Source organism: Dromiciops gliroides, chromosome 4 (assembly GCF_019393635.1).
Source record: "Dromiciops gliroides isolate mDroGli1 chromosome 4, mDroGli1.pri, whole genome shotgun sequence".
Taxonomy (NCBI): domain Eukaryota; kingdom Metazoa; phylum Chordata; class Mammalia; order Microbiotheria; family Microbiotheriidae; genus Dromiciops; species Dromiciops gliroides.
In genome coordinates, this window is record NC_057864.1 from 213,889,936 (window position 1) to 213,959,506 (window position 69,571).

At 44.5% G+C, this 69,571-nt stretch overlaps 3 protein-coding genes across 7 annotated transcripts; all 3 read left to right on the forward strand.

Moving 5' to 3' along the window:
• Positions 1 to 22,417: 22,417 nt before the first annotated feature.
• Positions 22,418 to 34,319, forward strand: MAFG (MAF bZIP transcription factor G). Of its 3 annotated transcripts, none has more exons than XM_044003678.1 (3): positions 22,418 to 22,462; positions 28,363 to 28,424; positions 28,542 to 34,319. In XM_044003678.1, exons 2-3 carry the CDS (start codon positions 28,389 to 28,391, stop codon positions 28,992 to 28,994), a joined length of 489 nt encoding a protein of 162 aa, XP_043859613.1. In that variant the 5' UTR covers positions 22,418 to 22,462; positions 28,363 to 28,388; the 3' UTR covers positions 28,995 to 34,319. The 3 variants fall into 3 exon arrangements, with proteins under 3 accessions (XP_043859613.1, XP_043859615.1, XP_043859614.1); XM_044003680.1 differs by lacking the exon at positions 22,418 to 22,462 and adding an exon at positions 23,476 to 23,575; XM_044003679.1 differs by lacking the exon at positions 22,418 to 22,462 and adding an exon at positions 27,763 to 28,053.
• A 112-nt stretch (positions 34,320 to 34,431) lies between these two features.
• On the forward strand, positions 34,432 to 45,257 carry SIRT7 (sirtuin 7). 2 transcript variants are annotated; one of them, XM_043964594.1, is made up of 10 exons: positions 34,432 to 34,568; positions 34,661 to 34,798; positions 35,184 to 35,288; positions 37,152 to 37,222; positions 37,382 to 37,454; positions 38,369 to 38,467; positions 38,550 to 38,786; positions 38,912 to 38,992; positions 40,514 to 40,620; positions 44,479 to 45,257. In XM_043964594.1, exons 1-10 carry the CDS (start codon positions 34,476 to 34,478, stop codon positions 44,687 to 44,689), a joined length of 1,215 nt encoding a protein of 404 aa, XP_043820529.1. In that variant the 5' UTR covers positions 34,432 to 34,475; the 3' UTR covers positions 44,690 to 45,257. The 2 variants fall into 2 exon arrangements, with proteins under 2 accessions (XP_043820529.1, XP_043820530.1); XM_043964595.1 differs by lacking the exons at positions 37,152 to 37,222; positions 37,382 to 37,454.
• An 817-nt stretch (positions 45,258 to 46,074) lies between these two features.
• On the forward strand, positions 46,075 to 59,201 carry PCYT2 (phosphate cytidylyltransferase 2, ethanolamine). 2 transcript variants are annotated; one of them, XM_044002419.1, is made up of 14 exons: positions 46,075 to 46,297; positions 50,105 to 50,193; positions 50,705 to 50,866; positions 51,248 to 51,314; positions 53,324 to 53,408; positions 53,767 to 53,811; positions 54,292 to 54,345; positions 55,057 to 55,195; positions 55,555 to 55,637; positions 55,894 to 55,971; positions 57,120 to 57,185; positions 57,437 to 57,502; positions 57,863 to 57,951; positions 58,150 to 59,201. In XM_044002419.1, the coding sequence occupies exons 1-14, from the start codon at positions 46,209 to 46,211 to the stop codon at positions 58,274 to 58,276; spliced, it is 1,239 nt and encodes a 412-aa protein (XP_043858354.1). In that variant the 5' UTR covers positions 46,075 to 46,208; the 3' UTR covers positions 58,277 to 59,201. The 2 variants fall into 2 exon arrangements, with proteins under 2 accessions (XP_043858354.1, XP_043858355.1); XM_044002420.1 differs by lacking the exon at positions 54,292 to 54,345.
• The last annotated feature ends 10,370 nt before the right edge of the window (positions 59,202 to 69,571 follow it).

Genomic DNA, 69,571 nt, shown 5'->3' on the forward strand with positions numbered 1-69,571 from the left:
ACCAGCAAGTCAACAAGAGATGATAATTAAACTGATTAGTAACTTTGGAGAGAGTAGTTTTAGTAACCCAGGTACTGAACTTCTTGAGAAAAGGAGACTGACCTGGCAGCTAATAGACAATAACCACCATGATCTGAATTGTGTGACAGTTTTAGCTGAAGTAATTCTCAAAAGATTCTTCTTGACCCATTTGTGGTTTTCTTGGCAAAGATCCTGCTGTGTGATGGAGGCAAAAGGAGAATGTAGAAGTGGCAACAGGTACAGCAGTAGGGACATAGCAGGTGCTCCAATAATATATGTTAAATTAAATTATGCTGTTTGGAAATCTCAGAATCTCAGGGTTGAAAGGGGCTTAAGAGACCATCTGGTCCAACCCATACCTGAGAAAGGATCCTTCGGGGACAGCTAGGTGGTGAAGTGGATAAAGCACCGGCCCTGGATTTCAGAAGGACCTGAGTTCAAATCCGGCCTCAGACACTTAACACTTACTAGCTGTGTGACCTTGGGCAAGTCACTTAACCCTCATTGCCCTGAAAGAAAGAAAGAAAGAAAGAAAGAAAGAAAGAAAGAAAGAAAGAAAGAAAGAAAGAAAGAAAGAAAGAAAGAAAGAAAGAAAGAAAGAAAGAAAGAAAGGATCCTTCTATAACTATCTAACAAATAGTCATCTAGCCTTTATCCTAAGACTTCCATTGAAGAGGAATTTATCTTCTAAAGAGGCCCATTCTACTTTTGGATAGCTCCCATGGATAAGAAGTTATTCCTTATATCAAGCCAAAATCCACATCTTTGTAACTCCTATCCATTGTTCTTCTTGGTCAAAGCCAATCCAGTCTAATTTTTCCTCTATTGGATAGCCCTTGAAATACTTGAAGACAGTTGTCATGTTCACCTGTGGTAGTAGCAATAGTTCAACCCCTGATCCCATGGAGGTTAGGCTAATTTTCCCTTAAAAGGTACCAAAATATTTTCAAGACTTGGTTGACTCAGGGAACTAAGATCTTAAACTCCTACGGTCACTTTTTTTTAGTGAGGCAATTGGGGTTAAGTGACTTGCCCAGGGTCACACAGTTAGTAAGTGTTAAGTGTCTGAGGCTGGATTTGAACTCAGGGACTCCTGACTCCAGGGCCGGTGCTCTATCCACTGCGCCACCTAGCTGCCCCCATAAGGTCACTTTTTCATCACCTGAGTACAAAGCAGCCATGAGGATTTCCATGGGTACTCTGATGCTTGGATGAGTAAATCACAATAGGTAACTCAAGCAAAAAAAAATTTTTTTCCTTTCCTTTGCTCAGCTGAATCACCTCAAGGTAGCCTCAGTGGCTATCCTTTTCAAATAGCAGGAAAACTGCTATAGTTAATTAGATCCGATCTTGAGGCAATTCACATTCTAGTCACCCTCTGGATCCTACCATTCTGGGACCACCACCTCCCCATACACACACATATCAATGTCCTTCCTAAGCTCCAGACCATGATTAAATACAGCAGGACTATCTCCTCTTTGAATGTGCTACCTAAGTTGGCAACAGCTTTTGAGGCTACAGTGACACGAGACGAACAGCAACGCAGGACTAGGAGCAAAGGCAGCAGAAGACAGACTGAACAGGAGGCAATGGAAAGCACAGAAGCAGGTCAGCACAAGGTACAGGTTGGAGAAAGTGAAGATAAAGAGGAGTTAGAATAAAGGACCTGAGTGCCCTAAGGCCTCAGGTGGCTAAGGCCCTTATTGTATTCAAGAAGTTCAAAGCGCAGCAGGTGGGAAAGAGATGCAGTGGAAAGAGACCGCAGGAAAGCAGTCAGGTTGTACATTTTATTTCACTGTATTCTTAATTTTCAATAGTATCTCATAAATAAACTCTGCTTTGATTATTTAGTTAAGAGGCTTCTTAACATTTTGCTTATCATTTTGGGAGTGGAGCAGTGTGGTGGAACTTTATAAACAGCCCACATTAAATTAAACGCAGTCAGATAGCCAAATAGTCAAAAGTCCCCAGATTAGTCCTCCAGTCAGCTTCAGCCCCCAAATTAGCCCTAGTTAGCAAAAATATTTTACACATCCAATTCCAAGGAAAGTCACCTTGAATCCTGTAGGATCAGACTTGGGCCTCTAGAAGCTGCTTAGCTTTCTCTCTCAACACAAGCCATCCTTCTTTCTGAAAACAAGCCAGGGGCTCCTCTTCATCTGGTCAGTGATGTGATGTTTTAGGTGAGGAGGGAGCATGTCTGAGCACTCTACCCATGCCAAGTGGTATACTAGAGAGAGCACTGAACCTGGAGTCAGGAAGGTTGGAGTTCAAATTTAGGCTCAGACATTTACTAGCTGTGTGACCCATGTCAACTCACTTAACTTCTATCTGCTTCAGTTTTTTCATCTATAAAATAAGGAAGTAATAACACCTACCTCCCAGGGTTGTTGTGAGGAATAAAGGAGATGATATTTATAAAGTGCTTAACACAGTACATGGCACATAATAAGTGTTTAATAAATGTTTGTTTCCTTCCTTCCCATGTAGGAAACCGTACCATTAAAGGTAAATTACTGCATTCATGGGCACTGGGGTCCAAAAAATATAAAGTAAAACCTACTGTACAATCACTGTGTCCTCATGTCCTGGGGAGGAGGAATCGCTGTGATTTAACAGATATGGGGTTTGGGGACAAGAGGTAAACTCAGTAAAGCCACAGGCCAACTAGACAATTTCCACTGACTCAGGGAACTTCCATTTGTCCCTCTTTGCTCACCCCTACCCACATGCAAAATTATAAACAATGATACATATTACTCCACAGGAGGCCAGTGAATACATACCTAAATGACAGTGGCTATATTTTTTCTTTTTTCTTTTCCTTTTTAACATTCACTTTTTAAATTTTGAGTTACAAATTCTTTCTCTCCCTCAAGCTCCTCCCCTAACCTTTGAGAAGGCAAGCAATATGATACCCATTATATATGGAAAGTTATGTAAAATATTTCTATATTAGCCATGCTGCAAAAAAGCAAAAAAAAAAAAAATAGAGTAAAAAGCAATATGCTTCAATCTACCCTCAAAAGTTCATCAGTTCTGTCTCTAGAAACAGATAGAACTTTTTATAATGAGTCCCCTGGAATTTTCTTGGATCAGAGTAGCTGTCTTTTACAAAAATTAATTGATATGAGGGGGCAGCTAGGTGGTGCAGTGGATAAAGCACTGGCCCTGGATTCAGGAGGACCTGAGTTCAAATTCAGGCACTTGACACTCACTAGCTGTGTGATCCTGGGCAAGTCACTTAACCTTCATTGCCCAACAAAAACAAAAAATATATCAATTAACTGTTAGAAAAGATATAATTACTGAAAAGATATAGCAAGACCGAAAGTATAAATATACCTCTCCAAACTGGCAAAGTAGGCACATTCTCTTTTTTGCCCTTTTGGTCCCTGGGGAGGTGGACTTAAGTTTCTGTGGCCTGAGACCAATTCATATTTTTCTTGGAAGCTTTAGATATAGAGGCCCTGACATTGACATCTTCCTCTGAGGGTGCACCTTGATCTTCTTCATCACTAAAGAAACTTTCTATGGTCCTCGCTTTTCTCTGTCTGCTCATCTTGCCTTTCTTTTACTTGACTTTTAGCTCCTTAAAGTGGGGCACTGTTTCCAGGCTGCAGTATCCCAAGCTTCAGAAGTCCCAGGTGGTATGATTTAAGAAGGAACAGGTTCTTCACTTGCCTGGCCTGTTCCCTGGTCCACAGATGACCCCAGACCAACTTGCTAATCAACCAACTTTGTGTGTTGTGGTTGTCAGCTCCAACAAGTCTGTGCCCCTCCCCCACCTGGGCCACTGCTACTCAAGCCAACTCCTGGTTCCCAGCAGGGGTGAAAAACCCATCTTTTGCCTCAGCACCAGCATAAACCCCTGCAGTCTCCCCCCAGCCCAGGGCTCAGCCCTCTCACCAGACTGTGAGCTTAGTTCCAGACAACACTGGTGCTGCAGCTGATTCAGAGGCTCTGGGGGTCTCTTTCTCTTGTGAAACCTTCCTGGGACTGGATCTGTGTCAGGGTGACTGTGGGTTTGGGTTCCAGTCTTGTCTCAGCACAGCAGCTTCCTCCTTCCGACTTTCCAAGCTGTCCTTGGTTTGGAAGATGAGTTCAGCACATTCTTCTATGGGTTTTGCTGCTCCAGGCATTGTCCTATGGCATTATTTGGATGTTTTTTGGAGCGATAGTGTCATGAGTTTGAGAGCTTACTTCCTTTCCTCCACCATCTGGGCTCTGCCCTGGAAGTGGACTTAAGTTTCAAATGGATGCTTTGAAGCATTCACCCCACCAAGTTCATTTCCAAATGTGGTATAGCCAGTAGATAAAGTCCATCCCTTACTTGCATAAAACAGTGCCTATATAAGTTCTAGTCTCTGGACCATGAGTAGCTCACTCTCCCAACCTTTCATTATTCATCAGATTGTAGGTTTCTTCAATACTCTGCTACCTAAGAGCCTTGAAGAATAGACACAACAGAGACGAAAGCAACAGCACTGTTACATGTCCATGGGCCTCAACCCAGGTGAGGGAGGATAGAGGCTCCTTCCCCACCCAGAGGGTAGGTAACAATTTCTCCTCACTAGAATGTAACCAAGCAGCAAAAAGATAACACTGCCGCTATTCCCATACGGTTTTTTGTGTGTGTCTTTTATATGTACGCTCAGTTCTAGTTCAACAGCCAGACAAAAGGCACGTGGTAAGCTGACTAGAAATAGTCACAGAGTATCTTTGCATGCTTCAAAATGAAGAGAGAAGGACTTCCATTATGCAGGTCTGGAATTGGGATGGCCAAGCAACTCACATGAATTGGCAGGCAGAACCCTATACAGACTCCATGGTTGGGACTCTCATTAGCCAGTCTCCCTGTTACAGTTAGCTTTGCTAAATTGCTCTCTCTCTCTCTCTCTCTCTCTCTCTCTCTCTCTCTCTCTCTCTCTCTCTCTCTCTCTCTCTCATTTTATTTTATTTTTATTTTTTTGCTCTTATAAAGGATAGGTTCTGGGAGGGGATGGGAGGGAGAAGGACTATACTGGGAAATGTAGGTACTGTAAAAAAAGAGATAAATAAAAGTTTATTTCCAACAACTTTGTATGAAAGTTAAAAATTACACCCCTGACACTTAAAATTTATACTAATATCTTTTGGAGTTTTAAAAATCACTCTTATTTTCAAGTATATTCCATCTCCTCTCCTCCCCCCAAACTCACAGCTTCTAACAAAGAATAAAAAAGGGGGGAAAAAAGCCGCTCAGCACAAATTAATCAACACTTCAACAGAATCTGACCATATAGGCAATGTTTTGTACCTATAAGATGCAACCTCTGCATAACTGCTCTCTGGAAAGAGAGTAGGGAAGTGCATTTTCTTTTCTCTTCTTTAGGACTGAGCTTGTTGTTTTTCAAGGCTGAGGAAGGCATCCCAAGTGCAGGTATCGGCATGGTATAAATGACTTACCCAGCACAGTAATAACAGTTAACATGTTATGGTTTACAAAATGTTTTATATATGCTAACTCGTTTGGTCCTCAGAACAATTGTGATAGGTAGGTGCTGTTATTATTTCCATTTTACAGATGAGGAAACCAAGGCACAGAGAGGTTAAGTGACTTGCCCAGGGTCACACCACTACTAAGTGTCTGAGACTGGATTTGAACTCAGATCTCCCTGACTCAAAATCCTTTGCTCTATCCACTGCACCACCTAGTGTTAGTAAGAGATTATGGTCGGGGCAGCTAGATGGCACAGTGGATAGAGCACTGGCCCTGGATTCAGGAGTACCTGAGTACAAATCCAGCCTCAGACACTTAACACTTACTAGCTGTGTGACCCTGGGCAAGTCACTTAACCCCAATTGCCTTACTAAAAAAAAAAAGAGAGATTATGGTCAACAGGAAAGTGGTCATTGTGCCTCTGTTATATCTAAATCTAACTGTTGAGGGACCAATTCCAACTGTAGAATCAATTCCAGTCTATTTAAAGTATTGGCGAGGGCAGCTAGATGGCGAAGTGGATAAAGCACAGGCCCTGAATTCAGGAGGACCTGAGTTCAAATCCAGCCTCAGACACTTGACACTCACTAGCTGTGTGACCCTGGGCAAGTTACTTAACCCCCATTGCCCCGAAAAAAACAAAACCAAACAAATAAAGTATTGGCAGGATATCGTAAGTAAAAAGTTAGGACCCAATACTTGAAAACTTTGACTATCTATATAGCCAGTGTAGAGAGAGGCTTATAACCTATAGGTCATCTTCAACTCCTCATTCTCTCATCCCCCAAATTTAATATGTTGTCAAAGCCTGTTGATTTTATCTCTACAGCATCTTTCCCATATTCTCCCTTCTCACATCTAAAACTGATACCCTACATAGTGCTGGCCCTCATCTCCTCAAGATTAGAGTTTTGAATCCATCTTCCACTCAGTTGTCAAAATAATTTCCCTGAAGTCCATGTTCCCCTTCCCCCACCATCCACCACTGACTCAATAAACTCCATGATTCCCTATCATCTCTAAGATTAAATATAAAATCCTTCGTTTTTTTGTTTTGGTAAGGCAATTGGGGTTAAGTGACTTGCCCAGGGTCACAAAGCTAGTAAGTGTTAAGTGTCTGAGGCCGGACTTGAACTCAGGTACTCCTGACTCCAGGGCCGGTGCTTTATCCACTGCGCCACCTAGCTGCCCCCTTTGTTTGGTTTTAAAAGCTCTTCATAACCCTTCCGACCTTTCCTCTCTTCTTACACTTTACTCCCCATCTCTCACCCCTCCCCATTCAGTGCCACTGGTCTCCTTGCTTTGCCTTGAACAGGACACTCCGAACTCCCTTAATTTTCATTGACTATCTCCCATGCTTGGAACTCTCTGCCTCCTCATCTTCACCTTCTGGCTTTCTTGGTTTCCTTCAAGCCCCAGACAAAATCGAACCTTCTATAGGAAGCCTTTCTCAATTCCCTTTAATTCTAGTATTTTCCCTCCACTGATTTTTCCAATTTATCTTGTTTGTACATGGTTATTTTTACATGTTGTTTCCCTTACTTAGACTGTGAGTTACTTGAGAGAAGAGACTCATTTTTGCCCCTTTTTGTATCTCCAGCACTTAGCACAATGCCCAGAACTTATTAGCACTTTAAAATGTTCAGTAACTGTCTGACATTATGCACCTACTATGCATACTGCATAGTAGCAATACAGAAGAAAACTGAGGGCATACCACCATGCGTGAACTGTCAAGCTCTGACCAGATATTAATATGAACCAGAATACAGTGCCAAGAATTTGAGGTGCTCTGGATTGTCTCTTAGGCAGCCAGGGATTTTTAGTTAGATTTACACAGTAGTTACTATCAGATTCCAATGGTAGAAGAATACATTTTTCATTTTCTCAATCTGGATTTTATCAGTTTGGACACTTGAGATTACCTCAAGGATAACCACCACTTTACAATGGTTAATTGAGAAAGTAATTGAAGATAATATGAATTATATGGAAGTCTTGGAGTAGCTAGGTATCCTCATTATTTTGGATTTCTATTCTTTTTAAATTTTTTTTCAGGTCCAACCCTTCCCCCACCCACTGAGAAGACAAGAAATATGGTATACATATGAAGTCATGCAAAACACTTTTCCATATTCAACATATTGTGGGCAGGGAGGAAGAAAAATGTTTCAATCTGCACTTAGAGTCCATCAGTTTTCTATCTGGAAATGGATAACATTTTTTTGTCATGAATCCTTTGGAATTGTCATAGATAACCATATTAATCAGAGTAGCTAAGTCTTTCATAGTTTATTACCATCAGAATATTGCTGTTATTGTGTACAGCGTTCTCCTGGTTTTGCTCACTTCACTTTGCATCAGTTAATATAAATCTTTCCAGTTTTTTTTCTGATATTATCCCCTTCATCATTTCTTACAGCACAACAGTATTCAATCACAATCATGTATCACAATTTGTTCAGATATTCCTGAATTGATGGGCATCTTCTCAGTTCCAGTTCATTGCCACCACAAAAAGACCTGCTAAAAATAATTTGGTACAAATGGGTCCTTTCTCTTTTTCCTTTTATCTTTTTGGGATACAGACCTAGTAGCAATATATATATATATATATATATATATATATTTTTTTTAAGTGAGGCAATTGGGGTTAAGTGACTTGCCCAGGGTCACACAGCTAGTAAGTGTCAAGCATCTGAGGCCAGATTTGAACTCAGGTACTCCTGACTCCAGGGCCAGTGCTCTATCCACTGCGCCCCCTAGTAGCAATATTGCTGGGTGAAAGGATCTACACAGTTTTATGGCACTTTGGGAATAGTCCTGTATTGTTCTCCATAATGGTTGGATAAGTTCATAACCCCACCAACAGTGCATTAGTGTCTCAATTTTTCCACATATCTTCCAACATTTGTTATTGTAATTTTCTGTCATCTTAGCCAATTTGATGGCTATGGTGTGGTAATTCAAAGTTGTTTTAATTTGCAATTCTCTAATTATTAGTGATTTTGGATCATTTATTTCATATGACTATTGGTAGCTTTGATTTCTTCTTCTAAAAACTGCCTATTCATATCCTTTAACCATCTATAAATTGGAGAATGGCTCTTATTTTCATAGATTTAACTCAGTTCATTTTAGAAATGAGGCCTTTATCAGAGAAACTTTCTGTAAAATTTTTCCCACTTTCCTTCTAATTTTGGCTGCATTGGTTTTCTTTTCTTTTGTTTTTTGTTTATTTTTTGCAGGGCAATGAGGGTTAAGTGACTTGCCCAGAGTCACACAGCTAGTAAGTGTCAAGTGTCTGAGGCCAAATTTGAACTCAGGTCCTCCTGAATCCAGGGCTGGTGCTTTATCCACTGTGCCACCTAGCTGCCCCCTGGCTGCATTGGTTTTGCTTGTACAAACCCTTTTAAATTTAGTAATCAAAATTATCCATTTTACCTCCCATGATCCTCCCTATCTCTTGTTTGGTCATAAACTGTTCTCTTTCCCATAGATCTGACAGAATTTTTTTTCACTCTTCCCTAATTTGCTTATTATATCACCCTTTATGTCTAGATCATATAGCCATTTTGAGATTATATATTGAGAGATGTTATTCTATATAGAGGTATATACTGAAAGCTGTTGGTCTATAACTAGTTTCTGCCACACTGCTTTTCAGATTTCCTGGCATTTTTTGTGAGATAAAGAATTTTTGCCCCAACATCTGGAATCTTTGGGTTTATCAAACACTAGGTTACTATGATCATTTACTTTTGTATGTTGTGTATCTAAGGGGCAGCTAGATGGAACTAGATGGATGCTTTATCCACTACGCCACCTAGCTGCCCCCATGGTCCTCTTCAAGAATGAAGGACAAGGTGGTGCAGTGAATAAAGCACCAGCCCTGGATTCAGGAGTACCTGAGTTCAAATCCAGCCTCAGACACTTGACGCTTACTAGCTGTGTGACCCTGGGCAAGTCACTTAACCTTCATTGCCCTGCAGTTCAGTGCCCTTATAATCCTTGAGCACTGGTGCCACTGATTCCTCCATAGCTGCTCCCTGCTACTCCTGCCTATAGCAGCAACTACCTGGTGCCACTTCCTCCTCACCATGCTTTCAGACGGCCACCATTCCAGTGTGTGCAGATATCTCTTTCTATCCCCCTAAGTTGTCCTTGGCTGGAAAATCACTCATTGTGACTTTTTCTTGGCTTTCCCACCAGAATTCTGTTTAATGTTTTCTGCTGTCATTTTGTAGGAAAGTTTTCAGGAATATTTGGCAGTTATGACATTCTACTTTGCCATCTCAATTCTGCCTCTTCCTCAATGTTTTGGAAAGACACTGAAAAAAACAGGAAGAGAGATTTAATAAAAGTATTAGATCAATCATGGCAATGGTCTCCAAACTTGTTTGATCATATATCCTTATCAGTCAAACAAAAAACTTTTAGCATTTCCAATGACTAATTTACAAATTATTTAAACGTACAGCTTTACTAATGAGCATGTACATTCTAAAACCCACACAAAAATAAGTATTTGAAAAGGGTGACATAAAGATGAAATAATATTTGATCCTAGGGTCAATAGGGAGCCACCAGAGTTTATTGAGAAGAATGTGACATAGTAAGACCTGTGCTTTAGAAAAAAAAAAAATCAGGTTGGCAGCTATGTAAAGGATAAATTAGAGTGAGGAGAGACTTGTGGGAGGAAAAACAATTATGAGGCTATTGAAATAGTTCAGGCAAGAACTGATGAAAGCCTGAACTAGGATGGTGGCTATGTCAGTGAAAAGAAGAGGCCAAATATGAAATTTGTGGAGATAGAACTGAAAAGATTTAGCAATTGAACTGACTTGTGAAGGCAGCTGTGTCACAGTGAGTAGAGCACTAGATTTAGAAGAAGGAAAACTTGAGTACAAATCCTGCCTTGAGCACTTAGTAGATATGTGACCCTGGGCAAGTCACTTAGTCTCTCTCAGCCTCCATTGTGAGGATCAAAGAAGGTAATGCATGTAAAGTGTTTTGCAAACCTAAAAGCCAATATAAATGCTAGCTATTGTTATTTGAGAGAAAATGAGGACTCAGAGATGAGACTGAGATTATCAGTCAGCTATCATTTATATAGTGCTTTAAGGTTTGCAAAGCACTTTACAAATATTATTTTAGTTTATCCTGAAGTTGTGAGAACCTGGGTTGATAGACTGGATGGTAGTGACTTTGACAGTAAGAGGGAAATCTGGAAGATGGGTGGATTTGGGGGCAAGGGTAATGTAATAAGATCGGTGATCCAGATCACAATCCATCCATACTTGTTCATCCTATGTGACTCACTATCCCACTCCCAAAAAGGGAAGGATAGGGTTTTCACTCACTTGTCACTGCCTCATAAACACAGGGCCTGCCTCTGAGCCTCTGTAAGGTGTGAATGCCCTGCCTACCAGATGATCTGAGGCAAGGGTGGGTATGCAGAATTTTCCCAATAACACATGAGCAGAGGCTGTAGCTTATAACTTCCAGAAAGAGCGAACACCTGGCTCAGAGATAGGAGGTCAGAGTTTACACAATAGGAACATGTTGGAAAGTGTTGAAGGATAAAGGTAGGTATTGAAGATAAATCCCCAAATTGGCTATTTCAGTGAGAGTGTGACATGACCTGTCTTCCCACCTTCCATTTGGCAAGATATACATCAGGACGACTTCCATTTGGTTAGTCAAACTACTGTTTGGGGTAAGACCATTGTCCTCCTGGGGTTATGTCCTGCCACCTGCTTTAGAAAACACTAGACTAGGGGCAGCTAGGTGGAGCAGTGGATAAAGCACCAGCCCTGGATTCAAGAGGACCTGAGTTCAAATCTGACCTCAGACACTTGACCCTTACTAGCTGTGTGACCCTGGGCAAGTTACTTAACCCTCATTGCCCTGCCCAAAAACAAAGAAAGAAATCACTAGACTAGAGAAGGCTTGTCTCAAACTATTTTTTGAAAAATGCCGGTTTTGCCAAACCTCTATTAAATATATGGATCGTGGGGGCGGCTAGGTGGCGCAGTGGATAAAGCACTGGCCCTGGATTCGGGAGGACCTGAGTTCAAATCTAGCCTCAGACACTTGACACTTACTGGCTGTGTGACCCTGGGCAAGTCACTTAACCCCCCATTGCCCTACCAAAAACAAAAACAAAAACAAAAACAAAAACAAAAACAAAAACAAAAACAAAAACAAAAAAAATATGGATCGTGTAGTATTTCAGCAAGGAGTGCACACTGACCCAGAGAAAATGGAAGCACTCCTTAACTGGCCATGTCCAAGAAGCCTACCACATTTAAGAACCTTTCTAGGATGTGGGGGTTACTCTTACCCATTTATAAAGAATTATGCTGCTATTGATAAACTGACATCTTATTTGTGGATATATGATTAAAGAGAACCAAAAGTGGAAGGTCATAAGAGGACCATAGATTCTTAATTCTATGATTTGGAGATGCTTGGATTAAGATACAATAACATCACTAAAAAAAAAAAGTAATTGGGAAATATTTACACTTACTAGCTGTGTGACCCTGGGCAAATCACTTAACCCCAATTGCCTCACTAAAAAAAAAAAAAGATACAATAACAGTATCCATACTCTGCATGGGAAGACTATTGAGACTGAGGTTTTATTTCTCCCAAAGGTCAACAAATTACAGATAACTGTGAAGAAGTTTTGAAAGATTTGATGAATTGCCTCATATGTAACATTTTTGGCCTCTGCAGATCCAAACTAATCTTTTGTCCTATATATAGTGCTAACTTAAGGTCCTAAGCCTTGTACCAAGTTCCTTGTCTTGTACAAAGACAGTAATGGCCATCAGAACTGATTATTTTTGACAGTAGAAGACAGTGACAGAGGACTAAAAGACTCACTATCCCACATAAAAATTGGAGCTCTTAGCTTTGAAGTGAGCTGTCACCAAAAAATTCAAAGACTCTGATTATGGAGGTAAATTTCAAGTATGCACCAACAACAAACTGCTGATTCCATTTTGACCAGTGCCAAGTTAGATGTTGTTTATCAGGAATGAGTAAGCAGCATTAACTCTGAATTAATTTAATTCAAAATATTCTACCATCCAGAGAAATCTAATGTGGATGCCGATGCTCTGTCTCAAAAACCATGTGACCCCAAAACTATAGTGATACCTAAGGAAGTAAGGAAAACTATAGGTGATACCCAGAGAGCTGGTCACAATCAAATGCCACTAAGTAAGGGCTTGAGAGACTTCTACCAGGCAGCATTCCAAAAGTACATGTGACCCTTGTTTAATCACACCAACCCTTTTGGCTCAGTTGTCTGGAGGAGAGAGCTATTGTTCTTGTTGTTGTTTGTCCTTCCTTTTTAGGAGAGGACCATGACATCAGGGAGGGCATGACTTGCAGTGAATTGGATTTAAGTGAAGGGAGGGCTGTGCAATGTCACCAGCCTTACTCCTCCAGAGCCATCCGGGTCCAATGGCAAGATATACATCAGGACGACTGGAGCAGATAGATATCCTCTACAATCCCTTCCAGCTCTAAATCTATGATCTATATTTGTCAATTTTTTTTGGGGGGGGGGGGTGCAATCAGGCAAATGCCCAGGGTCACACAGCTGGTAAGTGTCTGAGGTTAGATATGAACTCAGGTCCACCTGATTCCAGCTACACCACCTAAGTGACCCTACCTATAATCTATGATCTATGATTTTACCAGATCTACACGTATCCAATAAGAAACAAGAAAACCCACAGTTGTTGGAGTGCTGTAGGAGAAGGATTTTTTTCACGTATGAATTTCCTGCTAGGATTCATTCTGGTCAACTTGTAGTCTTTGAAAATTGGCTACCTAAAGAAATATTGGCTTTGGAAAGTATTAAGTAATCAAGAATATATTATCACCTTCGAAGAGACCCACAACCTGAGCATTTCAATTAAACTTTTTTTTTTCTCAACAAACATTTACTTTATTTTCCATTTACATGTAAGGGTAGTTAGAGTTCCAAATTTTTCTCCCTCCCTCCCTCCCTTTCCTCCCCCCTCCACAAGATCGAAATCAGGTTATATATGTGCAATCCACTAGTGTTCTTTTTATCAGTTCTTTCTATAGCAGTGCATAGTATGCTTCCTCATTAGTTCCTTGGGATTGTCTCAATTAAACTTTGATGAACAAAAAAACAAAAACAAAAACAAAAACTTTGATGAACACATGCGCGCGCGCACACACACACACACACACACACAGAGAACACTAAAAGGTAAACAAAAATCTCTGTAGCATTTTTTTGGGGGGTGGGGGGGAGGCCCAGGGTCACATAGCAAGTAAGTGTCAAATGTCTGAGGCTGGATTTGAACTCAGGTACTCCTGACTCCAGAGCCAGTACTCTATCCACTGAGCCACCTAGCTGCCCTAGCATTTTCAACTTATGTGTACAACTATAACAGATATAATGCCACAGATTTTATACCATATTTACTAATGTTTGGGCAAGAATCATAAGAACTATGTTTTCCTATTGACTTATGTTTTAGAGTCTCTTCAGGGATAAAAAAAATGTAGTTAATCACAATCAGTACATTTCTTCATTGAGAGAGAAACTGAAAAAAACATTTACCAATTAACTATGATGTCAGCTCAAGAGAATTCTGATAGTTTTTTTTTAAAGTATGGTAGCGACGTTCATTCTTTTTCTTTTTCTTTTTTTTTGCGGGGCAATGGGGGTTAAGTGACTTGCCCAGGGTCACACAGCTATCTGAGGCTGGATTTAAACTCAGGTACTCCTGAATCCAGGGCCGGGGCTTTATCCACTGTGCCACCTAGCTGCCTCCAGCTAAGTTCATTATTAAAAACTACAGCAAGGTAACAGAATTTTATTAAGAAACCTTAGGGTTCAAGGAAACCACAAATTAGCAGATAAAGATCTACTCATTAGCAAGTTGTTGAGAGATTGGGCGATTGGCCAGTGTATAGAATAATCCAAAGAGTGGTCAGGGCTCTATAAAAACAATTTATAGAAATTTCCATCAATGAGAGAGTTACATTCCTTGCTGAGCAAGAGAAAAGTAATGATGAGCAATTAGTTAATTGGTCTCTGAAGACGAGACAATCTGACAATTATAACTAAACTTTATGAATCAGACATTAACTAAAATGGTGATACACCTAGTAGAGAAGATACCACGTAAGAAACCTAACATCCTGGCCTAGAACCAAGGAGAGCCCCCAGTTCAGACAAGGAAGGAGAAATGAACCTGAACCCAGAGGCAGGATCTTTCCTGTACAAAACCTCACTTATAGATAGCCCCAGAGAAAAGAGACAATCTATAAAGCTGAGCAATGATATCCGGCCTATATAATCAAGAAATTAATGTATATATATATATGTGTATTATATATACATAAACATTATTAGGTTACAAAAGAACTAAAGCCATTCAACCTAGGTCAATCTATAATATTGCAATAGAAGTAAGAATTATTACTCCTACAATTAAACCTAATTTCTAATTAATTATATATTATTCTGTTTATCATGTATATATGTATTATTATTATATTTAGCTATTATTGTTGGTTTTTTCCTTGCATATACTGACATGTATACATTTATGTGTACATTAATGTATACATATTATGTTTTATATGTATATTTTAGACACACCCTATACGATGCTGCCCATTACATGTTTATTATAGATATACATGCATATATACATATGTTAATATATTTACATGATTTTATATAACCCAAAAAATTTTTCAGGGATTAAAAAATTTTTGGCCATGAGGAGGCATGTTACCCCATTTCAATAAGCTACTTACATAGATGATGAATGCTATTACTGTATCTTTTTTTCCAAAATTTTAAATAATTTTATTTTAGAGGTAATTATAGTTAATCCACCAGATGTATTACACAATAAATTCTGAATATGCAACACATACATAGATCAAAATTGTGAGAACCAGATAAAATAAGAGATGATATTTTAATTGAATTGGAACACAATAATTACCTTGCACATATGACTTTACTTCCTGTTACGAACAAAAGTCAATAAGTTAAGGTGGGAAATCCTTGTATTCTGTTGTCAAATGCCCAATTTTATAGCTAGCCTGATGTTTCATATTATGCATAATCTGAAGATAAACCCAATCAACAATGTCCATGAGCAGGAGCACCTGAATCTTAACCTTTCAAAATTTGGTTTTGTTGTTGTTTTTTAATCAGCATTTCTTATTTTGTAAATGATATACCTGGGGCAACTAGGTGGCTCAGTGGATAGAGCACTGGCCCTGGATTCGAGGACCTGAGTTCAAATCCAGCCTCAGACACTTAACACTTACTAGCTGTGTGACCCTGGGCAAGTCACTTAACCCCAATTGCTTCACCAAAATAACCCCACAAAAACAAAAACCAATATATAGGGGGCAGCTAGGTGGTGCAGTGGATAGAGCACCGGCCCTGGAGTCAGGAGGACCTGAGTTCAAATTTGACCTCAGACACTTAACACCTACCAGCTGTGTGACCCTGGGTGAGTCACTTAACTCCAATTGCCTCACCAAAAAAAAAAAAGAAAAGAAAAAGTAAATGATATACCCTATCACACTCAATCCTATCCAGATCTCCTGGGAAACCTGTGTATAGTAGGGCTTTGGTGGAGTCCAAATATTTTTAATAAAGTTCTGATACATCATGGCTGGTTTCTGCAAAGAAGGGCTGCACAAGGGAGCCTGGGAAAGCAATGGAGAACAGAAGAAGATCAAAGGTTTGGAAAGGTTATCCCCTGTTACTGTATCTTTAAAGGGGAATAGAACAGTGAAGAGAGTGGCAATTTAACTGGAATTCTGGAAATACTATTAACTGTCATGGCTAAAGAGAGACTGAGCATAGAAATAAAGAAGAGGACTTCTTTCCTGAGAGAAATATTATGAAGTAGAAAAAGAACTAATAGAATTTCTTTCCTGAGAACTTGAGATAACTTATTTTTCTTTCTTTCTTTCTTTCTTTTGTGTGTGTGTGTGTGTGTGTGTGTGTGGCAACTGGGGTTAAGTGACTTGCCCAGGGTCACACAGCTAGTAAGTGTGTCAAATGTCAAGTGTCTGAGGCCAGATTTGAACTCAGGTCCTCTTGAATCCAAGGCCAGTGCTCTATCCACTGTTCCACCTAGCTGCCCGAGATAACTTATTTTTAAAAGAAACACTATTTTATTATTAATTTTTTTTTTAGTGAGGCAGTTAGGGTTAAGTGACTTGCCCAGGGTCACACAGCTAGTAAGTGTTAAGTGTCTGAGGCCGGATTTGAACTCAGGTACTCCTGACTCCAGGGCTGGTGCTCTATCCACTGTGCCACCTAGCTGCCCCAAGAAACACTATTTTAAATGTCTAATTTGCCCTCTCTCACAGGCCTCCCAAATTGAGTAATAGCAACAATAAAAAAAAAATTTTAAACCTTATCTAAAACATGCATAGTCCAGTAAAAAAAAATGCATCTATTGACAAGGCCAAAAATGTATGTCCCTCTGCATTTTGAGTTCATTGCCTCTCTGGCAGGAGGTTAATGGTGTGTTTCATCTTCAGTCTTCTGAATTTGTTACTTATCAATGCATGAACCAGTGTTCTAAGCGCTTTCAAAATTGGTTTTTCTCTATAATGTTATTGAATAAATTGTTCTAATTTTACTCACTTCAAACTGTATTAGTTCAAAAAGGTCTTCCAAAATTCCTCTAAAATTGTCCATTTCATCATTTCTTATGGTATGATTTTCTATATATTCACATACCATAATTTGTTTAGCCATTCCCCAATGGAAAGACACCCTCTTAGTTTCCAATTTGGCGCCTTTATGAAAAGAGCTGCTATAAATATTTTTCTACACATTTGCTTTTTCTTAAAAAAACATTATGAAGAAAATCATTAATAAGAGACTTTAATTGCCATACTGAGACAGCTAAGTGGTAAGCCAGTGTTTCTAGGACTAAATAAGAAGCTATAATTGATAGTTAGAGGTTACTATGGCTGTGATCTTTCTCATTGTTATAATATTTAATGAATGAAAAGAATAGATGGCTAAAAATAGTATTTGTTAAATGCTTACTGTGTACCCATGTTGGGGAATTCTCTCAACAGAGACAAATGGGACATCATGGAAAAGTTATACTATTTAACAGGGGTCCAATGATATGAGGTAAAACTGAAAGCAAAGAGATTTATTCTTTTATTTTTTCTTTTTTCAGGGCAATGAGGATTAAGTGACTTGCCCAGGGTCACACAGCTAGTAAGTGTCAAGTGTCTAAGGCTACATTTGAACTCAGGCCCTCCTGAATCCAGGGCTGGTGCTTTAGCCACTGCGCCACCTAGCTGCCCAAAGAAATTTATTAACATGTTAAGGAAAACTACTCTCACTGAAAAGCATGTTCAGCTCCCTAGGGCACATAGTAAGTTTTTATAATTTTTCAGTCCCACTTACAGTATACAGACACTCACTTGGGAGAGGCATATCAGTCATCAGACATTGTACTAAAGGCTAGAGGTAAATACAAAAGGAAAGACAATCCTTACTTTTAAGGAGCTGGCATTATAGTGGGAGAAACAATACACATAGAGGAGTGATGGTCAGCCAAAGACACTATTACAGAAAGTTACTGAGAAAGAAAACTGGAGTAATGGATTGACGCACCCCATTCTGGAATGATGGTAGAGTTCATTTAATCACGTTTCATGTTTCCAGAATTGGAGAGTAAGAGATGAAGATGAAATAGTACCTCTCCATACAGCCTGATTGGAAAAAGAAAGTGGAGGAAGTAACTGGAGAGGAAAGAGTGAAGTGAATCATGGCTGGGACTTTCCTGAAATAATAGTCCAGGTGAGTCAGTTACCAATCAGGTGAGCAGAGCTCAAGGGCAGAAGTTTCTCTAGGGCATGGTCTCTGGTATGGATAGCAAGAAAGTTGTCCAAGGTGGCTATGGTGGAAGTAGCCAGAGAGGAAGGAGTGAGGTGAAGTAAGCTTGGACTTTCCTGAAGGAGTGGTCTAGGAAAGGCAGTCATTAATCAGGAGAGTGAGGCCTATTGCTACTTTGTTAATAATTGCAAAGATGGTAACACTGATTTTTATTTAACATTTTTAAGCCTATGAGATTAGGGAGTTGAGAAAGAGGAGATAATGTTTCTAGGGAAAGAGACAAGTTAAATCAAGTCAAATCAAGGAAAGGTACACTTTTAGACACTTACTATGTTCCAAGTACTGAGTTCCATGCTAGGAATGCAAAGGGGAAAAACAGTCCCCAATCTGAAAACACTCACAGTCTAATGGGAGAGACAACCTGCAAATAACTATGTACAATATCTATATAATTTATAAATATATAATATATAAAAACAAGTTTAAATTACTATAAAGATCATTATATAATAGCATATCATTATTTACCATATTACTGTAATATATATATTCTACATATTCTATAATATATTAAATATATAATTATAAATATCAATTTGTTTATACAGAAGTTAGAATCTTAGAGGGAAGACACTAACATTAAAGAGTACCTGGAGGGGCAGCTAGGTGGCACAGAGGATAGAGTACTGGCCCTGGAGTCAGGAGTACCTGAGTTCAAATCCGGCCTCAGACGCTTAACACTTACTAGCTGTGTGACCCTGGGCAAGTCACTTAACCCCAATTGCCTCACTAAAAAAAGAAAAAAAAAAAAGAGAAGTGATACTGGAGGTCTGAATAGAGGTCAGGGCCAGATAAATCTGAGAATCATCTACATAGATATGACAGTCTAATCTAATTATGATGAACTGATGAGATAAACAAGTAAAATAACATGGGGGTAGGGAAGAAGAGAAGAAGGCCCAGGGCATAACTTTGAAGGATACCCAAGGTTAGTGGTAGTGAACTGGATGAAGATCCTACAAGGGAAACTAAGTCAGACAGAAGGGAGAATAACCAGGAGAGAACAGTGTCATAGAAACTTAGGCAGAAGAGAGTATCTTGGAAAAAGAGGGTCATTAATTCCATCAAAGCCTGCAGAGAAGCCAAATAGGATGGGGATTTAGAAAAGGCCATTAGATTTGGCAATTAAGAGATCACTGCTAACTTTGGAGAGAGCACTTTCAATTGACTGAAATAAGCCAGATTTCAGAGAGTTTTAAGAAGAGAGTGAAAGGAAAGGAAGTAGAGGTACCAATTACATATGGATGGCTTTCTCAAGGAGTTTAGCCACAAACGGGAAAAGAGATATAGGATGAGAAGCAATAGGAATGGACTTATCAAATGAGGGGTTTTTTGAGGATGGGAAAAACATGGCCATGTTTGTAGGCTGTAGGAAAGCAGTCAGTAGACAGGGAGAGACTGGAGATTAGTGAGTAGATAGGGATGATAAAGAGGGCTATCTACCAGAAAAGATGGGATGGATTAGGTTCACTTGTGCATGTAGAGGACCTTGGCAAGGATTCAGGGCCATCTCTTCATGTAAGATGGCTGGAAGAGGTAGTAGTAGAAGGTTATTGATGTGACATGAGGAGGAGGAAAGAAGAGGGGGTTCTCATTGAATAACCTCATTTTTTTTCAGTGAAATATGAGGCAATGTTTTCAGCTGATTGTTGGGGGGGTTAAGGAGAGCCATGGGAAGCTTGAGGAGAGATGAAAAGGTTTAGAAAAGCCATTGTGGTGAGTTGAATAGTAAATTAGTTAAAGAGGTATACAAGGATTGCCTTGCTGTAGTGAGGGCCCAGTTGAGATTACTTAACATTAGTTTATAGTGCATCCAGTCAGCACAGTTTCTTACTTTTCTTCAGCTTAATTCAGCAGTACATAAGTAGGAACAAAGGCAGCAGACAGTAGGAGTAATCCAAGGCTTGACAAAGCAAGATTTTCTTTTTTTTTTTCTTTTAGTGAGGCAATTGGGGTTAAGCGACTTGCCCAGGGTCACACAGCTAGTAAGTGTTAAGTGTCTGAGGTGGGATTTGAACTCAGGTACTCCTGACTCCAGGGCTGGTGCTCTATCCACTGGACCACCTAGCTGCCCCAGGCAAAGCAAGATTTTCAAGAGAAGAAGATAGTGTAGAAGTTAAACTGGTTGACCAAGGGATGAGGAAGGAAGGAGATGGGAGTCTGGGAAAGAACTGACAATCAAGCAACTAGAAGTCACAGTAAGGGAGAATAGGATTTGGAGTTGTAAGGCAGAGGGAAAAGTAGAATGACAAAAGATTATGATCAGATAAAGGAATTTTGGAATTCATAAACACGGAAGTGGGACACTTGTGGGTGATGGCAAGATCAAACGTGTGTGTAGCTGAGGTCAAGAGGAGGAGTAGGTCATGGGAAATTAGTAAATTGCAGAATTGGGAAATTAGGATGTTTGAGGGAGTCTCAACATGTATATTGAAGTCCCCTAGAATGAAGGCAGGAAGAGAGAGAGGAGAGGAAGAAAAAGGAGAAAGACTGTGAGCCAGGTACTGAAGTCATTGAAGAGGGAAAAAGAATAAAGGTGACAGCTACCAGAATCTTGATTAGGTAATAAATATGGATTGAATGAACCTTAACAGAAGGGAGATTACTGAGTGATGGTGGCTGAGGGAGAGCTTGGAAGCAGCAATGGGAACCAATGAATATTCTGACTGCCATTATGACCTGCATGGTTTTTCTGATTTCTATAACCTGGGGTGGGAGCAAGAGAGATAATTAATTGAGAAATAATGTCTTTTTCTATTAATTTATGAGGACATACCAGAACATACCCCCTGATTGCCTTAGAATTGGGGATGGGAATAAGATATTTGGCAAAATATAAGCCTAAATGATAGAGGTTTGGTGTTTTTCAAGTCCTGAGCTACATGTGGGAGTGAAATCCTTAAACCCTATTATTCAGTGTCCCAAAAGTCTTAGTGCAGCTTAAAGCCACTAAATACTTTAGAGGCTGACTCCCTGTATAAACACGTTGTGATAGTGAGCCAGACCGGAAGACTGGTAGAGTGTCTATGTGTCTGCAAGGGGTAGATAATATTCTTTGGACAGAAAACCCAGGCCTGATGTCACGTCATCGGCCCAGCATTTATTAAACCCAAACTACTATGTGCCAGGAAGTGTGCTAAGCTTTGGGTATACAAAGAAAAGAAAAAGAAAGAAAGGAGAGAAAGAAAAGAAAAGAGAGAGATGAGACCACCAACTAATCCAAAAGCATTTAGTAAGCTATTTTGTATCTAGCACTCTGCTAGGCCCAGGGAGCTTATGTTGCTTTGGGGAAGACCACATTTACCCAACACTTGGGGCAGGAAGGCCTTCAAGGCCTGGGGGGGAAGGGGGGCTTTGAAGGGGAAGGGAATAGAGGAAACGTCTGGTGAAGGGAAGAATTGCATCGGGTTGCAGAGTGAGGAAAACTCGGGGTGGGGAGGGGGGGACGGGCTGTCAGGGCTGCGAAGGAAGGCGGGGGGGGGGGCTTTTGGAGTGCGCAGGCGCAGTGGCCTCACTTTCTTCCCCTCCCCTCCCCCGCCCTCTTTCTTTTCCGCTCCCCCGCGCTTCCACACCCCCCCCCCCCACCTCCTCCATCCCCATCTCGCTCTCTCCTTCCCCTTTAAGCTCCCGGCTGGTCGCGTCGCCGCTTCATGAATGGAGCCCACGTGACCAAACATCATGTGACGTCTGTGGAACGGCGGCGGCTGTGGCGGCTGTGGATCCGCGAGCTTGGTCCCGTCCCGGCCTCAGCCCTTGTCCGGTCCGGTCCGCTACGGCCCGGACCCGCGCAGCGCCGTGCGGCGCCGCCCCGCCCCGCCCCGCCCGGCCTCAGCGCAGCCCCGGCCCGCTGCCGCCGCCCAGCCCGCCGTTCCGTCCCGGGTCCCGAGTCTCCGCCCGCCCGCCCGCCCGCCCGGGCCCGGCCTCCCTCCCTCCCTCCCTCCCTCCTCCCCTGCCCCCCGCCCGCCCGGTCCGGGCCTCGGCCCCGCTGTGTGGTGAGTACCGCGCGGGTTGGAGGGCGGGCCCGGACCCGGGGCTGCGGGCGGGCAGGGAAGTGGCCCGGACACCCCGGCCGGCCGGGCCGCCGGGGTGGAGCCGGGCGGGGCGACCCGGGAGCCGCCCTCGGGGCCCCGGAGGTGGGGGCAGAGCTGTGCCCATGAGCGTCACGTCCAGCCGCGCCGCGCCCGCCAACGGAGCCCAGTCCCCGTGCCTCGGTTTCCCCTTGGAGCCGAGTTCGGGGTCTCGGTGGTTCTCGAAGATGGGGGGCGGGATGAGTACGGTTTGCACAGTCCTAGGGGTACCGGGTTATGCGGACCCGTTTAAATCCTCGAGGGTGTTAATGTAGGAGAGTAAATGCCGGAGCTGCGGTTCGAAAGGGCTGACCTCTCCCGACCCTGGTGGGCCGGGGGAGGTGAGTCCCGCGAATGTTGGTGGGGAAGGCCAGAGCACCGTGTGGTTGCGGAGAGCTTTGACCGAACAAAGCTGCTGATTCATCAGGTGTCTGTGTCAGCATCTTCCCGTGTGCTGGGGCCTGTTGAGAAGACTGGAGGAAAGAGGACTGGACGGGTGGGGAGGGAGCCAGGGGAGGTAAAGACCACTCAGTCCCAACCGGTGCGTGCTCCCCTTTGCGGAGCTGTTGCTGGAGCCCGGAGCAAAGACTTGCTGACTCATCAGCATGAGGTCACTGGAGGCTCATCCTCATGCTCGAGGGGATTTGAAGGAGCTGGTGACAACCCAAACTGGGGAAATTTGGAGGGAAAAAAGTGAAAGGACAGCCTATGGGTGTTGTTATTGTGGATTGGGCTATTTAAGTTTTAGTTGGCCTCAAAGAATGCTTGAGCTGGAAAGAATTTTAAAGATTAAACCCCCAAATTTTGCTGATCGGAAAATTGAGGCAATCTCTTGGGTAGAGAGTGAAGAAGGTTGGAATGTCTCACGTTAAAAGTTCTCTCACAGAGTAATAGACCAGATTCTAGAGCCTTGACTTTATACTCTCCCACCCCAACAGATAATTACCATCCTTTTTAAAAAAGTGCCACAACTAATCCCAGGTCAAGGACACTTCCTGAAACTGCTCAGTCGTTCAGGGACACATCTGGAAGAAGATGGTAGGAGACCTTGTCCACATGGCTGGTGCAGTAGATCAGACTGGGTGGCTGAAAAGGAAGGAGTTGTGGGGAGAAGAGTATAAGTGAAGAGCATATGGGGAGCAAAGAGTTGAAAGGTGGTATTAGTGGGCCCTGAGGGAGAGCAAAGATGAGAAAGGTGGAAGAAAATTAGCTGTAAGGACACTTTTCAGATGTTCTGGGAAGTGGCAAATAAAGGAAGCAGCGAGATTTGCCAGGAAGGCTAGGTATGCTTAGGGTGGGCAAGTTTTCAGTCTATAATCTGTGACTTGAGACCTGGATTGAAGAAAGTGGGTGGTCTGGAGCGTTGAAGCTTATGCTAGAGCAAAGAGCCCATGAACCTTAAGCCTATGTGAGGGAGTACTTCCTGACTAGGGTTTATGAGGCCAATTTTTGTAAAATAGTAGTATAAGGTGAAAAAGATGCTGACTTCTTTAGAGCCAAGTGTTCAGTGATCTGGGGGACAACATTTTAGAGGATTAGCATTGTTTATAGTAGACTCATGTGGGTATTTCCTGGAAATGGATGGGTTGATAGTAGGAACACACTCTGACCTCGGTGCCTGGCCCGAGGTCACCAGGAAGACCTTTTCTCTTCTTTCCTCTCCCACCTAACCCCACTCCCCCCAAAATACTACTAAACCTTTGGCCTTGGTGTGTAAAATTCTGCCCCCAGAGATTTAGCACTTTCGCTCAAGGTATTTTCCTTCTGTTAAAATACATATATCCTTAGAAGGGATAACACTTTAAATTTAATTAATCACTTCTACTTTAGTGTAAATTATTTTATTAGATGCCTCCCTGGGCTTAGGCTTTGACCAGAGGAAGAACACCCTTGGGGATACTAGGAACCCAGTGGGGTACAAATGAGATGGCACAGAAGAGGGGTAAGAGTGGCAGGAGTGTATGTGAAGGTATACAAATACAAGGAGCTAGGGGTACTGAAGTTTTCACAAACTTTCATTGGTTGGTTGCTCTGGTCACATGGTTTAAGAAATTCAGGGGAAATTAGATCTTGACAGAGGCTTTGACCCTTTAAGTGGTAAACAAAGGGCTGCCGATCACCTGCCCTAATTTCAGCTGGGCTCCCCACTGGGTGGGAGGGACAGTTGACACTGATTAGTGACTAGATTAGCTTTTGGACCTTCTCTTTGCTCTGAAGAGTATCTTAGACAAAGTAGTGTTGGGTTTTTTACTTGAATTTGTCAAGCAAGTGCAAATCAGGAAAACCAGAGTTGGGGGTTTGGCTCTCTTTGGAATCCTTGCCCTTGTGAAATGAACACAGTTTAGCCAATAGTTAAACTTTGACCTAAATGATTGAAAGGGATGGGGCAGAACCCCAGAATGAACCCTCTTGAAAGATCTTGATGAAGATATGACATTTCCCCCTGACCTTTTAGGAAAGAAGTTTTTGATCTTACTAGAGTATAAGAGTTAAGGCTGGTCCAATGTCTAGCTCTGGTTAGGACTCCGGCAAGGAAAAAAGATGAGGAAATCGGTGCCTAATTTGCTTGAAGGACAGAGAAGAGCCTAGGAGTAGTGCAGCTTCTTCCCTGATGCTGACTCTGATTTACTGACCATCTGGGTCCCTTCCAGTACTGGAACTACCTAGTTTCTTAGGGCTTCTGCATTGCTATTCCATAAACCTTCTCCAATTATGTATGGAATCATTTGCCTTGCATATATGCCAGTGGGACCTTGGAGAGCTTCCCAGAGACCAGCCTCTTTGCCTCTTCCCCCCTGCCTTAACCTACCTAAAGATTCAGTTCTTTCCCTGAAGTTATGGGTAGTATGGTGTGTGTGTGTGTGTGTGTCCATTTGTCCTGGGTGGGCTAAAGACCAAGGCTGGCAGGTTGGATCTTTCTCTCTACCCTGCACACCCACCTCCAGTTTGACTACATTCTCCAATGCTCTAGTAGGCGCGTGCTCTCTCTTGCTCGCTCTCTCTCGCGCTCTCTCTCTCTCTCTCTCTCTCTCTCTCTCTCTCTCTCTCTCTCTCTCTCTCTCTGATTAGAAGAGGATTGGCTGTACTTGTGCTGAGTTCAGGCCTTCTGTGCTGGGGTGAAATCTGTTGAGGAGGCACTTTTCAGCTCCCAGCCGTCACACTCGGCATTTTTCAGTGTGATCTTTCTTCAAGGAGTCATCATTGTGCTGAGCAGTCAGCAGGTCACGGAGAGAGGGTTTTGCTACTAAGGGTACCTTTCTTTGGTCCCTGTTGTGGGAGGCACTAGGGAGAGCTTCCAGACTGGTCTTTTTTTTTTTTTTCCTTTTCATGGAGTCTAGTCTGTACTGTCTTTCAAACCCCAGATAAAGTTAGGAATGTGGCCTCATTGAGTGTAGGGGAAAATTGGGAGGCCTTGGTCTCCTCTAGTTACGTGGGTCTTGGATCACCTCAGTCATTGGGCCAGCATTTCCAGAAAGGCCCAGTGCTGACTATAGGACCAACGTTCCCTTGGAGCCTTTAGATGTTTCATGTCTCTGCCAAAGAAATAATTCACCGGTATAGGCCTAGGATGCTGATTGACCTTGTTCTACAACTCCTACCAGTCCTGAGGCAGGCCTCCTGATTTTGGCTGTGACTCTTGTAGCTTTGTCAGACTGACACAGTGTCCTTAACCAGGTATCTTTCTCCAAGGAGCTTTTCTCCCTGAGCTAGTTATGTGGTTCTCCTCTGACTCCAAAGTGGTTTCATTGTGTAAGGAATGCCTGATCAGCCCTGGTATGCCTTTCCCTTACCTAGGCTTCCAGTCTCTTCCTAAAGTTTCTCTTTGTTTTCCCTACACACACCCCTTTCCATAACTCAATCCCTCCCAGTTGAAACTACTCCCTCCTTAGACTAAGAGTTTCCCTTACCTGAACGCGGGGCTGTTATGCTGAATTAAGAAACCTTCATGGAAATGAGTCTCTCTCTTCTATTACCCTCTTTCCCCTGTTAAGTCTGAACCTTTCACCAGCCCTGAGTAGAGAGAGCTTGAGGTTGGGGATGGATGTGAAGGTTGAGAAGAGGAGAGTAGTAAAGACTTGAACTTTGGAGGACCTAAGAACTTGCAGATGAATCCAAGATGTTCTGAGTGAGCACTAGAGGGAGGTACCAAATGTGAAGATGCTTTAAAAAGGATGAATCTCGATGTAGGCACAAGGTGTTTGTACTATTATGGTGGGGAGGAGTCGAGGCATGCCGAGGCACAGTGGTAAGAATAGAAGTGCCGAGGTTCTCTCATAGGAGGGGAAAAAAGGGTTGCATTGAAAAAGGCTGTCAATGACGGGCTGTTGGGTGTTAGCTTCCGCTGCCTGGGATCCATTTGCTGTGTTCTTTGGCACTGGCAAAGTTTATTCCCAGCAGGAGTCAGGCATAACTGTACAGCAGATACTATTCAGAGAGCAATTAGTGGCCCAAGTGGCACCTTCTCACCCCAGCTTTGGCTAGCCCGTGTCCAGGCAGGGCCCCTGAATGGTTAGTGCTGGGGGGGGGGGGGGGCTTGTGAAATACCCTGGTTGCAGTGAAACTGTGTGTGGGAAGTGGGAGCTCTAAGATTCTGCAACCCAGAGCCACAGGAGCTGGGACTATTACCCCATGAACAAATAGGGCCTGGCAGCTGAGCAAAGAGGAATCTGCTTGAAGGTAGCTAAGATTGGCAGGCAGTGTGACCTAGTCCGGAATTGGACATCCCCAGATTTATGCTACCTCTGGGACCTTAGGCAAAAGCATGTTTTCACTTCTCTGGGCCTCAATTCCCTCCTGTCTAAGTGAAAACTAGACAACCTCTGAGGTCCCTGCCGGCTCTGAATCTGTGGTCTTGTGAGGTGCACCTTCTGCACAAAGGCTGGTGAGGACAAACTCTGTCCAAAGCTCACTTCTTCAAACGCTGTAATAGAAAACTTTTCACTTCCACTTCCCTGACAACCAAGTTGAACTTGGTCTGGGCCACTAGCGAGGTTACTCTGTTAAAACAAAGGATGTTGAGGGCAGGGCTTTCTTCCCACACCCCTTCTCACCTTCAGGAGAATAGGAGAGGTTTTTAGGGGGTGGACTCAGGTGTGCATTCCTTCATTCAACTGTTAGGCAGGATGCCTTTTGCTGATTGATGTTCCATTCCCTAACATATGGGCCCAGGCTTATGGACTCAGTCTGTCTGGGTCCCTTGGGCCTTGCTGGCTGATTGGGCTTTGGGATTGCCAAAGTGGGTGAGGGAGAGCAAAGTGATGTGCTGAGTCAGCATGACTTGCTAGTAACAGCCGCTCTCTGATGCTGCCAAGTTCTTTTTAAAGCTCCTGGCTTCCTTCTAGGCCGGCCCCTCCCCGATCTCTCTCCTCCTAATCTCTACCTCCACTTCTCTTGTTTTCCCTTTGATCTGTCTCCTCTCACTCCTTCTATACTCATCTAACCTTCCTGGCCCCAGCCCCTGATTCCCAAAGGGGAGGAGCTGACAGCCAGCACAATTTGAGAGGAGCCAAACAGAGGTCTGTTCTGGTGTGGTGACTTTATCTCACGGTCAGGTGTTTGGGAAACTGGACTAGCAGTAGTAGTAAGGAAGTAGCCCCAGCCAGTTTGAGGAATAGGAAACTGTGGTGTGGGTATAAGAATTTGTAGATGTGGAAGGGATCTTATCTTAGAAATCATAACTATATAAACCTATCTAAATGGGTCAGGGAAAAGGGGAACAACTGTGGTTTGACAGGGTCAACTGAACAGAGTTAAGTTGTTCTCTTTTTGTTAGAAGGAAGGGTCTTAGAATTATCCCTTAACTCTGCAACTATTCTTCCTTACAGAGAATAACTGTCGTGGCTCCCAGGTTATGACGACCCCCAGTAAAGGAAATAAGGCCTTGAAGGTGAGTGGGAGAAGGGTAAGGAGCAGGCTGTGAGGGAGAACAGCATGTGGCTCGTGTCTTGTGGTGGGGAATGAGTCCCTGGGGCTGAGGACTCTACCTTTTTTATTACCCAACTAGGTGAAGAGGGAGCCAGGTGAAAATGGCACCAGCCTGACAGATGAGGAGCTGGTGACAATGTCAGTACGAGAGCTGAACCAGCACCTTCGGGGCCTATCAAAGGAGGAGATCATTCAGTTGAAGCAGCGTCGGCGCACACTTAAAAACCGAGGCTATGCTGCTAGTTGCCGAGTGAAGAGGGTCACCCAGAAGGAAGAGCTGGAGAAACAAAAGGCAGAGTTGCAGCAGGAGGTGGAGAAGCTGGCCTCTGAGAATGCCAGCATGAAGCTGGAGCTGGATGCCCTCCGCTCCAAGTACGAGGCCCTGCAGAACTTTGCGAGGACGGTGGCTCGGAGCCCCGTGACCCCGGCCCGGGGCCCCATCACTGCCAGCATGGGGCCCCTTGTCCCTGGCAAAGTGGCTGCCACCAGTGTCATCACAATAGTGAAGTCGAAAACGGACGCCCGGTCGTAGTGACACGTGTGTGTGTGCTCCCCCGGTGGCGGGTATATGTGGGGTGGTTAGGCACAAGGCAATTTGAACAGCCCTGTCCCCACCTCTCTTTCTTCTTCTCTTCTCCCACCTCTTCCCTGCAAAGCACAACCTCCCACCCCGGGGGTGCCGGGCTGAGCCCCCTTTGATTTCATCATTATCGTCATGTGTCTTGTGCGTTGGGATTGGTCGGTGCGGCGGTGACATGGGGTGGCCCCCTTCCTTCCTCTGGGTACCAAGGCCATGTGAACATGGAGTCCAGGTGTGCTCCTGTTGGCATAGAGAGAGTGTGCTAGGACGTCTTTGTCTCTGGGGAGGGGCGGTTCTGGTTTGGGAGGATGGGACCTGTTCCTTCTTGAGCCCCAGGTTGCCTCCCAGACCTAAGAATGCTGTCCTCACTACCCCTAGTGTCAGGAGCTAGGATCCACCTTGGGAACTGTTCTGTCTGGAGTGGTTTGTTGTAGACAAACCCAGTTGAATAGCTCAGCATCATGGGGACAAACAGGCCTTGTTCTAATGGGGAAATTGCAGAGCGTCCTAGTGAGACTGGGAGAGTGAAGTGGTGCTTCCCTGGTTGGTGGGGGAGGTGATGGGAGGTCCTGGGGGGGGAAGGACTGGGTGTCATGTGGTGGCTGTGAGCCAATAGCCACGGCTTTTGTGCCTGACACGTTGCACTGAACAAGACCAAAATCACTAGTTGTGAGCGTATTTGAAGGGTGTGTACAGTGTGTCTTAGCAATGGGTCCTGTGTCACTGTTTACACAACCTGTGTGTGGTTAAATGGTTCTTTATTTAAAAAAGAAAAGTTCCTTTGAAGAAGCTATTAAATTATATAAGTTTAAAGACTAAAGAAGAAAAAGCTGCAGAGTATTTATAAAACTGTCTTTTTAAAAACACAGAATAGGAGGAGTACTTGACCCTAGAAATGGAAAAGATTTAAAAAGGTATCCTAGGAACGTTGTTAATTTTAAAAAGAGAGAGGAACTTGGGGGAAAATCCTTTGTTGTAAATCCTTTCTTTGGACAATTCTCTGTGGCTGTTGGAGTTTAGTTTTTATAAACACAGAGTTATCAGACATTATTTATAATACTTAGTTTAAAAAAAAAAAAAGAAAAAAAAAAGCCTAACCACAAAACCGACCAGAAGGCAAGTCCTAACGTTCTTTGATATCTCTTTTGCAATTGTACCAAAAGTGACTTACTCTTTTGCCCTTTCTGCTTCCGTCTCTTTGCCGGTGGCCGTGGTGTCGTCCGTGCCTGTGAGGTCTTGTGCGACGGTAGCGTGCTGGTGCTTCTGGTGACCTTTGACGTGTGGGTGTCACTCTTGTGTCTGTTCCCGTGTTTGGTTTTTGGATTTGTTTTTGCTTTTTTCTGGATTCCCAGCACGGGCTGTCCAGAGCTTCTGGTGCAGCACTTATATGGAGGATGCAGGATCTATGCTTACACAACCTCTCCTCTTTCTGCCTCCTTCCCTTCCCAATCCATCCTGAGTCCCCTGTTGGCAGAACACCAAAGGCCAGAATAAACACTCTAGGGCTGGCAAGGATTTGACTTTGGCTTTGGCTTTGGATGGGATGTATCATGTTGATGAGATGTAGGGCTGGACCATTCTCATCACTCATGAATAGACACCTCAACTTTTTGCCTTTATGCCTTGGTCCTATGAAGACCCATGGCAGAAGAGGTGACTTCAGGGCCTGTCTGCACAGACAGTCATCCTTGCAGCTTCCACATTTGCCTCTCTGTATGCTGGGATGGTAGACTTTCAGGGACCAAGGAGTTGCCATAGGTAATAAATTTGGGGTATCGGTTAACTGTCCTTCCTGGCTGTCTTCCTCATTATCTCTCTGACATGATGAAAGCTGCACTTTGGTATCCAATCTGGCCACTGTTTTATTCCTAGACTTCTGATGAAGGGGCTAAACATGAAGCTTTAGGCTGAAACCCTCTGGCCAGACATCTGTCAGAACTTGAATCTGGGGCAGGAAGTTATCCCATATTTATCCCAGAATGGGAACAGTGATGGTGAGATACCACCAGGGGTATTTTCTATTCCCTCCAGTTCTGTGGTATGGAGAGGTATGTGAAACAACACATTTCCTCACCTCTGCCCTCTTTTGGGTGGCCTGGTGAGAAGTCTTACCTGTGCTCTGCCTAGTTCCTTCTTCCATCCACTTCCCCTAACCCCTGCCACTACCCTCCATATCTTGGCAGCTTTTTGACCTGAATCCTTCCTCTTCCCCTTTTTTGGTCTTCATGTCTTCCACAGTTTGGCCACTCAGCTTTCAGAGAATTCTCCCTCTTGGAATTCAGCCAAAGACCCTGTCTTGGCCTCACCAACAGAAGTAGCTGGTCCCCCTGTCTTGGTTCAACAAGCTCTTGTTAGTGATATGTTCAAAGGGCTAAGTCTGGGGTGGGAATCTGAGCAATAACTGTGGATTGCTCAACTGTATAAGTGCCCACCTTGAAGGAGGGCAGTTAGTCCTAACTCTGGCAATACTGGTAGCCTCCACCTCTTTCCATTGGGTTGTTTGAGCACTACAGACTAAGTTGGACCCCCAGGTTCCCTCTGGAACATATGGGCTAAGGAAAGAACTAGTAAGAGATCCAAGCCTCCTTGCTGGCTGTTTAAACTAGATTCAGGGTGCAAGGCGGTTCTTCCTGAGGGCATTATGTCTAGTTGCTCGACTGTTCCTTGAAACGGAGGTAGGAATGGGAGAAGGAGCGGGGTTGCCACCCCTTGCAGGGAGGGAAGGCTTGAATTACCCTTTCTGGCTAGGTTTACCTTTTTGCACATTGTAAGCTGGGCCAGGGAATAATTCACCAGCTTTGATCCAAGTAACTTCTAAGTGAACCTGTGAAGGTCCACTTTCTTCCACACTATTGAACAGCTCACATTGGCTGTCAGCAGGGTCAAAGAATTATTTAAGGCACCGTGTAGACCTGATTTGGAGGGACAAGGGAGGGAAATCACACGGGCTCACAGATTGAGAGTTTGATAGGACCTTGGGAGTCATCGTATTCAACCCCATCATTTTGCAGATGAGGAAACTGAGGCCCGTAGAGTTTAAATAACTTGCCCATGGTCACACGGCTAGTAAGTGCCTGAGGCAGAATTTAAACCCAGGTCTTCCTGACTCTAGGTCTAGCATTCCTTCCACTCCATCATGCCCCAGGTCAGGGCAGGGCCTGACCACCACCCCCACCACCCCTTTTTTAAAATGCAGTTGCCAGTTTTATCCTTAGCTGTAGGCATGTACCTGAATAGTTCTCTGGACCTCTCAGCTTGGGCACTGAGGAAGGACCTTATGGGGCAGGGAGAAAGGTGCTTGCAGAACCAACGGGGTGAGTGAGGTCTATAAGACCACATGTAGATTGTTAATCCCCAGTGAGGGGAGAAGAGACTAATTCTGCATGTTCAAGCCCAACCCAGAGTCCCTGTCTCCTGTCTAGTGCTGCTGTTTCTGGAGTTGTGACATATCGAGATATTCATGCTTCCTTTCTTTTGACACATTTGGGGAAATGCTTTCCCCAGACTGAGGGGAGTTTGTCCTCTCCTACCCCAGCCAGGCTGGAGAGGTCACTGTTTTCATGGGTGCTCCTTCTCCTTCACCTTGGTTTCTCTAGAATAGATACTGTGTCCATGTGGGGGTGTTTTGTGTTTTCCTGGTCCTTATTTGTTCAAGTTTCCTGCTGTGAGGGTGTTGTGTTCCTTTTCCTTCTTTGAATTTTCTTGACAAGGAATCGAGGGCTTCAGCTGGGGCCAATTCTTCCAAACTCATCTGCAAAGTAATACCATGATCTGTATTTCTCCCGTCCTCCTAACCCTGCTCTAACCCCCTCTCAGCCCACTATAGGGGGCTCACAAGCAAGCCTCTAAATTAATCTGTGGGATGGAGAATAGGTTCACTCTTGAATGAGGGGCCCTGACTCCAGAACAGATACACTCCAAGGGCCACTGGCTGCTGCTCTTCCAGGGGATGTGTTGTCATTTGTGTAGAAATGTGACCTATCTGTGTGGTGTGTGGTGCGTCCTGGAGTCTTAGATTCTTCCCATGCCCCCCCCCCAAAATGTATTGTCTTGACAGTCTGCTTTTCAGTTTAGCTATTATTACTATTATTATTCAGGATTCAGGAATGTCTGTTTGCTTGAGTTTTCCCAGTGCTTGGCTTTCGTTGGCCACAGACTGCTATGGGCCATAAGATCGTGTTGGATTGCTTCTCTTTGGCAGCCAGGGATGGCCAAAGCTCCCTTTCCACAGACTGGGGAGCACCAGGCCTCAGCCTGCAGCACTGTTTCCGCACTGGGACTTTTTGAGTTACTTTTTTAGACTGTGGTTTGTTGGAAGGAACTGACACATTAACGATTTTTCTCCCCAGAAGCCACTGAATAATAGTTTATGGCTTTTTCTTCCTTTCCTGTCAGTTTCCAGTGGCTTGGGAGTAAGCAGATGGAGATTACTAAGGGCACAGCTGAGACCCTGCAGAGATGGGTCCAGAGGAAAGCCCTTAGTGGGGAGAGTGCACTAGAGACAGCTTTCCTCTTGTTCCTTGCTTGTATGCCTGTGTCTGGGTGTGTGCTCATTTGTGTTCGCCAGTATCTGAATCCCCATCCTATCTTTGCAGCAGCCACAGCCACCCAAAACTCTCGGAGACCAAGTTGGGTTGGTTGGGAACGGTGGGAGAGGGGAGGGAGGGGTCCATGAGTCCTCAATGAAGCCTTTTCCCACGGTGGGTGCTTCCCATCTTGGGTGCCGTGATCCCCATTTGGCACATTAGAGGGGGCTTTGCCTCACAGCATCACCCCTTCCTCCCGTCCCCTCAGTGGGCCCTGCTCTTAAGCCTTTACCAAATGGGAATGGGGGCAGAGCAGCATCCTGAGCACTTCCAGCGGCGAGACAAAGGCCGCCCCCGGTGCACCAGGCTCTGCTGCTTCCTTGCTTTTGGCCTTGAGTGGGTTGGGGTTGGGGGGAGAGGCGGCAGCCTTGAGCAAGGGCTTCTGCCTGGGGCTGAAGCCACTAGGAGCGGGTATAGGCGAGCCACCTTGGAATTTGCCTCGGGGTTTTTTACAGATTTGAAGCGAGCAAGGCTGGGGTCTGGGTACGGGTCGGGGAGTCCCAGGCAGCCAGGGTCGACCTCTGGGTGTCTCCTCCCCCAGCCCGGCTCAGTATTTATTGCTAAATTATTGTCCAGGCGGGGCGGCACGGGGCCGGGCCCCCCGGGTATTTATTGCTGTATATATTGTATGTTTGTGATATATAAGGTTTTCTTTATTTTGTATATGATCAATAAAAACCTTTTAAAGAGACCACCGCCTCCCTCCTTCGCTGGGGTACCGGGGAGGGCGGGGCAGCGCCCGGAGGAACGGGGAGGAGCAAGGGGCGGGGCCCGGGAGGCGCAGCTGCGCAGGCGCGCCGCTCACTTCTGGGGCGGAAGCGGCCGCGGCCGGTTGCCTAGGGGAGCGATGGCCGCCGGCGGCCTGAGCCGCTCCGAGCGGAAAGCGGCCGAAAGAGACAAGATCCTACGGGAGGAGCAGCAGCGGAACCGGCTCCGTCAGGTAGGCTGAGCACGGCCTGGGGCACCCCCTCGGGAGCGTGCGGCCCGGCTCCGCTCCCCCTCACGGCCGTCGGGGCTCCCTCCCCCCCGCAGGTGTCCCGGATCCTGAAGAAGGCGGCGGCGGAGCGGAGCGCCGAGGAATGCCGGCTGCTGGCCGAGAGCGAGGAGCTGGTGAAGGAACTGCAGGGCCGGAGCCGCCGCCGTGAGGGCCTGAAGAGGCGGCAGCAGGAGGCAAGTGTGCGCCCCGTTTCCGGCCGTGTTTCCCTTGCCTTTGCCCGCCTCCTAACACCGCCCCCCCCGCCCCCGCCCTCTGACCCCGGCACGGACCCCTTGAGTTCTCTCTGACCTCGAGGCTCCACAGCCCGACCCTGTCCACCCCCAAATCGAGGACGCTGCAAAACGACTTAAAGGGCCTTGCCCCTCCCCGGCTCCTTCTGGACGACCCCAGCCGAGCTCGCAAAGCCGCCTTTTCCCTAAGTTGAGAACACGCTTCTTTTTTATTTTAAATTTTTATTTTTATTTTAGGGTCTAAAAGTCACTTGCAGCTCTTTGGCCCTTGGTGTTTTGTTCTGGGAGGGGTGGGGGGGTTTTGACCACCTTTCTTGTGTCTCCTTAGGTGTGTGATGAGCCGGGAGAACTACGGAGGAAAGTCAAGGAGTTGGCTGTAGTTGTCCAAAATGCTAAATACTTGGTCATCTACACAGGAGCCGGGATTAGCACGGTAGGGAAAGGAGTGACATTGTTGTGTTCTTTAGGGTTAATTTGTCTCTCAAAAATCCTTCCTGGAAGAGTTGCACTGAGACTATTGGCCCTGGAAATCTCCCTAGGGTCACTTGGATAGGATAGTAGGTTTGCGGATGGTGCCCCCTGGGGACCATTGCTTTACCCTAGATTGAGAAACTTCTTTTCTAAGTGCATTCACATAAAATCACCTTAAGGTCATTGTCAAAAAGCAACTTGTTATTGCTTTAGAACAAGATAAATTATCGAACTCATCTCTTGTAATAAGGTTAACATTGGGGGGAAAGGAGGGAAAGGACAGTGACAATATAGAATATTGAATACTGTCATCATTTAGTTCAGTTTCCCATCCCTTTCATTTTTAGGCCCAATGATGACTTGGCCAGGGTTACACATTGGCACCGATGTGACTAGAAAACCCAGTCTTCCAAATTGCCAATCACTAGAATTGCCTCTCTTCTACATTCTAAAGTATGATACAATAGAAAGAACACCTGTTTCTGGCTTACTCTTCAGCATTCTGTCCCCAAGTATGAAGAAAGAATCTTGAATTTTCCATTATTTGCTGTTTTTAAAATTGGAAAAAGAGACGTTGAATAAGGAGCAGAATATATAGAGAGAGGACAGGTTCACTTGTGTTGGAAATCATACCTTGTTACAGATTGTCACTTACCATATACTGTCCTTTGGAATGTTTGTTAGCTTACTAATATGGTCACATTTCTATAGCTGCTCTTAGTACTAAGGATTCTGTGAATAAAACACCTTTTGTTATCACAGATAATCAGAAGAGTCACATGACTATGACGTTCCCTGTACTCAGATTAATATTTAATACAGCAATAAGAGGCCTTGAAGCATTGTTAAGTGGCACATGAGAGGGCTGAATGCAGCCAGTCTTGAGTTTCAATGCTTTAGAAATTCCACTCTGGGAAAACCAGACCTGCCCACCATAACAAATTATTATCTAGGCTACAGCTTTGTTGTTTCTCAGTTGTGTGAGACTCTTCATGACCCTATTTGGGGTTTTCTTGGCAAAGCTACTGGAAGGGTTTGCCTTTTCCTTTTCCAGCTCATTTGACAGATGAGGAAACTGAGGCAAACAGGGTGAAGTGACTTTCCCAGAGACAGGCAGCTAGTAAGTATCTAAGGCTAGATTTGAACTCAGGAACATGAGTCTTCCTGACTGCAGGCCCAGATTCTATCCACTGTGCCACCTAGCTGCCCCAGACTATAGCAACAGTATGCAAGTGAATAGCAGCTTCCTCAAAGATCAAATGAAATCAAGCTCGAGCCAGATGATTCCCTGTTCCTTGTTTATCCTCCAACATTTTATTCTCTAAAATAGATATACATGCTTTTGGTTAGATTAGAAGCTCAGAAATTTTAGTTAATTTTCATTCTGTCTTGGCAGGGTCTAAAGTGTCTGTTTAGAGAATAATAGCAGCTAACTTTTCTATAGTGCATTAAAAAAATTGTCAAGTGCTTTCCAAATATTACTTCATTTGATTCTCACAATAACCCTGGAAATAGAAACTACTTGAAGGAAAATGTATCTTTCATTTGGACAGCACAGGTCCTTCCCCACTTAGGGATTCATAAGTCATAAATTATCCTGATTTTATCAAGCACCTACTATGTCTTAGATCCTAGGAATGTAAATACAAAAGCATGAAATAATCCTTAATCTCAAAATTCTGAGTGTGTATATAGAATTATATATGACTTTATTAGCAGCAATATCATTTTTGCTGCCTGTTCTTGGAGTTCTGCCAATAACTATGGTTGACGCCCTTCCTCATGCTTGTCTTTTCTTTCATGTATTTATTTCCTGGCCGTGCAGGCAGCTTCCATCCCAGATTACCGGGGCCCAAATGGAGTGTGGACGCTGCTTCAGAAAGGGAGGAGCATTAGGTAAGCAGGCATAATGCAGAAGTTAATTCTCTGCCCCTGTTCTACCTCCTAGGCAGGCTACAGAGGCCTTCCCTGTGAAATGGAGGGATGTCAGATGTAGTATGAACCTGAACTTGGCAGCTCCTCCTCACCTTTCCCTTTTTCCCTTCCATCTGGCAGTGCTGCCGATCTGAGTGAGGCGGAGCCCACCCTCACCCACATGAGCATCGCCCGCTTACATGAGCAGAAGCTGGTAAGAGTCCAGGGTCTCTAGCACTCCTACTTTCCGAGGCCTGAAGGAGAGGACCTAACCTTTTTTTGTTTCTTCTCCATTGTTCCAAAACATCTTGATTTCCCCTTTTGAGAAGCCCTCCTAGATGGGTTTAGCTTCCAGGTTTGTTCTGGTTCAGTCATCCTGATTTAATCCTCTCTGTTGCCTGGCTAACAGTAAACTAGCAATCTTGAGGCCTTTCTACCAGTAGGATCTCTGTAACATCTTTCAGGTGGCCAGCTTTAGCACTAAGACTTTAAGCACTAACAGCATCCCTCTGGCTTTTCTTGATTTGCTCCTATGGATTTCAGGAGCCATAGTAATTCTACAAGAGGTTTCTTTGACTTTATTCAAGCGTATTCAACAACTTCACTTGCAAGAAGCCAGGAGTGAGTCTATCTAGGCCGTTAGAGAAATTAGACTCAAAATAGCTTCCCCAAAAGGCATTATGGTAACTCCTAACTCTTAATCTAAAACCTCAAGAATCTTCAGTGTCTATGAGGAAAAGCAGATGGTACACTGATACCTCTAATGGTTTATCACACTAAAAAGGCAATAGCAAGTTGGTCAATGTTCTGGTTCAACATACAGGTGAGATATGCCAGTTACCTTCCAAAGCTCTAATACTATTACTAAGAGAATTCCCCCAGGTCTTACTGAAGCTTTTCTTAGGTGTCTTACCCAGTTCCTGCTTGGACTTGATTCTGCTTCATTAGCAGGATCTGACTATCTTATAGTTTGGCCATACTTCCCTTTGAACCCTGAGGCTTTCTGCAAGATTGATACTGCCCTAGGTCTCAGTTGTTGTGAGCTCTTTTCTGTGCCAACCTTGAGTTGAGGTGGGAAGCCTCCTCAGCACATCTTGCTGTCTTCCCACCCGTGTTCTTCCCTTAAAGGTGCAGCATGTAGTATCTCAGAACTGTGATGGACTCCATTTACGGAGTGGATTGCCCCGATCGGCAATTTCAGAACTTCATGGGAACATGTACATTGAGGTGAGAAGCCATAGTTGGGACTCTGGAGGCTTTGAAGGAGAGCAACCTGAACTGTAGCTTAGCAGGCCTCCTCTCTCCTCAGGTCTGCACCTCCTGCACTCCCAACCGAGAGTACTTGAGGGTGTTTGATGTGACGGAGCGCACAGCTCTGCACAGACACCAGACAGGCCGGACCTGTCATAAGTGTGGGGCGCAGCTACGAGATACCATTGTACACTTTGGTGAGAGGGGAATTTTGGGGCAGCCTCTGAACTGGGAAGCAGCAACCGAGGCAGCAAGCAAAGCGGACACTATTCTCTGTTTGGGATCCAGCTTAAAGGTACTTGATGAGAAAAGTAATGAATGACCAGATTAGCTTTCAGTAATTTGTTATTCCTTTCCTCTAACATTTAGGCTCAGTCAAATCTCAACTCTCTATAGTCTTGTTTCTTTGGATTCTGACAGGTGCTGAAGAAGTATCCACGTCTCTGGTGTATGACTAAACCCCCTAGTCGGCGGCCTAAACTGTACATAGTAAATTTACAGGTAATTAGAGAAAATTGAAATGTTTCTGGAAGTACTTCCCTAGTATATCAGGGTTAAGGGAATGGGAAAACTGAATAAAATAGCATGTGGAGTGACGTTGGTCGGGTTAGTGGTAGGTACAGGAGAAGGTGGGTTGCAGCTATTAATTAACTCCAAAAAATCATTTAATGCAATATGACATAGTATGTGTCAGGGACGGGGAGAAATACAGATGTAAATAACATAGTCTCTGCTTAGAGTTTACATGTTGGAACATAAATGTTCATAAATATACAAATTAGAATATAAGTACATAAGAAAAAGGTGAAATATTATAAGATTAAATGACAGATCAATTGGGGAATGGCTGGACAAGTTGTGGTATATGAATACAATGGAATACTATTGTGCTGTAAGAAACGATGAGCAGGAGGAGTTCAGAGAAACCTGGAGGGTCTTGCGTGGGCTGATGATGAGTGAGATGAGCAGAACCAGAAGAACATTGTACACAGTATCATCAACATTGAGTGTTGATCTACTGTGATGGACTATATTCTTATCAATGCAATGGTACAGAAGAGTTCCAAGGAACTCATGATGGAAGAGGATCTCCAAATCCAGGGGGGAAAAAAAAAAGAACTGTGGAGTATGGATGCTGAATGAACCATATACTATTTTGTTTTTGGTGCTATTTTTTTTTCTATTTTGAGGTTTTTTGTCATTGCTCTGATTTTTCTCTTATAACATGACTAATGCAGAAATATGTTTAATGTTATTATGTGTATATGTGTGTGTGTGTGTGTGTGTATATATATATATATATATATACATACACACATACATACTATATCAGATTACCTGCTGTCTAGGGGAGGGGGGAAGGAGGGAGAAAAATCTGAAATTGTAAAGCTTGTATAAACAAAAGTTGAGAACTATCTTTACATGTAATGGGAAAAAATACTTTATCAATTAAAAAAAAGATTAAATGATAGAGAAATCATTTGCAGCTTATTAGGGGTTGGGGCTGGCTAGGGATCAGGCTTTAATGAAAGAAATGGCTTTTGAGTTGGGCTCTAGATGATAAGGAAGCTAATCAAATCCAGAGTTTAGAAGATGGGGGGCATTGGGAGAGAAGATTCCAGCATTTGAGGCATTGGAAGAGTGTGAACCTAATCTAGGACAAATGAATGGGTCTTAGGGGCAGCTAGGTGGCGCAGTGGGTAGAGCACTGGCCCTGGATTCAGAAGGTCCTGAGTTCGAGTCTGGCCTCAGCCACTTGACACTTACTAGCTGTGTGACCCTAGGCAAGTCACTTAACCCCAATTGCCTCAAAAAAAAATGAATAGGTCTTGATTTTATTAACTTCTTCCAGATCTACCCTGCCTACCTCTCTCACATGCATGATACCTAGTATTTAGGCTTAGTACACAGTGAAAAGTCAACAAATACAACATCATCTCTGAGCCAGAAAATAATACCTATATGCTTTTAGAAAAGCATTTTTTTGATGCATTTTAATTTAATTTTATTTTTTGTTCTCAGTGGACACCAAAGGATGACCTGGCTGCCTTGAAACTTCATGGGAAATGTGATGATGTCATGCAGCTGCTAATGGATGAACTGGGTCTTGAGATTCCCCAATACAATAGGTGAGTGGTGCGATCAGGACAGAGATCTCTAACCTGAGCTAGGCAGCCTTCAGCTCCCTTGTCTGTTTTGTGTGTACAGATGGACATGGTTGCTTCTCTTTGCATACTGAGTTTTTTGTTCTATACTTAAACACTGATTAGCATGAGCATTTCCTCATACAAAGAACAGAAAAGGGGAATGCACATAAAACAGCAAATCTTTACTATGAATAACTTGCCTCTTTTAAAAGCATATAATAAATTCATCATGTTAGTTTCAAAACTATCTTGCTTGTTTATATATTCCTGCAAAACTCCTCCTGTTCTCTTATTAATGAAGTCGTAAGGCTGGTTTAAACCTAAGGGAGTGGCTGAGGTATAAGAGCATCTGATCTAATTGCAATTGACTGAAATCTAGCTTGCAGTTTTAGATAAATTTTAGATAACTTATCTTCTAGTTAATTTTTTTGTTCTGATATTCTGATATCCGTGTCTTCTGCTAGTAGAAATAAGATTTTTATTTCAGGGAAATAAAAACAAAAAAGTTGCTTTGGAAGGCCGCACGTGTTTGTAATTCTGCACGACAATCAAATAGCCCAGTTTTACTGTAAACACATTAGTTACTCCTGTTGATTTTTTTCCAAAGATTTTTTCCTTTTAATCAAGAGTAGGACATTCAAAAATCAGTAGCTCTTTGAAGTAAAGAATTTCACTTATAAATGCTTCTTCAACTTCTGTTAATCTTTGTGTTTAAAGGATATTTGTTGATGGTGTTATGTTAGGCATTGTATAATATGAATTGTACTTTTAACTCAACACATTTTATTGATATCTCTTTGGATCTTAGTTTATAAATTTCAGTACTTTGATGGATCATACTGATGTAGGGCCTCCATTGGTACAGATCACAAACTGATCCTGTGCTATGTTTTGTCTATATTCTCCTGTTCTTTATCTGCCTAACATGCTGAGGGTCTTCCTCTGGATCAGCTAATATTGTGTGGGCACCAGTGGAGTACACAAGCTACTCATTAGCTATCCCTCTTGCTGTAATCCAGTCCACTTTCTTTTCCAGTAGTACATTCTCTGACAATATCTTCTTAATGATTATGCAGTTCTTTCTTGTTAATATGTGGCAGCCTACTCACATCTACCAATGCTTTTTGGGTAGCATTTAACTTTTTAAAAAAAATTTAAATCTTAAGAGCATTTTATTATTTTCCTGTTACATGTAAAGATAGTTTTCAACATTTTTAAAATAAAATTTTGAGTTTCAAATTTTTCTTCCTTCTCTCCCCCCTCAAGACAGAAAACAATCTGTGTATGTGTGTGTGTGTGTGTGTGTGTGTGTGTACACACAATCACATTGAACATATTTCTGCATTAGTCATGTTGCAAAAGAAGAATCAGGAGTAAAGGGAAAAAAACTCAAAAAAAACCAAAAACAAGTAGAAATAGTCTGGTTCAATCTGTACTCAGATTCCACAGTTCTTTTTTCTGGAGGTGGAGAGCATTTTCCATCATAAGTCATCTTGGATCATTGTTTTACTGAGAAGAGCTAAGTCTATCACAGTTGATCATCACACAATGTTGCTGTTACTGTGTACAGTGTTCTGGTTCTGCTCACTTCACTTAGCATCAGTCCACTTAAGTCTTTCCAGGTTTTTCTGAAATCAGCCTGCTCATCATTTCTTTTTTTTTTTTAGTGAGGCAATTGGGGTTAAGTGACTTGCCCAGGGTCACACAGCTAGTAAGTGTTAAGTGTCTGAGTTGGGATTTGAACTCAGGTACTCCTGACTCCAGGGCCGGTGCTCTATCCACTGTGCCACCTAGCTGCCCCCTCATCATTTCTTATAGTACAATAGTATTCCATTACATTTATATACCACAACTGGGTAACATGTAACTTTAATACTTTGAAGACTGATATCCCATGGTTCAAAAACATATAGTATTACCAGAGGAATGTTTTTTTTTATCCAAGGAGAGGTTGGAGATCATTTAAAAAAAAACACTAGAGGGCAGCTAGGTGGCACAGTGGATAAGGCACTGGCCCTGGATCCAGGAGGACCTGAGTTCAAATCCAGCTTCAGACACTTGACACTTACTAGCTGTGTGACCCTGGGCAAGTCACTTAACCCCAGTTACCTCACCAAAAAAAAGAGAAAAGAAAAAAGACTTATGATAGAAATTTGGATGTGAATAGCCAACCATTAGAGCGCCTGTATTAGCAATATGTACTAATCAGTAATATAATGCTCCAGTATGACTGATACTCTCTCTCAATTGGAGAGAGAGTCTGTGCCGCGCCGTCAGGAGTCCCGCCAAGCAGGCAAAAAAGGCTCCTCTCCTTCTCTCCACCCCGGAAGTCCAAAAAACCCGGCAGGCAGTCTGCCATGCGCAGCAGGCGCACTGTACCTGGCAGGCAGTCTGCCATGCGCAGCAGGCGGACTGTACCCGGCAGGCAGTCTGACATGCGCAGCAGGCAGACTGTTCATCTCCTCCCCAAAAGGGTGGTCCTTGAAAAACTGGCGTCTTTCAGTTATCCTAACCGACTGTTAAAAACTTTCATATTTTACCACACTATAGTATATAGTACAATACATAGTGATTAATCCATTACTGATTGATAGTTATTACAGTATGCACTAATCAGTGAATACAGAGTATATACTGTACATCAGTCATAGTGATTAGTACATGATATATAGTCAGTAATATTCTAATTAGTATGTTCAGATGGGCTCTGTGGGCTAATTCATCCTAGTTATGTATCATAGCCTTAAGCATAGAATCTTCATCTACTTGTTTTTTTCCTTTGTGCATAATTAGGCTGAAACTTTTTTTGGTGACTATAGATCTTACAATCTGGTGATCTGCTCAGTCATGCTGAGGACTGGATCCCTTGTGGATCCCAAGGGATCCCTCTGGATCCCTTGTAATGTTCTGGAACTTTTTGCAGTCAACACGGTGTCATACAAAGGCAGATTCTGTACAATCTTAGTTTACAATACAAACAATGTGGGACAGTCCTTTAAAGCCCAACTCAAATATAACTTATACTATGGAGCCTTTTCCATCCTTGAACTTCACATTTTGTTTTATAGCTCTAATGCACTTTATTTTTTGTTATTTTATTTTTGTTTGTTTGTTTACTGAGGCAATTGGGGTTAAGTGACTTGCCCAGGGTCATACAGCTAGTGAGTGTTAAGTGTCTGAGGCCAGATTTGAACTTAGGTACTCCTGACTCCAGGGCCAGTGCTTTATCTAGCTGCCCCTCTAATGCACTTTATAATACAGTTCTTTTATACCTTGTCTTATATCCCCTTCTTAGACTGTAAGCTCCATGAAGATAGGGCCGTATTTGATCTAAACTTAGTGACTCCGTCAACACCTAGCATCAGGTGCTTAATGTTTGAATGAATTTCTTTAAAATATATTTTATAGGCTTTACTTTACAGACTAGTCTATCCCATTCTTGTAAGTTAATAAGATTTTGGTTTGAGAGGGAAGAAGGTGGACAAAAAGTGATTACTACTTCTGACACTCTGGTTTGTCATTTAGTAACAGTAGAGGAACCCATTTCAGCCACACTTTTTTTTTTTTTTTTTGCGGGGCAATGGGGGTTGAGTGACTTGCCCAGGGTCACACCTAGTCAGCCACACCTTTTAATAGTGTGTTTCTGGGGGCAGCTAGGTGGCTCAATGGATAGAGCACCGGTCCTGGAGTCAGCTTACTAGCTGTGTGACCCTGGGCAAGTCACTTAACCCCAATTGCCTCACTAAAAATAAATAAATAATAAATTAATAGTGTGTTTCTGTATCAGATTCAAGTGCTTACCTTGAGTGGTCCCTAATATATCTTTCTCCCTTTTGGTAGGTGGCAAGACCCCATCTTCTCTCTGGCAACTCCCCTCCGTGCTGACGAAGAGGGCAGCCACAGCCGAAAGCCATTGGTGCCCCCACAGTGTGCAGAAGAGACTCAGTCCAGGAATGGAAAGGAGCAGGGGGCTCCACTTAGCTCAGTGCCATTCTCAGGTGGTTGGTTTGGCAGGGGCTGCACCAAAGGCACAAAAAGAAAAAAAGTGTAGCCCCATGCCTATAGGGGAATAGACAGTTGGCACTTTTAAAATAAATTCAGGAAACCTTATTCAGGGGTCAAAAGTCACCATGAAGGGTGAAGTTAACCTCCATGTTGACTGGTGAGGGGGAATAATGGATGAAATTTTTGTACTGGGATTTTTAGCAATTTATCTGGGGTCTTTTTTCCCCTTGAAAGCCTATCTCCTAGCTCTTTGTACCACTTTCTGTGCTACAAATTGCACCCAATCATGAATTAGGGTCTGTAGATGACATCTCTAGCTCATCTAGTCCCTGAGTGAGGAAGTGGCAGACTAACAATTTTCTGCAAGATAAAGGACTTGGTGATATTTCACATCTGGCTGGCCATGAGGAAATACACAACTGCCTTTACCTCAGTTCACCAGACTGCTCTTAGGGCCCTGAACTGTATTTCTACCACTTGTTACTAAAAATGTTGCTAACTATAGGTATCTTTTTCTGTATTTGGGTATACAGTAATAGGGTGGCTTTGACCTCTCTAAAAGCTCTAAGCAGATCCTTTCATTTTTTTGAATTAAATGCCTCTGCAATACCTTGGATTGTTTTGGTGCTTGTTTCTTTCTTTTATTCTCCATTAACTAGGTAGATTCTAGCATAGTGATGTCATTTTGGTCCTCTTGGAGAAGGAAGGACAACAACACACCAAAGAGACTGCCTTAAACCTATGTATTGCATCATTCCCTGTACCTTGGATTCTCAGGAAGCACATGCACATAGACAAATAACAAAACAACTAGGTGGAGGAAGAAACCTTGAGACCTCGACTAGAAATGTAAAAGTCTTAAAAAGGGAACAAGATTTTTAGTAAGGCTCATGGAGCAGGGGACTAAGACTCGAGAACGTGCAGGGCTGGGCCTGGACCCGTCAGATGGTCAGTTTCCTGGTCCATACAGCTAGCTGTATCACCTTCACGGGCCTGCTTCCCTTCCTTTCTTGTTCCAAAGTTCCAAGAGGTGAAGAAGATGGAATGAAAGGCCGGGTGAACTCTGCGGCCGACATCGTCTGCGAGGTTTCCCACTGCTGGGCTCTGGTTCCTGCAGAGGGAGCCTGGGGGCGCCAGGGATGGGGGGCGCCTTGAGCCCTGCACGAAGCTATTCTAGTTCTCAAGCACAGTACCGGCAGGGGGAATTCCTGGGCGGCAGGTACCTGGCGGGGCGGAGCTAGAGGCGGGGCTTGGGGAGCAAAGATGAGGTTCTCCGGCCGGCTGCCGCATAGGTGGAAGGAAAGGGAGTGACGGCACGCCCGAGGGGCGCGGCCTGCTGTGGGGAGCAAGGGCGGGGCCATCGGGCCAGGAGCTCTTCGCTTCTCCATTGGCCCAGCTCGGCGGGGTGAGCCCCCACGTGACGGTTGTGGGCGCGTGCGCGGGGGCGGGGGCAGCGGCTCTGGAGCCGTGGCACCCCCGGCAGTGGCCGATCTGTCGGTGGTCAGTCGGTCGGACGGTCGCTGCGCCGCGCACGGAAGGGCTGGAGCCGTTGCCGCCGCCGGGACATGATCCGAAACGGACACGGGACCGCGGATTCCCCCAAGAAGCTCGGCCCGGGGACCAAGCGCGCCGTGCGGGTCTGGTGCGACGGCTGGTGAGAGCGCGGGGCAGAGAGGGCAGAGCGGGGCGGCCCGAGTCCCCTTCCAGTCCGCCCCCCGGCCGGGCCGGCTGCCCACTTGTGCCAGCCTACCCCCCGCCCGTTCCCTTCTCTCTCCTTCGCTTCCGTCCGACCGTCCTTCACCCTCCCCGCCGCCACCCCGGGGCCCTGCGCACCGCGGCCCGCCCCGCCTCGCCCTGTACCGCCGGCTCCCTTGGGAGACGAGCCCCAGCTCCAGCCGGGGCAGCGGGGCTTTAAACGCCGCGGAGCCCGGTCACTCGGGGTCTGCCGGGAGACGTTCTTGCGCCGAGTCCCGTAGCAGCCCCCAACCCAGCCGAGACCCGGACGATTGGTGCGGACAGCCGGCCGGCTCCGGGAGGAGCCGGGGGCCTTGGGGGCCTCTGAGAGCCGGGGCGCCCGGTTGCCCGCGGCCTCCTGCGAAGCGCGCCCGGGGCAGGTTCGGTTCGTGTGACCGGCCCCCGTAGGGCTGCCCTTCCTGGAAAAGTGCAATGGGGCTCAGTTCTCAGGGACTCAACTCCGCGAGAAAAGTCCACGCTAACTGCACGTATTTTCCCATTCCTCCCTCAGCCCTACAGCAATAGCCATTTAATAAGAGACCCATTGGAGCCCGGGCAGTAGGAGCCTGAGCCCCTTGCAGCTGGGTAGAGCCAGGCAAAGGTCAAGGAATCGGCAGTGTCTGTTCTGGGGAATGGAAGCCAAAACCATGGACTTTAAAAAGGAGATAAGGCATTTACAAAGAGTTTGTTGTTATAAGAGAGATTGAATTTCTACTGAGAAACTCCGGATTAGCTATTTCTTCCTTATATGAGAGCTAATCGTCATAAGATAAGGTGGACTTTGGGACCAGCCCTTTACTTAAAAATCAGATAAACCAGTTTTTATAGTCTAATGTGGGGGGAGGGAGGCCAACCCCTTCCCCCCCCCATTGTTTCTTGCCTTTGAACTTGAGGTTCTGTCTGGGGAGGAAGGAATGTTTTGGGTTGGGAAAGTGTGGGTGAAAACAGTTTTGATCCTTGATTTTTTATGTGTGTGTTTTTGAGGAATTTGACACATGGTTCCACAGATCCCTAGTGACATAGAGGCATGGGATACTTTACGGTTTTGAAGCATTACCGAGAGATGCATAAAATTTTCTCTCTTCACACTTAGGACTATTGCTCAGATTCAGGTGAATACAGAAAAACATTTCAGATCAGGAGACTGACTTCCATCCTCCCAAAGGGGGATAGTGGTAAAAGTGAGTAGGGAAGTTGAGAATTCTTGGCATTTAGCCCCAGACCTGGTAGTCTTTTATGAGTACACTAAGCACTCTGTTATCAGATGACTGCAAGAAAAAAGCAGCATACTAGTATTTATTAAGATTAAGAATATTTAAAATTGTGGGGAAGCTTTTTTCAGGACTCCAGAAAGTTTCCTTCAGACATAACAGGTTTTTGTTTTTCCCAAGAAAGGTCCAGCCAAGCTCTCTTTGCTTTTGTTCTAATATAAAACAACATTTGACTGAGATAGCACGATAGCTAAAATAATGTTATGTCTCTGCTTGTATGTTTAAAATTGTGCAGTTGCAAGTGTTTCTGAAAATATATATGAATCAAATTTTTGTCATTTTAACCATTTAAAATGCTATACAGGGGGTGGCTAGGTGGCTCAGTGGATAAAGCACGGGCCCTGGATTCAGGAGTTCCTGAGTTCAAATCCAGCCTCAGACACTTGACACTTACTGGCTGTGTGACCCTGGGCAAGTCACTTAACCCCCATTGCCCCCCACACATAAAATGCTATACAGGCCCCATCCTCAGCTATGTAAATTTTATGAAATCATATACTCCAGCAAAGGAGCTAATCCACCACCTCATCAGTTTTACAAAATCTGGATTTTCATAGCTTTGGGGTACTGGAAAGAACCCTAGATTTTGAATCAAGACCTGTACTGTAATTTCAGCTCTGTAACTATGGAAAAGTCACTTAACTTTGCTACAGCTCAGTTTTCTCATCTGTGAAATGGAGATTACCCTTATACCACTACCACCCTCAAATGGTTTGGTGAAGATCAAAAGATATTATATGAAATGTTTTATAAATTATAATAAACTATATAAATTTCACTTAGCTTATATTAGGTATGCTCAAAGTGCGATGTGCCTGCATTGCATTTTTTCCTTTCTATAATTTCAGTACACCCACAAGTTAAAGAGAAGTGAGTGAGAGAAAGAGAGAGAGGGAGGGAGGGAGGGGCAGGCTGAAACAAGATATTACTGAGAACAGGCTAGCTAGGGTTATAATACAAGTATTCTGCCTGTGACCCTAGTTAATATTTGATCTTTGCCCGGAATTGCTGAATTATCAGAACCAGTATGTTCTGGGGACCCTGCTAGGGGCCCAAACTAGGCTGTATCAAAACCCAAATAATAGGTGCCCTGGCCTATAGGGAAATTGATTTTTATTTATTTATTTTTTTGTTTTCCATAGTTATCTTTCTAGTGTTTTAGTAAGCATAGAGTTTGGGGTTTCTGGGCAGTGGATAGCATAATAGAGGACTGAAAAAACTCCTACATCTAATAAAAATTTAGGGACCCTGGGAACAAAACCAAATCAGTACTTCATATTCCTGTACTATGCCCTCCCATACTCTAAATCCAGAGTTCTTTAAGCAAAAACAGTGGTTCCATTAACTCATGTTGGGCTAGGGAAAGTGAGAAGCGGGGCTTCCCATAGGTTACCATTCTGCCCCTGTTGTCAAGTAGACTCTGGAATGGAACTTGTTGACTTTAGTTATGAAAGGGCCTCTGTTTGATCAAAATGCCCAGGCTTGCAGTGGGACTGGGACTTTGCTCCTTCTGGGTTTATTTAATGCTCCCCAAGTTCACCCCACTTGGGCTTCCTTACTAAGGTCACCTTTCTACCCCTTTCCTCCCAACTCCTACTCCCATTTCTCCTGTTCAGGCCTCTTTGCTTTCATGGGGACATTTTAATTGACTTTCTTTGAGGTTTTTTTGTTTGTTTTGTTTTTTTGTGAGGCAATTGGGGTTAAGTGACTTGCCCAGGGTCACACAGCTAGTAAGTGTTAAGTGTCTGAGGCCAGATTTGAATTCAGGTACTCCTGATTCCAGGGCCAGTGCTCTATCCACTGCTCCACCTAGCTGCCCCCTTTCTTTGGGTTTTGACTCTGCCTTCCCTGGAGCTGGGTCTTTGATTGTGAGCCTTAGCTAAGGCCCGATGGTCCCTGGGTATGCTTTCTTGCTGAAGAAAGGAAGGGCTTGGTATTCCCCAGTTATGGCAAGATCAGACTCCAAAATAACAACACCCTTAGAGATGCTAAGCCACCACAAGGAGTATTGCAAAATTAATTTGTTTAAATTTTAAACAAAATAGAAATAAATGTGCTATGTAGTTTCCTCTTGGAAATCTAACAACTAAGAAAACATTAGGAGTCACTGTACTACTCACCCCTCCTTAAGGGATCAGCCTGAAATTCCATATAGGCCTGACTTGGTCACATGGCCAAACTCTAGTAATGATTTCCCACGTTGGTATTAGGTTTGGCAAAAAGGATCCTGCCCTTTGTTACACTTGAGTTTCTCTGGCTACACCTGACTGTCATGACTCCTAAAAGCTTCCATGTCCAGAGCTGTTGAACAGCCAGTCTTTTATTTCCTGAACCTTCACGCTCCATAGGGAATTACCCCCCAAGAAACTACAGAAGGGAAACTCTGCTTCCCTGAGTCAAATCTGTTGCTCCCTTCAACCAGGTACAAGGCTTGATACCTCTGTTTATTTCCACAGCTATGACATGGTACATTATGGGCATTCAAACCAGCTGCGTCAGGCACGGGCCATGGGAGATTACCTTGTCGTAGGGGTCCACAATGATGGTAAGAAGCTGTATGGCCCAGGCGCTCTCCTCGCTCTCGCCTTCCTATCCCGTAGCACAGGACTGCAATGCTGACTGTTCTCAGCCAGTCAAGTGATAGAAGGAGGTTTCAAACATACATGATGCCTTCCCCCACCAGTTATAATCCTTGGCAGGCAGTAGAGATGTAGAAAGCAAAATGTGACAACTAGGGTTGAGGTGGCTGTATCCCAGACCCTTTCCCTACTTGGATCTAGTGGCCTAGGAGGGCAAAAAGGCTGGAGGAATGTTGGGGAGGAGTTCTTCTGCCAAAGGGATTTGTTAAATGACTGCTCTGCTCCCTTAAGAGACATACCGAATCCATTTCTAGGAATTGAACCCAAGACTTCAGAGAACTAAGGTGTTTGGTATTGGAATACCTTAGCCATTTGGGTTGTGGAATGAGGGCTGGAAACAGTCCTTGCTGTGCATTCTTCAGTAGACCATTAGTAATGTTCTTATTCTATTCTTTCTTCCTCTTTGCCTTGCCCTAGAGGAGATTGCCAAGCACAAAGGCCCTCCTGTCTTCACTCAGGAGGAGAGGTACAAAATGGTCCAGGCCATCAAGTGGGTGGATGAGATTGTGGCTGGTGCTCCTTATGTCACTGTCCTGGAGACCCTGGACAAATACAACTGTGATTTCTGTGTTCATGGCAGTAAGTGACCTGGTTGTACACCCTGTCCTGGAAGTCCTGTGGTGTTAACTAGAGGGAGGGGGGCAGGCCCCACGTGACTCTGCAGAGTTGACAGTTTTTTAAATTGCAGAAAAGTTGTATGTCAAACATACCCAAGAAGTCCAGGGGCTCTAGAAACATTTTCCTTGACCCTGGAGTTTTAGGATATGAAGGTTTGGATTCTGTCTGACACTCAGGCTCTTGGCCAGGGCTATTCCGAAGTGTCTTGGCAGTCCTGACCTCGTGTGTGTGTGTGTGTGTGTGTGTGTGTGTGTGTGTGTCTGTGTGTCTGTGTGTCTGTGTCTGTGTCTGTCTGTGTCTGTCTGTGTGTCTGTGTCTGTCTCTGTGTGTCCTGCTCCCTAGATGATATCACCTTAACTGTGGATGGGCGGGACACCTATGAAGAAGTGAAGAAGGCTGGGAGATACAGGTGAGGCTCTTTGACCCAGCCCTAAGATGGGAGGTTTGGGGGTGGTGAGTTTGGTAAAGAGAAATGCCTTGCCCAGAGTGAGTACTTAGTACCTTTTTGCTGAACTGAATCAAAGCAGGAGAAATAATTGTCCTTGATATGTCCATAGGTAGTATATAAAGTCCTTTATATATGGTTTCTTAGTGTGTTCTCTGATTCCTGGTAGCCACTTCGAGAGGTTTCTCAAATCTGGCTAATAAGGGGCATGGTTCTGCATTCCCTTTTCTCCTACTGGCTAGAATTTGCTACAAAGTAGGATAACCTATAGAAAGCTTTTCTAGAGGTAACCACTAGGTTGTGCTGCAGGCATCACAGTAACACTAGTGTTTCATAGATTTGCCGAACATTTTAGCAGGAAAGGCATCTTAAAATCACAGAGTTAGAGATGGAAAAGACTTGATGGGTCATGTCATCTGACCTCTTCATTTTACCCATGAGAAAAGCAAGGCCCAGAGAGGTTACCCAAGTTCACACAGCCAGTAAGTGACAAAGCTAGGGCTTAAACCAGGTCCTTTGACTCTAGGTCCAGAGCCCAGCCCACTGCACCACTCTCCCTTCTCAGCTTAAGAACCAGTTAGTCCCAAATCCCTCATTTTACAGACAGGGAAATCAGTGCTCCCAAAGATTGGGTGACTTGCCCAAAAAACTACAAAGCCAAGTCTAGAGGCTGTGCTGTCTGATCCACTCTATTAGTGGTCCTCAGCCTTTCTGAGAATGAGCATCTGTTTTAACAGTCTTATTTTTATTGCTGCTTTTGTTCTTATATAACCTTCATATCCAGGCATATCCCTTGCCCCTCTTCTCTCCCTCTTGTGCCATCCCTTGTCACAAAGGTTAAAAAAGTAAACAAAAGCATTAAAACTAATCAACAACACATCAGCTTTCTCTGGCAGCATATGCAGTGTTCCATACCCATAAACCTCCCACCAGCAAAGAGGGAAGAGAGGGGTTTTTTCTCAACTCTTCTCCATGGTTGAACTTGGAAAGGACTCCTTTTTAATGTCAAAATTTAGCAGACTCTGCATTACTATATTATCAGTATAGTAATACTGTATACTATTAATATTAGTGATAGTTCCTCTTCTGTAAGATAGGGACAATTCCTCACTGAGTTGTGAAATTCAAATGAGATAATGTATGTGGATCTCTTTGAAAACTTTAAAATCCTCTATAAATGTAAGTTGCTATTATTGACCAAAAAAATACACAATGATAAAAAGTTACCATTGTTTCAGTAGTACTTTAGAATAAATTGTTATTTTAGTAATCGGATCAGAACCTACATGCATTTGAAAAATAGTGATAGAGGTTACACTGGAGCAAAATAAAGATCAGAACCATATGGATATGCAACAATTCCCAGAGACCAGGAACCATTGCACTGTAACATGCTACTTCTCTGTCCCCTAAGTCCTCTTTCTTAGGAACTGGTGTTCAGTTGAGATACAGAGCAGGAAGCAGACATCTAGTGGTCACTCAACAAGCTAGGAGCTAAATCAGGACCCTGGCTAACTAACTGTCCGTTCTACCTCTCAGGCAGGATGTTGAAATTGTTGACTTTTCCACCAACAATGGGAGTGGGATGTTCTTGCCTTAAATGGTAGTGAGTGGAGGAGAAGAGTTGAAGGCCTGAGCATTGCTAGCCTTAAATAAGGCCACTCTGCCCCGGGGGTTGTCATGCCCTTGGAAAGCTCCACTTTGGACAGTTCTTCTTTTAGAATGTGGAGCCAGATTTCCTTTGTTATCCCAGAGTAAAGGGCACCTCCCTGCTCCCATCTTTCAGTGGGAATCAGAAGTCAGCTGCAGAGCAAACTACTCTTCGTTTTCCCACCTAACTAGAGGAGGGTGAATACATAGACTTTCCCACAGTAAGCCCACCCTGTCTGATGGAGGCCTTCAGTAGGGGTTACTGCTCACCAGAAGAACTAAGGCATTTCTTCCCTGATCCTCCTCCTGCCTGTCTCCCACAGAGAATGTAAACGCACCCAGGGAGTCTCTACCACCGACCTCGTTGGCCGGATGCTGCTCATGACCAAGGCTCATCACAGCAGCCGGGTAAGTTCGCAGTGGTCTTCTGGGAATTTGATGAGTAACTCTCCCAGGCTTTCCTCCTCTTTGCCACTGGGTTTAGGAGACAGCTGCTTGCCTGAAAGCTAGGACCCCACTTGGAAAGGGAGTGAATATTTCTTTCCATTTATTACTTTTGGGATGTTTGTGGACCATGAGAAGTCAATCTCTTACTCTCCTTTCCTGAAACTGGTCAGCATGTAGGGAGCAGCAGGCTTCCTGCTTCTCAACAGGGACATCTCCAGATCAGTGAGGAAAGTGCCCTCAGTGGGCCATGGAAAGGAATGCTGTCTGGACTTCTGGTGCCATGCTGGCCCTGGGGGCCTGACTTCACTTTTCTGTGCAGGAATTGCCCTCCGAATACCGGGAGTACACTGACAGCTTTGGCAAGGTGAGTGTCGGGAAGGGCTCTCTGTATATGGCACTAAGCACAGTATGGCAAAAACTGAGGAACTCACATGTGTAAGAAGCTTCCCGAGAACAATAAGATGAGGGAGTGAGGTGAGGGAAGACCCAGTCCCTGGCCCCTGTGACCTCTGTCCTTAGCAGACGTCTCCCCCACCCAGGATTTATCCCTATTTAACTTCACTTTGCCAGCTTGTTTGGGGCTTCCTCGCATTCCCCAGGCCCTCCTATCAGGGCTGAGTTAAAGAGAATACCTCACATGAGCATGAGGGTATCCAGAATATCCCCCAGTGAGTTCTCAGATTCAGTGGAGTGCTCACAGCAAGTGCTGAGAGAGCCACACAGGAACTCTGCTCCCTCTTTGGGCCTGACCATGCCAGTCCGTGGGTGTTAGTAGACACTGCCATATGAGACCGTCACTATTTGAAGTTTCTAACAGTGGTTTGGCCCCTCTCTCCCTTTGTAGCCCCTTCACCTAGTACCTGCTGGGGCAGGTATTTGCCCAGAAGGCTTCTCCCAGGTGACAAGACAGTGGCCTCTGGGTCCTGTTGAATGTGTCGGGATTTGCCGTCTGCTTCTTCTCTGTCCATGTGGGGCCCTTTGGTGGAGGCCAGGATGCTGGTGTTCACTCAGTGGCCATGTTGAAAACACTTCTGACTTTTGTCATCTGCTCGTCCTTTCTTACCAAATTAAAGTTTTCCTGAGCTAAAGCTAGGTTTTATTCCTTGCATACAGTCCCCCTCCCATCAGGTTCCCTATCCCCTCTTCTCCCCAAACACCCCGGCTAGCCTGCCTGGAGACTGGGGCAAAGAAAGAGTTTTCATTCTTCATTGGTTTCTCAGACTCCCCCCCCCACCCCACCCCAACCCATTCCTTCTCCCTCCCTCCACTTCCCCCAGGGGCTGAGAGAATAACCCTCAGGGTCAGTCCCCACCAACATCTTCAAGCTAGAAAGAGAGCTGTAAATATGGCAGCCTCTTCACCCTTGCCCAGGTCACAGAACATTCCCTGCATTGGTGTGTAGACCTCCCATGCCACAAAAAGCGAGGACTTGCTCCCGGATGAGGGAGGGGGAGGAGAGAGTGCATAGGAAGCCACCAGCTCAGAAGGACTGGGAAGAGGGGACAGCCAATATTTATTGCCCCTGGGGAGCCTGGTGGTGGGTAGGAGGGTGAGCTCGCTCTGTGTGTGATATTGGAAACTAACTGGTCCCCCCCTGCTTGGTCCCCAGTGCCCGAGGAGCCACAGCCCCTGGACTGGAGTGTCACAGTTTTTGCAGACATCCCAAAAGATCATCCAGTTTGCTTCTGGGAAGGAGCCGGAGCCAGGAGACACCATCATCTATGTGGCTGGGGCCTTTGACCTGTTCCGTATCTTTCTGGCGCCTCTCCTGCTCTTTGCCTCCCCAGGGAAGAGTGGAGGATGCATGTCCTGGAAACAGTCTCACTGTTCAGAGTCCTCCTTGGAAAGAACATGAGGGCCCGAGGGGCGGGGCAGGCACTCCAGGGTTCTTTCAGGCTGTGGGGAAGATGGGGGGATCAAAGTGGCTAGAACAGATGGTTGGTTAGAATGGACCATGGAAAAGGGAGTGGAGTCCCTTTCTTCTGAAGGTCATGGGGTTACTTATCACTGTTCTCTTCCCCAGTCTTCCACTAAGGGTGCTTGAGGCCCTGCCCTGTGGAGACAGAAATCCTCTTCTCTCCTTGTTGTTCTCTTAACCTGGGCACAGATATTGGGCATGTGTCTTTTCTGGAGAAGGTTTACCAGCTTGCAGAGCGACCCTACATCATTGCAGGCTTACATTTTGACCAGGTATGAACCAGTAAGTGATATGATAAGAAAAATAGCAAGAACCTGTGCCTCTTTACTTCCCCTTTAGCTGCATCTCAGTGCATGCTGCTCTCTTCCAGGAGGACACTGTTTCAAAAAAATGACCTTTTTCAGCCAAGCAGCAAGAGTTGGGAGGGGGTGGACCTTCCGTCAGGAAGTGGTTGTGAGGAGTCAGTTGACTTAAACTCCACCTTCCATGGAACATGTGGCTCCAACTCACTACTCTGTCTGATTCTAGGAAGTGAATCACTACAAGGGGAAGAACTACCCCATCATGAATGTGCATGAGAGAACGCTGAGTGTGCTGGCCTGCAGGGTGAGCCGGGACTAAGTCAGGCTTCAGGGGGCTATAATCAGAGCGACAGGCCTTCTGCCTACCCTTGGAGTCACCTCCAAATTCAGACCCGTTGGGAGGTGTGGGTTCCTTTGGCAGGGGTGGGAATGAAATGCTTCATCTCTGAGGGTCACCATGACTCCCTAGAACAAATCACCTGCACTCGAGGCTTAGTTCTTGTGCTTGCTCCCTAGCCAGGAAAGCCTCTTTTCACTCCACCAACCTCTGTTTTCTCATCTGTCAAATGCAGATGTTAACTATTAGGTTAGCTATGTTAGACATTTTCTATAGTTCCTTCCAACTTTTAATTCAAGCAGTCTAGGGCAGCTAGGTGGCGCAGTGGATAAAGCACCAGCCCTGGAGTCAGGAGTATCTGAGTTCAAATCCAGCCTCAGACACTTGACACTTACTAGCTGTGTGACCCTGGGCAAGTCACTTAACCCCCATTGCCCTGCAAAAAAAAAAAAAATTTCTAGCAGTCTAGAATTCCCCACCTGTTCTGCCTCAGCTCCACATGCTGATCCTCCATCATTGGCATCCCTAGGCTTTACAGAGATTATTTTAGGGACTCTGATGGGGAGAATTCAGAGGAAGTAGATATCATCTGCCTTCAGGAGGTCTTGGGTCCATTTGGCTGCCTCTAGAACCTCTCTCAGCATCTCTGGCCAGGAGGGCCTGCCTAGGAACCATCTCCCTGCTTTCTGTCCTGGCCCCTAAACAAGCTCTCCTCTTCCCTAGAGGGTTGGAGAACAAAGCTAGCACGGCTGCCTCCATCACAGTCCTTATCAGGTCCATTAACAGCTCTTTGTGAACTATCTGGGAACTCTGGACTTGGGTTCAGGGGTGTGGGTTCAAGTTCAGCTTTGCCACTCACTAAAAATCTTGGCAAAGTCAAGCGACTTCTAGAGCTCCTCCTAGCATTAACAGCCCTAAAGAGAGGAGGTGTCTGTGGAGTGAACATCCAAGCTCCTTTCCTGCTCCGTAGAGTGGTTAACATGGGGCCCCATGGTCTTCAAGGAACCAACTTTCTGTGTCCCTTCGGCCGCTGCTGCCGCGGCGTCTCCCCCCCCCTCCCCCACATTTGGGGTAGGAGGGGAAAGCCGGGTCATTGCTCTCTCTTGTCTTGCCAGTACGTGGCTGAGGTGGTGATTGGAGCTCCGTATGCTGTCACAGCCAACCTTCTGGACCACTTCAAGGTGAGTCATCCCGGCCACTTGAGCACTGGGCACTGAGTAGAGGGTGCCAGAGCCTTCATCTGAATCGCAGGAGAAGGGGTCTGAGGGTTGCTCAGTTCACTCTGAGTATCCATCACGTCATCCTCTTCTCCGTCTGCCCAAGCGTGGCAGCCCACCCTCAGCAGAGCGGGGCAGAGTGACCAAGGGGCCCTAGGGGCCCAGAGTCTCCAGGCAGCTGTGCTGCTCCTGACCTCCACAGCTCCTCTTCTCAGGTCGACCTGGTGTGTCATGGGAAGACCGACGTGTTGCCTGATAAGGACGGTTCAGATCCCTATAAGGTGAGTCCCCCAGAGTGCTTGTTCTCCACCTTTCTCCTTTCCCCACACCAACCTCCAGCTCCCAGATAGGTTTTCTCCTCTCTTCATTTCCTTGTCCTCTGACCACTCCCATGAATTACTTCCCCTGTGCATGGATAGGTGGGGCTTCACAGGCACACATTTCTGTCCCTTATTGGGGGAATGAAGAACTTTATCTCCTTCCTCAAGGGAAATAATGGATTTCCTTCTCTTCCTCCTTCCTACCCTTTACCCCCCACCTCTTTACTCCTTTTGAACATGCCCTTATTGGCAAGAAGGGAGGGGAGGAGTTTAGCCTTCAGCAGCCTGTGACCCCAAGGTGGCATCCCTCTCTACCCACAGGAACCCAAGAAACGGGGTATCTTTCGTCAGATCAATAGTGGCAATGAACTCACCACAGACCTCATTGTCCAGAGAATTATTAAAAACAGGTGAGCTTCCTCCATTACCGGGCTCTAGGAGGTGGGTCACAGCACTCTCTCTGCTTAACTGCTTTAGGCCTCGAGGAGAATGAAAATTGAGCAACAGGAGAACTTTGTGAGGCCATCTGTCTGTCCCAGGGAATCCAGGTTGTAGGGCTGGACTTTGTGACCTCAGGCCTCAAAACCGCCTTTTTTCCCCCCTAACAGATTAGAGTATGAAGCAAGAAATCAAAAGAAAGAAGCTCGAGAGCTAGCTGTCCTGGAGGCCTTAAAAAAGCGGGAGGCCATGGCGGAAGGGGCAGCAATGCAGGTGGAGAGTTCCTGTGAGGCCTAATGCCAAGGCTATACTGGCTCAAGCAGCACGCCCAGCCCCTCCTTCCCTGGCCCCACCCTGCCTTCATCCTGAGCTGGGGACTGCCCAAAGGCCTGCCCTCTCTTCTGCTCTGCTCACCTTCTCCTGCCCTTCTGATTGTAGAGTTTGTCACACCTACCATTTTAATGGAGCTGAGGCCCCTTTTTAACTCACCCTGGCACGACTAGGCCAGCATGGAGCTGCCTGGTACTGACAGAAATGGACACTTGGTGCTGGGGCCTCCCCTGGTGTTTTTGGAGAGTTTGTATTCCCTAGTAACGCTTTTCTGCCTAGGCTCTCCTGATCTGACTGTCGGAAAGCAGAGAGACCCAGCCAGCCCCTGGAGCACGTGGAATCCCAGCACGTAGAGGGGGCTTCAGGTTCGGCCGAGCCATGTGCAGGCTCTGGCTGCTCCCGATCCCAGCTTCCCTTTCCTCGGCACTGCCCACCTCTAGTGGAAAGGGAGATGAGTCACGGCCACCTTGTGGCTCTCTGGGCCTTAAGCACAATGCTAATGGACCCATGAAGCACTATCTTCCTCTGTCCCCTGAGAAGCTGGGCTGGCTCCAACCTTGCTTGCTGGCTGGGGGGTGGGGGGGGAGAGGGTCAGCCGGAACAAGAAGGGGAATGATCCAAATGGGGACCTCCCTTAACTCCTTAGGAGGCGATCACACCTCCCCAAACTCCCTCCCCTCCATCCCCCCAATTCTCCAGAACTTCCTGTGTGTGGCCTGAGCTCCAGGACCTTTCGCTTTCACCTGCAGCTTTGCTGCCTGGGGCCCTATGGTCTTCCCCTAAACCTGCTGCTCCCTGTACAGACTTTATATGCAGATTTTTGTATCCAACGGACTGTTGTAAATTTCTTTGTCAGCAGAACTTAATAAAATGTGGCAAAATGTGGCGGGGATATGTGATCCACCCAGCATTCCCTCTCTGTTATTAGTCCCTCTTCCAACCTTTGAGGAGAAATGAGAAGAGATGTCAGGTGCACCTGGCTCTTGTTTATCTACTGGCTTAGAGGAGAGAGCTTTCTCTATCCTGGGGTGCTGTGAGTGTACCCTTGATGACAGCCACCTAGTTAACCATATGCAGAAATACCAGTCATTTCCCCCAGGACACTGTCACTCCCCCAGCAGCATCTGATTAATAAACGGGAGCAGGGGAGCAAGGGAGTGAGCGCGTGCTCTCCAGACGCCAAACCTGATTCAGCTCACCTCTTGACATGCAACTTCCCACCACCCCTTTGGGGAACCAGGGAAATCAGAAAAACAGCTTCTCTCACTTCTGGCTGTCTGTTAAATGGAAGATGAAAACTTCCTTGCACACAGATGAGCAACACAGAGTCCTGGGCTGGGGCTTTAGACTCCTGCTCATCTTGGGCCATCCCTCCCTGTGCTTAACTGTTCCCAGCTCTCTAGCCCCTTCCTGAAAGAAAGCTCTGGGGCTTGTGGACCCGAGGTCAGATTGGATTTTGGTTTGTTTGGCAAGGAACTAGTCCTACCTGTTGTGCATCCCAAGTATTTCAGCATAGCACTACACTCTTCCCTTTTGCCTGGCATGGCCAAACCTTGATTTTCTATGCCTCCCTCTGAAGCCTCAGGCATCCCCCTATTTCTTTCAGTAGAGTAGTCCCAGCAGCAGTATCACTTAGAAGTTATCTTCTACCCTTTTTCCAAAACTGAGCATTGGCCCTTATATCTATGGCCACTTTGCTGCTCCTTTTTCATCCCAATGATTCAGATCATGAGGGTTTAGACTGTTAGCTCTCTGGGGTGTTCCATATTCCCACAGAGGATTAGATCCTAGAGTAAACCATCATCTACCTCGTCTGTTACCGGGTCTTCAGGTGTCTGTAGACCAGCTAGCCCCAAGGTGTGGAATGCTCAGATACATCTATGGGTCTTGTGTGAAAGGAACTGTGGGACAAGGAGATGGGAATCAGAGACACACTTTAGCAGAGAGGTGTTAGTGACTATTGCCAAAGAAACGGGCCTGGCTGGTTCTAAAGCTGACCTCATCTCTTTGTGATTCCAACCAGGATACTCAAACTTGCTTCTAGGGCTAAACTGCAATCCTGTGCCTACCAGTGCCCTTGGCTAAGTTTATGCTATAAAGACTTGGTCTAGATCTCATGACAAATGCCCCTAGGGACTTTAGCCGTGTGGATAAGGAGAGGTATTGAGTTACGGCTCTGGGCTGGAGAGCCAGAAGGGATCAGTCAGGAACACAGTGGCTCTTTGTGAGTTTAGCTCTGCCCTCCTAATCAATGATATACCCAGGACGCTGGTGCCCAGGGAGGGACCAGCCTTCTAGACATAGCCTAGAAGGTTGGACTCCAGGAATTACAAAGGGAAGCCAAGGCTCTAATCCCCAGTTTTTCTGTCCTTTCCATGGGACCTGGTTTCCAGGGAAAAGGAGCTAGGGTTGGGGTTGACAGGGACAAATGGCCATGATCCAGAAAATCCCCTCAGTTGGGGCAGCTAGGTGGTGCAGTGGATAGAGCACCAGCCCTGGATTCAGGAGGACCTGAATTCAAATCCAGCCTCAGACACTTAACACTAGCTGTGTGACCCTGGGCAAGTCACTTAACCCCAATTGCCCCACCCAAAAAAAAAAAAAAAACCCACAGAAAATCCCCTCAGTCAATTCCATCAATATACCAATAATCCATGGATTCTTAACCTGGGTACATGGGAGGTCCATGGATAGATTTCAGGGAGTCTGCGAACTTAAGGGGGGAAATTACACTTTTATTTCACAATGTTTTGTTTCCTTTGTAATTCTCTATATTTTATGTATTAAAAAAAAAAAAATTCTGGGGGCAGCTAGGTAGCTCAGTGGATAAAGCACCAGCCCTGGATTCAGGAGTACCTGAGTTCAAATCCAGCCTCAAACACTTGACACTTACTAGCTGTGTGACCCTGGGCAAGTCACTTAACCCCAATTGCCCTGAAAAAAACAAAACAAAATACAAACAAAACATTCTGAGACAGGGTCCACAGACTCCACCAGACTTGCCAAAGGGATCCAGGTAACCAAAAAGCTTAAGAATCCCCATTCTATTTATTGTCATTGGCATGGTAGGGAGAGGGTCCACTGTGTGAAAGAAAGGACAAGGAAGAGGTACTTCGCTGTGTATATGTGTATTTATATAGTGCATTTGCACATCAGTTTGTATCTCTGGTCTGTGAAGGGTTAAGGGGCTCAGGGTTGCACCTCTCCAGAAGTGACCAGCTTAGAATTGGAAGTCTTCTTTCTCTCTACCCCTGGAATAAAGCCAAGACCAATTCATTAGGCAAACCAGGAACATCCTGTGCCCTAATACCCCAAAGCAAAGAAGCAATAAAACAAAGTTGAGGGTGGAAGACTCCAGGACCAGCAAATTGGTAGAGATAGAAATTTCTGTTCATAAATCAAACTAAATGAGTTAACAACCCTTGCCATCGGCAGAGTGTTCTCAACGCTCCCACCCCCATATACAAAACTAACATCACGATTTCTTCCAAAGTGCCTCCAAGCCCTTCCTCCATCAATTATCTTTTGATATGATGAAATCCCAGCTCTGAGATCTAGTCGGGTGCTATTAATGGGTGCAAGGGTTATTGTATTCGACCAGATGGGACAACTGAAGCTCAAAGCACCATATGTATAGTTCATACAGTGCACCAAAGTTGACACAAGAATCCAGAACTTTCAATTTCCTAGACCAGGGCTCCACCCTGATTGTATTTCCAGTCTGTGCTGATCAAGTTCCCACTCCTCCCCTCCCCACCCCCCAAAAATCCACAGCCAAGATCCTATTTGGAGTCCTATATATCATCTTCATTTCCCAACTATGGACTGTGGGGAGACTAAGAGGGGGCAGAAAAACCTATATTTAAGACCCAGTTAGCCAGAAGCCATGGAGAGAGAGAACATTGGCTGGGTTTATTGGGGAAATTGGAAGAGTGTATACAACCTCCAGTTTACCTTGGAAAGAGGATCTTAATTCCAAGATCCAGTTCAGTGAATTCAAGGGGAGCAAAACTATTTCAGGCACCTGAGTAAGATGGGAGTTAAAGAGGAGGGTATTCTTGAGCCTATGTCGAGACTACTTTCCTTAGCACCTTCATCCAAGTTAACACCTGCCTTTTCAACCAAGAATAGCAGTCACTCAAGAATCATGACAAAACCTACATATGTTGTAGCAAAAGCCTTGAATGTATATCTTCTAGAGCTGAGTATGAAGCATTGCTGTCTGAGCATTTATGCTGGACTCCCACCACCTAAAGTGTGCCAGCTTTACATTCATTCATTCATTCATCATTCAAAAACATAGTGTGTTTGGCTGAACAAGTTGTGGTATATGAATGTAATGGAATACTATTGTGGGGTAAGAAATGATGAGCAGGTGGATTTCAGAGAAACCTGGAAGGACTTACATGAACTGATGCTGAGTGAGATGAGCAGAACCAGGAGAACATTGTACATAGTATCAACAACATTGTGTGTTGATCAGCTGTGATAGACTTGACTCTTCTCAGCAATACAATGGTCCAGGATAGTTCTAAAGGACTCATGATGGAAAATGCTCTCCAAATCCAGAAAAAAAGAACTATGGAATCTAGATGCAGATTGAACCATATACTATTTCTATTGTTTTTGTTGTTGTTGTTTTTCTTTTTTGAGGTTTTTCCTTTTTGCTCTGATTCTTCTTTCACAGCATGACTAATGCAGAAATATGTTTAATGTGATTGTACAAATATAACCTATATCAGATTGCTTTGCTGTCTTAGGAAGGGAGGAAGGGAGAAAAATTTTAAAGTAGAAATCTTATAAAAACAAATGTAGGGGGCGGCTAGGTGGCACAGTGGATAAAGCACCGGCCCTGGATTCAGAAGTACCTGAGTTCAAATCCGGCCTCAAACACTTGACACTTACTAGCTGTGTGACCCTGAGCAAGTCACTTAACCCCCATTGCCCCGCAAAAAAAAAAATTTAAAAAAAAACAAATGTAGAAAACTATCTCTGCATGTAACTGGAAAATAATAAAATACTTTTATTAAAAAAACATTGTGTCAACTTGTAGGTAAGATACTAGTATTGATTTTTTAAAAAACTAAGTTAAAGGGGAAAGCTAGGTAGGGCAGTGGATAAAGCAAAGGCCCTAGATTCAGGAGGACCTGAGTTCAAATCTGACCTCAGACACTTGACACTTACTAGCTGTGTGACCCTGGGCAAGTCACTTAACCCTCATTGCTGGAGGTGGGGGGAACCCTAGGTTAAAGAGGTCATTCTTTGCTTTTTTTTTTTTAAACCTAGCCTTAATCACCAGTAAGCACTGGGGTAGATTATAAGGATGAATAAGATAGTCCTTTCCTCAAAGAGTTTGCAAACTATTACAGGAGATAAGATATGATGTTTACAGGAGATGACTATTACAGGAGATAAGATATTCATATATTCATTTACTTTGGTCTAGACCTATTAATAACATGAGTACAAAGTACTCCCAATAAGGAAACTCTCTCCATCAATGCAGATGAGAGAACATGTGAAAAGCACTTTGCAGACCTTAAAGCACTATACAAATAGTAGTGGTTATTATAATCATCAACAACTCCTCGCTGCCTGGGGAAATAAATGACTTACCCAGTATCAAATAGCCCCTATATGTCAGAGGCCAGACTTGAACTTGGGTCTTTCTGACTGCAAGTCCTTTTTGCCTCCCATGAACCATTTATGCCTATGCTATGATACAGGGCAGAATATAACAAGTGTCAAAAGTCCTAACAAAGTACTGGGAGGTATTTAAGGAGGGTGAGATCATTTATAGGTGTTAGGGAAGGCCCCATGTAGCAGATGACACCTGAGCCATTCTTGGTTTTGGGGAATAGCTGAGCTCCAGGCAAAGGAACTTTTGGCCAAACGCCTTTGGAGTCAATGATTCCCCGAAATAGCTGGATCAGATGTCCTACAATCGAACAGAGCATCAAACAAACTCTACATCTCACTAATATTAGGACAAAGCCTGTCAGAGGGCAAGTGAGAATGAACTTTGCAGGGCTAGGTCCTAGGGACCCAGCAAGGTATCTGGTTTAAATCAAGATTGGGGTTGGGGGACTCAGCAATGAGTTCTCTTATTACTTGTCCTCTACATAGGTCTAGTCAAGAATGATGCAGCATGTGATTTTATTGCTGTGGTGGCAAGAACAGATTTCCCTTCATACATATGTTTATTCATTCATTTATTTATCCATTCATTCACACATTTATTTATTCTTCCTTCATTTGTTTATTTGTTTACTTATTTGCTCATTTATTTGCTTATTCATTCATTCATTCGTTCATTTATTCATTCATCTATTTGCTAGTTCATCCATTCATTTATTTATTTAGCTAGTGAATTATTTATTTGCCTGTTCGTTTATTTATCTTTGGCTTAGGTTAGCGTGAAATGGTCCTATATTATCATACTCCTGCATAGGTGCAGGAGGAGGTGGCCCATAGATATTCGAAAGGAGAATGTAATTCTTAAAAAGTTTAAAACTGCAGTAAGACTTTTGGAACACCCTGTATATATCAAGAACCTATGATTTCTGTGGAGGTTTCAATTAACCTTGGTAGAAAGAATCTTAAAAGTCAGAGAGTTTAAGGGACTTTCAAAGAGTCACACAGGAAATAGATGTCATAGGCATTGTTTGAACTCACTTCAAGTTTTCCTGACTTCAAGTACACTACTCTGTCCACTACAGGTGGGACTTGAAGGAATCCCAGGGAGGTCAAGAGATGGAGAAGAGGAGGGAAAAAAGTCCAGACCAATGAAAATGCATGGAATTGGAAGGTGGGCTCTTATGTGAAGAACTATAAGGAGACTGGTGTCATTAAATTACAGAATTTGTGGGGGTTGGAGGAGGTGGAAGGGTATGAAAGAAGACTGGATAGATAGGGAGGGTTCAGGTTATATAAACCTTTGAATGTAAAACAGAGGGTTTTCTATTTAATCTGGGAGGTGATAGGGAGCCAGAGGGGAGTTAGGAAAAGCCAAGTCAATGTGACTTGGTTGGATGAGAATGAACTGGAATAGAGAGAGATTTAAGATAGGGAGACCAACCAAGAAGGCTATTGAAATAGTCAAGGTGTGAGATGATAGGGCCCGTGTCAGTGCTGTGATGGTATTAGAGGAGAGAAAGAACATGTACTAGAGATATGATAAAAGTAGAAACCACAGACCTTAGCAGCAGATTGGATATGGTTTAGGGGGGACAGGGGCAGTAAGAGAGAGTGAGGAGTTGAGGATGACACCCAGATTATAAGGCTAAATAATTGGGGGGATAGTGGTACCCCCAACAGTAATAGGGAAGTTAGGAAGAAAGGAAGGTTTGTTTTGGGGGTTTTTTGCAACATTTATTTTATTTTTTCCGGTTACATGTAGTTGATATGGTGGGAAATGGGTACGGGTTGGGGTTGGGGTTCTTGGGAATTCCTCTTTAAAGAATTACACCCTCTTGCACACAAAACGTAGTTAGAATAAGGTGATAGTTTATTTAGGAGCAAGGGAAGGGAAGGGTGGGGGGGAGGGAAACCATGAAAGAAATCCTTGGACTTTTCATGGGGAGATTTGGCATAAAGCACATGGCTCAGAGGTACCAAATCTCCTCGAACAGGAGACTGGAAGGTACTTTTATAGAGGCCTGATGGGGGTGGACCATCTGCCTGTGGAAAGTTCCTTTAATGAAGGTGGACCATCCCCCACTGGTGGTAGCTGGGGGAATTGGGTGAGGAGTGGAGGACCATCCCCCACTAGTAGTGACTAGAGGAATTGGGTGAGGGGTGGCTACAGATCCCTCTTCAGAACACAAAGGCCGAAGCCACACCCAAACTTATCTCCCCAGGATAAAGGAGACCAGAATGAAGGGTAGGAATCCCAAGCTAGCTCAGTCCGATTTGCTTCCTCTAGGCGTTATCTGTCCTCTGGTTTAGTTTCTCAAGGATAAGATTCCTCGGTGTGCCCCAGAGAAATTCTGGGGTGCTCTGCGCCCCATGACATAGTTTTCAACATTGATTTCATAAGATTTAGAGTTCCAAATTTTTCTCCCTCCCTTTCCTCCCCCCTCCACAAGACAGCAACCAAGTTATATATGTACAGTCCACAAGTGCTCTTTTTATCATTTCTTTCTATGGGGGTGGATAGTAAGCTTCGTCATTAGTCCCTTGGGATTGTCTTGGATCATTGCATTGCTGAGAATAGTTAAGTCATTCACAATTGCTCATTGAACAATACTGCTGTCACTATGCACAATGTCCTCTCATCTCTGCTCACTTCACTATACATCAGTCCATGAGTCTTTCCAGGTTTTCCTGGGATCATCCTGTTTGTCATTTCCTATAGCACAATACCATTCCACCACAATCATAAACCACAGCTTCTTCAGTCATTCCTCAGTTGATGGACATTCCCTTGATTCTTAGGCACCACAAAGAGTTGCTATAAATATTTTTTGTACAATTTCCCCTCCTTTTCTCTTTTTCATGATTATTATTGTTAATTGTTTCCCTCCATCCTATTCCCTTCCCCATGATATTTGTTCTATTATCCATCCTCTTCAAAAGGGATTTGCTTCTGTCTGTCTCCTCCCCCAATCTGCCCTCCCTTCTTTTGTCCCTCTCTCTTTATCCCCTTACCCTCCTATTTTCCTGCAGAGTTAGAGAGATTACTCCACCCAATTGAGTGTGTAAATTATTCTCTCCTTGAGCCAATTCTGAGGAGCATTAGGCTTATTTACTGCCCAGATTAAATAGATTTCTCCACCCGGTTGGGTGTGTGTGTGTGTGTGTGTGTGTGTGTGTTAATCCCTCCTTCAGGCAACTCTGATGAGTTTAAAGTCTTTGAGCCTTTTCTGATGAGTGTAAAATTCATTTACTGCCCTATTTCTCCCCCATCTCTTCCCCCACTCCATAAGCCTTTTCTTGTTTCTTTCATGTAGGATTTCACCTCTGCCCTTCCCCCTCCCCCAGTGCATTCCTCTCACCCCTCAATTTAACCCTAAAGATGTCATTATGGGGCAGCTAGGTGACAAAGTAGACAAAGCATCCACCCTGGACCCAGGGGGATCCCAGCCCAAACCCGGCCTCAGACACAAGACAGTCACCCGCTGCAAGACCCTAGGCATGTCCCCCAAGAGAGGAAGGTTTGAGAGAAAGAGGAGTTAAAATTTTGGATGTATTGAGTTTAAGATATTTACCAGACATAATAACAGGGAAGAAGAGGGTTTGTTTGGTGTTGCAAGTCAGAGGGAGAGGTAGAATGGCAACGAATTGTGATCAGATAAAAGAATTTCAGAGTTTTTGAACATAAAAATGCAATACCTGTGGATGATGGTAGGATCAAGGGTATAACCATCTCTTTGTGTGGTTGTGTTGAGGTGAAGGAGTAGGTTGTAGGCAATGAGTAAATCAAGTAACTGGGAGATTGTGGCACTTGAAGGAGTATTAGTACATATCTTGAAGTTCTCTGGGGTGTGTGTGTGTGTGCACGTGTTCAGTCATTTTTCATTCGTGTTCAACTCTTTATGATCCCATTTGGGTAGTTTTTGGTGGGGGTAGAAATAATGGAGTGGTTTGCCATTTCCTTCTCCAGCTCATTTTTTTTTTTTTGTGAGGCAATTGGGGTTAAGTGACTTGCCCAGGGTCACACAGCTAGTAAGTTGTCAAATGTCTGAGGCCGGATTTGAACTCAGGTACTCCTGACTCCAGTGCCGGTGCTTTATCTACTATGCCACCTAGCTGCCCCCTCCAGCTCATTTTTACAGATGAGGAAACTGAGGCAAACTGGGTGAAGTTGATGTGGGATGGATTTAGGGTCAAACTGATCATGAGGCATCCCAAAAGAATTACAAGACTCAGTGACTCAGTTTCCCAAGTTTTGTTGAAAGACTGTTGACCACAGGGAAAGAACCAGAAGAAATATAGAAAGGTATCTCTCAAATAAGGAAAGAAAAGACAGTAGTATTTATAGTATGGATAAATTGATTATCAGTCTCATTATAATAATCTCCACCTTAGGGAGGTATAGGGGAGGGTTCATCCTAATTTGGAGTTCCCGGGGGCTTAAGCCAACCCCCAGGTAGGTGGAGGTTTGTTTTGGGGGTTTACAAGTCATAAGGTGAATCTGGGGACAAATTTGGCCTTTTTTGCGCATGTCACCTTTTCATTCCCATGCCTAGTTTCAAAATATTTTCATTTATCAGTTAGAATTTCTTTACCCTGTGTATCATTGTTATAGTTAAGGTCTCTATGATCTGCCTCTTTATGTTCTTGTTATGAGTGCTCATTAATGTGGGTAACAAGAACCTAGGCCCTGACTTGTATTATTTTATAGAGCTAGAAAAAATAATAACAAAATTCATCTGGAAAAACAAAAGGTCAACGGGGCAGCTAGATGGCACAGTGGATAGAGCACCATCCCTGGAGTCAGGAGTACCTGAGTTCAAATCCAGCCTCAGACACTTAACACTTACTGGCTGTGTGACCCTGGGCAAGTCACTTAACCCCAATTGCCTCACCAAAAAAACAAAAAACAAACAAAAACAAAACAAAACAAAAGGTCAAGAATATCAAGGGAACTAATGAAAAAAAATGCACAGGAAGGTGGGCTAGGCATACCAAATCTGAAGCTTTACTATAAAGCAGCAGTCATCAAAACTATTTGGTACTGGCTAAGAAATAGAGTGGAGGATCAATGGAATAGGTTAGGCACAGGAGACACAGTAGTAAATGACTTTAGTAATGTACTGTTTGATAAACTCAAAGACTAGCTTCTGGGATAGGAACTCAGTATTTGACAAAAACTACTGGGAAAACTAGAAGAGAGTATGGCAGAAAGTAGGTATAGACCAACATCTTACACCTTATACTAAAATAAGGTCAAAATGGGTACATGATTTAGACATAAAAGGTGATACATAGGTAAATTAGGAGAGGAAGGAATAGTTTACCTCTCAGATTTATGGAAAAGAGAACAGTTTATGACCAAACAAGAGATAGAGAATATTATGAAATACAAAATGGATGATTTTGATTACATTAAATTAAAAAGGTTTTGTACAAATAGAAGCAATATATCCGAAATTAGAAGGGAGACAGAAAACCATATCCTCTAGACTAAACAATTTTATAGCCAATATTTCTGATAAAGGCCTCATTTCTAAAATATATTGGGAACTAAATCAAATTATAAGAATCCAAGTCATTCCCCAATTGAAAAATGGTCAAAGGATATGAACAGGCAGCTTTCTG

Coding starts and splice junctions, on each gene's coding strand:
- MAFG (XM_044003678.1), top strand. CDS start 28,389: ATGACGACCCCCAGTAAAGGAAATAAGGCCTTGAAG. Junction 28,425..28,541: donor AAGGAAATAAGGCCTTGAAG/GTGAGTGGGAGA, acceptor TTACCCAACTAG/GTGAAGAGGGAGCCAGGTGA.
- PCYT2 (XM_044002419.1), top strand. CDS start 46,209: ATGATCCGAAACGGACACGGGACCGCGGATTCCCCCAAGAAGCTCGGC. Junction 46,298..50,104: donor CGGGTCTGGTGCGACGGCTG/GTGAGAGCGCGG, acceptor TTATTTCCACAG/CTATGACATGGTACATTATG. Junction 57,952..58,149: donor CAGAGAATTATTAAAAACAG/GTGAGCTTCCTC, acceptor CCCCCCTAACAG/ATTAGAGTATGAAGCAAGAA.
- SIRT7 (XM_043964594.1), top strand. CDS start 34,476: ATGGCCGCCGGCGGCCTGAGCCGCTCCGAGCGGAAAGCGGCCGAAAGA. Junction 38,468..38,549: donor ATGGGAACATGTACATTGAG/GTGAGAAGCCAT, acceptor CTCTCTCCTCAG/GTCTGCACCTCCTGCACTCC. Junction 38,787..38,911: donor GTTTGGGATCCAGCTTAAAG/GTACTTGATGAG, acceptor GGATTCTGACAG/GTGCTGAAGAAGTATCCACG.